General features: G+C 33.3%; 1 protein-coding gene across 2 annotated transcripts; it reads right to left on the bottom strand.

The window, feature by feature from the left end:
* Window positions 1-8,577: 8,577 nt before the first annotated feature.
* LOC113518716 (guanine nucleotide-binding protein subunit gamma-e) lies at window positions 8,578-60,639 on the bottom strand. 2 transcript variants are annotated; one of them, XM_052903417.1, is made up of 4 exons: window positions 60,557-60,639; window positions 53,555-53,643; window positions 45,571-45,693; window positions 8,578-11,596 (listed from the first exon to the last, which is right to left on the bottom strand). In XM_052903417.1, the coding sequence occupies exons 3-4, from the start codon at window positions 45,681-45,683 to the stop codon at window positions 11,491-11,493; spliced, it is 219 nt and encodes a 72-aa protein (XP_052759377.1). In that variant the 5' UTR covers window positions 45,684-45,693; window positions 53,555-53,643; window positions 60,557-60,639; the 3' UTR covers window positions 8,578-11,490. The 2 variants fall into 2 exon arrangements, with proteins under 2 accessions (XP_052759377.1, XP_052759375.1); XM_052903415.1 differs by lacking the exon at window positions 60,557-60,639 and adding an exon at window positions 60,096-60,259.
* Window positions 60,640-60,948: the final 309 nt, after the last annotated feature.

Genomic DNA, 60,948 nt, shown 5'->3' on the forward strand with positions numbered 1-60,948 from the left:
AGGAAAGGGAAGCCCATTATATGCTGGAACCATTCAGCAAAAACGGCAAACGCTTTATAGTAATTACCACTAGTTATCAGTCATATTTTTATTAATCATATAAAAAAAAAACATCCTTCATAGGTGCATTAACAAAAAGAGAATTAATTTTACAGAAGTCTATCCTGGTAGCGCCGTAAAACAAACCGAATATAGGGTCCCACGACTAGCATTTAAAATTCCATTCTGTGTGTGCGACCATAAATATCAACGCGTCAAAAGTTACTCCGCTATATACTAGTGGCTTCGTCGCAAAGGCTTGTGTTGTCCTATTCGAGTAAATTATTCATGAGAGCGCTGCGAAATTGTGGTACGATATAAAGGTTATTAAAAAACTCAAACACAAATCGGGGTAGATTGCTGAAATGAAACCAGTATGTAGACTGTTTGGACACGTAGGTTGTAAACTTTGAGATCGTTTTGAATCATCATCTTTGTTAAACTCAGATTGGTAAAAAAACTGATGTCTGATCACGTCACAGTACTCCGATCCCAGTGGCGTCTCTTTTTTTTTATACAACTGTGAATGGCAAAAAAGCTGACGGCCCACTTGATAGAAAGTGATAACCGTCGCCTATAGACATGAGCAGTACCATGGACATAACAGAGTATACTGTTTCACCCATGATACCTCCCATGCGTTGTCATTCCTGAGGACTTAGGTGTTATTCCTCTGTACCCTATTTTTTTTTATGTAAATTCACGCCTGATATCCCACCCTTCAAATCGAAACACAGCCATGCAAACACAACTGCTTTACGGTTGAAACACGAATGGGTCAGAGGTACCCAAGCAATTTTGTACAAAGTCTCCCTGTGGTAAAAGTGTATTTCTAATCCTAAGGGCTATGAAATTATGCGTTCAATTCAATAATTTCACTGCCATATCAAAGTTTTCAAACCGAAACACTGTCATGCAAGTACAGTTAATTTGCGGTAGAAATACGAGCGAGAAAAGTTTTCAATGCGACGATTTCTGTACAAGGCCTCCTTTTGGTGTTTCTTACGATGAAAATTATTTTTTTATCATTAATCATTAATCATTTCTATTACTTATTTTCTACCCCCATAACAATATGTTATATATGTTGGACCACATGCCACAGAGACTTCTTTACCCAGTACTAGTGTATTATCTACTATCTGCTTGCCTTTTACGACATTTTGACTCATTCACTGCTGAACGTACTCGTAAATCATCCTCATAAGAAGAGTTTTATCAGTAGTTGCCACGATTGGCAGGCAGGTTGGCAACTGCAGTTAGGTATTTAGAGATATTTTAAGATGGACGCTGTTGTTAATCCCTCTACAATTAAGTTCCTTTAGTCGCCTCTTACGATACCCACCAAAAACGAAGAGTAGCCTATTCGAAGGTAGAACCATACATTATATACGTTATGTGAAATAACAATTTTCAATAAATATCCTATCATCTATCTTACTAGATATACGAGGTTCGAAAATGTATTTACTAGCTCCATATCAAATTACAGTATAAAGCTTTCTCGTGTTTTTACTGTACCAACACATATTTATACATCATTCCGAAGCCAATTTCAATCAATTTTTTTCCAATTAAATTTTAAAATTTAACAAAATTAAATAGCAATATCGTGTTTTTATTGTACCAACACATCACATTTATTTTAATCAAATTTTAATACGAAGCCAATTAAAATTAATTCATTATTTTCTTTCCCATTATATACGTTATGTGAAATAACAATTTTCAATAAATATCCTATCATCTAACTTACTAGATATACGAGGTTCGAAAATGTATTTACTAGCTCCATATCAAATTACAGTATAAAGCTCTCGCTTGGCACATACGATCTTATCGCGAACGGTGGTGCTTTAACGATTTGGAACTTTATTGTCGAGGCATTATAGTTGCTTGTTCTTTAATGGGGCGATATAGTACGCGTGTAGAATAGATAATAGGACTGTAAAAATTGCAAGGCGATAGGGCTGATTCGGTTAGAGGATGTTAAGGCGGTGACGGGAGGGTGTACGTAGTGTTAGAACAAAGTCGTTCTTTTTGTATTCTCCCAAAATAAATCACGAGGGAATAGAACACTGAATAATTTTCTGGGGCTTTTGAATTGGGCTTTCCTTATTCCTTTGTCTTACCGAGCGAACCTGTACGTGATATTAGCGTAGCCCCGCGTTATAATGCGTAAATACGTAGGGTTCCAATACGTTTATTTGTTTCGTGTGTTATGTGTTTTAACAAAATCCGGAGTAGGCATGGGTAATAAGAATACCGATCCGATATCTATATAATGGATTTCTCTGTCAGATATCTATTTTCGAATATGTTAAAATTTCGTTATCCAATATTATTTTATGGATATAAGACTTTTAACATATACGTTATTGGACCAGTACATAGATATTGTAACTAAAATATAACTATATATTACCCACCGTTACTCTGTAGTGCAGTGATGGACACGTTGTATTGCGTAAATGAGGTGAGAAATCACGGAGATTTCCAGTTTGGTCAATTTAGGAACCGAACTTTTCTGAATTGGTTCGAGCCTGGGTATTCTGTGTTGTACCACAAGATGTTCACTGCCTGGTTCATCATAACATAAGGTATTTTAGTTTTAGAACCAGACAACTACTAGCAACCCCCCCCCCCCCTAATGAGGGGGAGGCTATGTTCAACAGTGGACAGTTAACGACTGATGTAGTATATTGTATTTTGAAGTTTAACTATGTAAATAAAATAAATATTACAAGATCAGGTCATCAATTTCGAAACAGAGCAGACAGGTATTTATAATGTCATTATCTTGTCAATAACCTTTTCATACTTAAAATTAATCTTAATATTATCCAAATATTAAAACTGGTTTAATTTATAGTGGCAAGAATAATTGTGAACGTCTACGCAGTTAATGATACGCATTATGCCTAAGATTCATATAAACATTACCCTCAATCATTAACCCTTTTCTTTAATAGTCGAATAAAGAAGTAAAATGCAGGTACTTTGTAGATTTTATTATAGCTGTGTTCGAAGAGTAATTTGAATTTATCACTAGCGTAACGACATTTGTACTCAGGTCATTAGCTAATCCACGGGCCCATAACGTGTCCGTTACTATACCGGCTTAAACCGGTTACAGCTGCTTCTACTATGCATTTTCATCCGGTTTTATGATATCCTACATGCATTCACCATTCCCTTCATGAAACATATATAGTTGTATACTATTTATACTTTTTTTTATACTACTTAAAATGACAAACAAGCTGACGGTCTACCTGATGGAAAGTGGTAACCGTCGCCTATAGATATGAGCAATACCATGGGCATAACAGAGTGTACTGTTTTGCCCATGATACCGCCCATACGTTGCTATTCCTGAGGACTCAGGTGTTATTTCTCTAAATATGTGTGAATCCCCTATGTGGGGATTTTTTTTGATATCACTAAGATGGCAAAACAAATACGGCTCCTACCTGACAGTAAGCGGATACCGTAGCCTATAAACGCCTGCAATACCAGGGACTTTACACGCTTTGCCGACTTTGAATAAACCTTTTTACCTCTTTTTTGTAGAACCCCATGCTGTAGTTTCTTGGTAATACCTCGACAGAGAGCTCATTCCATAACCTGATATGGTAATAATATATACTGTATTAGATACTGTATCTACTATATATTTCTATATATTACTCACTCGTACTCTATACCCTGTAATTTCACCCATACCCCTTCAACCCGAAACACATTTTGTATGGTTGTTGTAGAACATTAGACCTTAATTGTCCGCCCCCATATAATGGTATGAGCTACATGTTTTAATTCCAACAAGTACACGAAATAAAAATTAACGTACACGTTTCTAACCATGGACGTGTTGTTCTGTATAAATAGGGATGTTTATAGCATGATACCATTAAAAATACCGAAATTTTATTGCCATAAGGGTATTGTGTTATGAGGGCATAAGCTTTTTGTTCGCTACATTTTTTACGCGCGGATTTTAAAAGGAGGAAATCTAATGACATATACCGTTTATATTTGGCGTATCAAGATGGAGGAGTATTACACTAATTGTTTAATAAATTTCCAACTATATTTATTTATTTATTACATCCACCGGGTGAGCCTTACAGTCTTCCAATACGCTCACCCAGGAAAGCATGAGTACAATATCATATAAAAGGAATATAACACAAAAATACTAAATAAAAAATAATATAAAAAGATTTAACTGAAACAAAAAACGTCTGAACACAAATACTCTGTGGTCACTCGACGAAACTCCAGCAAGTTGGAGGCAAATACATCCAATTGCGGATACTGGCTCAAAATATCATTGAGTAGTTTCAATGCAAGAGATAGAGGAGCCTGCTTAGCGAACTCTGTTCTTCGTAATGGAACATAGAATAAGTACCGTCGACGTTATGTAATTATGTTCAAGTAAATGCTATGACAAGGATAAGCAAACTAAAATGGCAATGGGCTGGTCACATAGCTCGAAGAATATACAACCGATGGGGAAGAAAGGTTCTTGAGTGGCGACCGCGTATGGGTAAACGCAGTGTAGGATGACCCCCCCACTAGATGGAGTAACGACCTGAATTGCAGCAAGTTAGAGAATGCAGGTGGCTGAGGACCGTTCTTTATGGCAGTCTATGGGGGAGGCACCGTTTTACCGTTAACGCAGACGGGGTTACCGTTCCACTATCATCCATTAAAAAAACTTCATTTACCAGAGGGAGACTTTGTACAAAAGTCAATTGCTTGGGTGCCTCTGTCCCATTCGTGTTTCTACCGTGAAGCAGTTGTATTTGCATGGCTGTGTTTCGATTTGAAGGGTGGGATATGGCGTGAATTTACAGGGTATAGAGGAATAACATCTGAGTACTCAGGAATTGTAACGCATGAGGGGTTTCATGGGCAAAACAGTATACTCTGTTATGTCCATGGTACTGCTCGTGTCTATAGGCGACGGTTACCACTTTCCATCAGGTGGGCCGTCAGCTTGTTTGCCATTCTACGTTGTATAAAAAAAAAACGTTCATAAGCAGTTACAATTTGCCCAATATTAATAAATATTATTTTTACTTTTAACATACAATATTTTCTTATTTCTACTATAAAATATGGAATAAAACATAAAGCTACACTTAAATTGCTGCGGTATTTACCATAACTTGTGTAGTTAAAACATATTCCATATAACAGAACATTTGTATTTTTCCTTATCAGTTCTCATTTCTGCCTTCTTTTTTTGTATCCAATTTATTACTGTAGTATTAATGTAAAGATTTTGCGACAGACCAAGTAACAGTGAATGTTACTCATACCTATCATAATGATTTTCACAAAAAAAAAAATCGACTTCAATTAATAATAATAATAATAATAAATTCTGCCCGCATTTATCTCTCTTCGGGGGTTAGTTGCCATCTCCTCTCCTTAAGAGGGGAGATGAGAATTTTAGTGAAATTTAAAAAATAATAATAAAGTTTATTCTCTTCACAAGACCAGTTGTACATCTATTATATTCTAATACATTTATTTTTGGAGGTTACATAATTGTAGAAAAGCAAAATTTTTTAACCCATGTGTGGGTTGTAGTCACATATTTCTGTAAAATAAAATTTATTTATTTATTTATTCTTTATTGCACTATACAATTTTGTACAAATGGCGAGCTTAATGCCATATAGCATTCTCTACCAGCTAACCATTGGGTAAAAACAGAAAGCGTATGAAGGGCAAATGTGGTGAAAAATATGTGACAATTATAGTACACATTAAGGCAATACACAATATAAATATAATATACACATAAGAAATGCACATATAATACATAAACATTACTTTTAATATATATGGATAAACTAATACATATGAAATTTCTTTCTTACTTCCTTTAAAAACCAGTTACTTTGATTTAAAAAATAAACTTCTAAACCTATTTTGTTTAAATTTCTCTGGAACTAATCTGTAAGTATATCTTTTCATATAAAAAAGGAATTTTCCAAATCGGTTTACAAGTGACAGAATTATAAGGCAACAAACATAAAAAAATACAATTGAATTTAAAACTTCTTTTTTTTTTAAGTTGGTTGAAGACTTTGTAAAAAGTGGAAAATTTCGCTTATTGGTCATGTACTTAGACATGATAAATACCATCTTCTGCATGTGATTATGATGGGCAAATTTACTGGCAAGAGACGTGTTGGTTGTAAAAAAATAATTCTTGAATCCAGGTGTAGTCTGGCATTATCCTCAGACACGCTGTGCAGACCGTGCGAGGAGAAATCGGAATCCATGGAACACTTGATGTGCAACTGCGATTCGTTGGCAAGTATGGGTATGAGTCTACTGGGAACGGTTTATCCAGAACCAAGGGGTCTACATATATCTTAAACCGCGGGATGTCCTTAAGGTAACATGTAGGATTTATGAAATGATGGTATAAGGCAGGGGGAATCACAAAAGATCCCGATGGGTCGACGTGCATCGACTTAGCTGACCCCATATGCGAATATAAATCTGGCATTGCCAATGCAGTTAAATTATTCCACCTATTATACTTCCTCTCACGAACACTCAGGTTATGGAATTAACTCTCTCTGAGGTTTTTACAAAAGACTATAGCACGGAGTTCTAAAAAAAGGGATAAAGAGGTCTCTTTATGAACAGCAATGGAGCGTAATGCCCATGGTAAAGCAGGCATTCATAAGCTACGGTAACCGCTTACCATCAGTTGATCTATATGTTTATTTGTAACCTGTAGTATAAAAACAAAAGATACAAGGACCGATTTTATATGTCAAATATTTTTTCCCTAACATTCTAATAGTATTATTTGTGGCTGACATTTAAGCCTATAATTCATAAACATAATGCTCCCGGCCTTTGAATCTTCAAACGTTGTGAGTTTGAACAAATAACAAAGTAACACCATCATTTTCTTATGTTTATGTTAAAACTTCCACAGTATGTTACAGAGAAAATCTCCCGCTAACTCCAGCTTGTATAGCAAAATTACTTTATAATAAACCGTGGTACGTTGTACATAGTAAATCATAAAGGCTAAATTGAATAATGCCAAGGGGAAATTACAAGTTCTCGATTAAAGCATAAGAACTGGATGTGTGGATTTAATGAAATTCTCCTTCCGCCAAAGTTAAACTCGTTAATTAGAAATAATCAGGGAGATGAGAACGAAAATTGACAAGAATTCTTCAGTGTATGTCTAATGAAGTAATTATTTTTTTTATATTGTCTGAGAGCTTAGTTTTTAATAAATATAATAATAATATTTCCACCAGTTGCTTGGTTTTCAATATAGGATACAATAGAATAGGAACCACGCAAGCAGAATTTGGGAGCACATCCTAGAACATCCAGATCTGAGCTAATTCAGAAACGTTCGTTTCCTAAATTGGTCCAATGGGATATAATTGTAGATAGATATGTAGTAAATAAAGTAGATACTCTTTATTGTTTCCTCCAAAAGATTACAGTAGTAAATTTAGTGTAAATACAATCAATTATAAAAAATTAAGTAAGGAAACAATGAACAGTTTTATCGCTAAAAGCAATCTCTTCCAGGAAACTTTTGGGTGGAGAGGAGTAATTATAAACAGTTTGATCGGAGGCACGGGTTGTAATTACAGATATAACCCCGCATTATGCTGACTACCACCATGAAAGTGAATGTGTCTGCATAATTGAAACAGCACTGCAAAATATCGATTTGGATAATCACCCAGTAAAGCATCATTAGTCATTGAATAAAGCTGTTTTTCACTGCAATTAAGCTTTTGATCAGTAATTGTGCTGTTTTTTTTTTGTTGTGTGTTTCAATTTTTGAGGACTATGGTATCAGTTATAGGGTATTACGTCGTGTGGTCTCGGCATAGAATGGGCGATCCCTTCCTTTCTCATGGGTGTCGTAAGAGGCGACTAATGAAGGCCGAGGGATGGGCCGCAGCGTCCCTCTGAAAACATCTCCAAACCCTAACTGTGGTTGCCAAGCGTGGCAATTACTGGCAAAACCTCTCAATGTGGAGAGTTATGTTCAGCAGTGGACAGTTAAAAGCTAATATGATGATGATGATGATGTTAGATTCGAAACATTTGGATATAACATTTGTGGTCTAATTCTATTTTATTTATTTAAACTTCAATGCACAGTAAAATTCCACGTACATTTGGTGCACTTAATAGCGGATGGCATTTTCTAGCAGTCAAACTTTGAGCAAACTGAAAAATAAGCAGGAGATGCATCATTGAATTGGGGGGAAAAACTGAAAATAATATAAGTGAATATTTTTTCAATCTTTGTATAGTGATATAATGATTTATTTTTATGCAACTTAGAATGGCAAAAAACCTGACGGCCCATCTGTTTGAAAGTGTTAACCGTCGCCTATAGACATAGTAGAACTTTACGATATGAGAAATATTAATTAAGTTACTGATTTTGTAAATTTTATATCGACTACTTCTAAGAATTTAAAACTTGTTGGTGAAAAGACAATAAAACTACATGTATTACAGATTTTCATTTATTTCATTGATTACTGCATTACATAATTAATAATAACATACGATACCTTAACCTATTGATTCTAAAAAAATCATTTCCAATATCACCCTTACCTAGTTATTAAATTTTGGATTAATCCATTAAAAATGACAAGTTTATCCTTAGCTTAATATAAAACATAAAAGTTGAATGGGACACAGTGATTTTTAATCTAAACGCTAGATATTAATTACGTTAAAAACTATGTTTCATTCAACTTTTGTATCCACGAAATAAATTCTTTGCAGTTAGGACAATACTCGTATGACAAGGAAATCTTTGGTTCCATACAAATTAGCATAAAATTGGTATAAATTATTAAAAAAAAAAAGAATATAATGAAAAACTTAATAAATTAAAGGGTAACAAAGGAGTGCCTTGAAAATTGCCCGAAACTTAGATTAAAACTTTTCTGCTTAAGAGAAAAACTTCGCCATTCTAGAAACTCCCAAATGCGAGATCTTATATTATTTACTAAGTCATTTTAAATAAACCATTACCTTCCATTTTATATATATCTAAGGTTAATTCTCTGAATTGCAATTTTATCATATAGATTAACAATCAACTTTGATTCTTGTCTCTTATTAAATAATTCTACTAATTATTAACTATATTCTATTAATATAACTATTTACTTTCTAAAGAGGGTAGACGTAATGAAAAAATTAGAAGTGGAGGAAGATATGAGATAAACGATAATACTACAATAGATATAGATAGATGAGATGAAGTTTTCAATGTAGCTAAGGATGTAATATTATAAAAGTACGTATAATAAATTGACGAGAGTTCCTTTGTTTTCGAAAGGGTTTTGTGGTCTCCAAGAGCTGAGAATATGTTTGTTTTGATCCTGCGCGATAAAGAAGAAATTATTGTCGTGTTTAGCATTGGTTAATTATACGTAAGTGATGTTATATTACTTCCGACTAACGACAATGAGTGAAGCATCTAAATAAACTGGAAGTATTCACAGCCAGAATGATTTTCCATACTTCATGTCTAGATATGGTAAAGGGGAAGGTATATTTTTTTTTTTAAGATTTAGAAATTTTAAGTTTAAAGTTAGATTTTAATTTAATCTATAATTATCTACAGTGCATAAGTTTTAACATTTCTATTTTAATCGAAACAGGATTAAAGGCAATCCTTTTAAATGGAATGTTAGATTAATAGCTCTACTTGGTTGAGCATACAAAAATTTTCCCCGAGTACAATCATTTGATTGGAACATCGAACAATTTCTAAATGTGTTGGTTTCACTACGAGAAAAGTTTTTGTATTTCAAGCCTAGACATCTTAGATATAATTTAGAAGAAGTTTATTTGGAAACTACGATAGTTTGCGTTAATAAGTAAACTTTGAAAGTATTAGGTATTTTTTTTTCAATTTATTTTCGAATTATACTAAGCTAATCAAGTGCTAAATTTAAAGTCGTAGTTGATAGTAGTTTCTAATTATTATATTATGTATGTTTTATCCCAAGATTGTGAAAAAAAAAACAAGAGTACATTGCAAATGTGGAATGTGCTATTGGAAACAAATCTAGAAAGTATTCGGGTTACAGCGGATAGTGATAAAATTATGATTATTAGAAGGTAGAGAACGCTAAGAGTTATTTTATAGAAGCATTACTAGATAATGGCACTGCGGAATGTACCTGAGTTCATAAAAAAGTATCCTAATTCAGCTTAACAATTAAGTTTGTTTCGAACAAGATTATGTTGCATTTAATCTTTTATGTTACCTTACGTTTATACTTTTCTGTTACTATGTTTAACACCGTCCACTAATATTCCACATCTCAGTTCCCTTTATTGCCAAATTTATTCACAAACATTCAAATTCCATGATCCAGCAAATACATGTTAAGTTGTGATTAGCAATTTACCCTATAGTTTAAATTATCATTATTTAAATACGAACATTCTTGAGCTCAAAGAATCTTCACATTTAATATTAACGTTACCATTTTATCGTCTAGACTAGGTTTCGACAGCGAAGTTCATCTCTTGCAAACATTTTATATGTAAAATAAAAACTAATTAATACTGCCTAAAATTTCACATCAAACCAACCAACTTGGCTTTATTTGATTCAGCATAAGTCGATTGGTTCAGCCAAGAATCCACTTCAACTCCATACAAAAAGATGGAAGAGGAAGTTGCTTTACTTTGTATGGAATTGTATGGGTTCTTCCTCGCACAAAGTATACTTAGATCTTAAATTTTATACGGTAATTTTCAAGGCATCACTTTCAACGTGCAAAATATATTATCATATCTCTTAAGCAAAATAACTCATACAGGTTGTTAACATACGTTGTTGCAATTAGATTAATTTACACTGTTTTATTACATTTTTATCGCGTTCGCTAATTACTTTCCCAGTTACTTCTACCGATAGATTCATGACCGAACGTTTCTATTACTAGAAATACAAAATTTAACGTATTTACAACCATTTTTAACCTTTTTTAACAAAACATTCATAAGTACATCCTTGCGTCGCGCACAGTCAAAATGTACATCTCTTTACATTGTTATAGAATTATAAGGACTAGATTTATTTGTTTGGAAACAAATACTACGTAACAAAATTAAAACCAAACATTTAAGAACATAAGTTTGGCATTGCTACAGGTTTGTCTTCTTGATGGAGTAATAGTTTGTTGTTTATATTGTCTGGCAGTATCATATCATTAAATAATTTGTCCAAATCATGGATCCTCTATGCACTCATTATCGATATATCTTGAGCATTACGAATTTTTACTCTTTGAATATAATCAACCAGACTTTCACCCATCCCTTTAATGGAATCATGTATTTTAGAATTTGGTGATATTTTAAGTTTACTTATTTTTTTTTTTTTTATGATTACATGATGATGCATTTTCCTTTTTCAGCCCAAGGATTATTTTTCTTGTCTGGAGCATGTATGAGTGGATCATTTTTCTCATTTTCCTCTACATACTCCCGCATCCTGAAACAATAAAGTTCATTTATTATTAAAGAAAAAACAGCTCGAGGCACATTGTTTCCATGATGTCGTTCTAAGATTTTTATATAGGTTCATATTTTTTATTGTTCAATGAACCATTGGTAAGTAATAACGGTTGGATAACAGTTGGTGCTTTTTCACGCGTTGAGAATAAAATGTTTCTAAATTACATGAAGTATTGTATAGATCTGTTCAAGAGTATACAGTGATACAAGATAAACAAGTCAGTAAAAGACGTTTAAAAGACATCAGTATTTAATGTTTCAAGGACATTATAATTTTTATCGTGGACGTGCATAATAATATTGTTAATGTTAATGGAAATTTAAAAGTTTCAATATACAAATGTATATATTTTGTTCTCCTATTATAATCGATTTCAATAGAATTTAATGGAAATATAATCAAACGAATAATTGACCAGACCACAAGACATTCTACTCATGTCAAATGGTAGTACAAATAAAAAAATCCGTCAATTAATTTATTGTTTAGATTTGTTATGAATTTAATTAAAAGAGTGTTTCTATGATCATTTCTAAAAAAATTCGTTTTGTTTTTTAACTCTATTGATACATATAGGATTATATCGTGGCGATAAAATCATACGATATCATATCGTACTTAATGATAAGTCATTGGATATATTACTATCGTAATATAAATTATAAAAGTATCCATATCTTTATATAAATTCTTATATTGTTATTATATTGTTAGAAATTTGCACGCCAACATAGAAGCAGAATGTATACGGGAAATTAAAAACATCTATCATCTAAAATTACCTGCATTCTAGTAAAATAAATTCATTTCATTACATTTCATAAAACCTTGAAACTCTCATTTTTCCAATTTGAGAAAATTATTCAAAAGTGTAACAAAAAGCATTAAAGCAAAGTTAATCCGAGTGGAATATGAAAAGAAAATCCAAACAATAAAACTGAGTAACTTCTGAATCGAATCAATTAAAACGTAAAGTTGTTTAAAATTATTAGTCACGCTTGAAAAGTTCCAATGGCCACCTGGTAATATATCGCTCTCGCGATATTGGAACTTCGCCTTTTGGTATAAATTACATTTTATATGAGTTCTTGCTCTATAAATTTGGTATATTACCGTAGGGTTGCCATCCCCAAATTACAAAAGGAGGAAGACTTTATGCAAAGTCGTTTATATACGTACCTCTGCCTCGCATGTGTTTCTGCCACGCTTAAAATCTATATTTCAGTTTTAAGAAAGGATAGGACAATAGGAATTATTTAGTACAATGTATAATATATTGGTTATCACAGTTGAAGTACAAACAGATAGTGGAGCTGATTTTTAAGTAGTATTCCCCTAAACTTGTATCTAAAATTTAACAAATATTTTTTTCTTTATATTACAGCAAAACATTTGTATTCTAAAGGCCAACAGAAATTATATTTCTAATAGAGTTAAGTCAAAATTATTATAAGTACGTGTAAAGTTTAAGAAGGCTCATAAAATAATAATTTATTGAAATTATCAAATTAAAAAATAAATTAAACCTATTTGGTTTAGAGAAACCGCGTTTAAGAGTCGATCCTAATAATTCATGTGAGGGTCATCAAGAATCATATGAAATAAAGGTTACAATGAGCATCATCATAATGTGAATAATGGAAATCAGTCATTACATGATGATTTGTTTATATATTATGTAAGAAATAAAGTTATTCAGGACCTAGGTTGACAACCCTATATTTCCTTTCAGTTACTTGGGATAAACGTTAGAGTTGATGTACGAGCTATTAAAGAAATTCGTTCAAATCGATTCCGTGTTAACTTCATTTTGGATAACAAATGTTTAAATTCTCACAATATCTCTACGAGATGGCAAATGTAGAAATGAATTAAAATCAAACAGCAAAGAATAAAACAGAACAAGTGCTTAGATTCGTCTGCTTTGAAAAAGAACAACGTAGAAAATTGTTCACGAAGAAAGTTTAGCAACTATTTCAGCTTCAGTAGACGGAGAAATAACAAAGGGATCTTTTAGGTATTTCGTTTGTACCGTTTGCGATATCTACTGAATCTGAACGCAGTAAATGTAGTACTAAACTAAATATTTTAATGTGGACACTAGATTACTGATATTTTTTTTTATTTATGATTTTCCTCTTGTTTGTGTATTCATCTCTAACCTCAAACCATCATATACGACATGATACTCAGCTTTTTGTTTGTTTTGTTCCATATAGTTATTGCTTGGTCTTCACCTTCTATTTTACCTTCTATCTTTCCTTCTAAAATAGTCTTTATGAAGTCGCCACGCAAGTATAACGTGGCTTAACATTTTGCTTCTTAAATTTTCTGATAAACAAAAATCTTTTTTTTTTTTAACACAAGTAAATGTATTGTGCGATGATTAAACCTGCAATCATTAGATGATGAATCAGAGTATTAACTGCTTTGATTTATTTAAACATACTGTACAGTGTGTTATTGTATAGCCGTCAGCATTTTTACCTTACGTTATTAGCACTGCATTATATCACTTGCCTCAGTTCGCATAATACCTTCAGACTAAACAAACTCATAAAAAAAATAAAGACAATATTATTATTGTCTTTATTTTGTTTTAATTTTTTATACAATTGGTTGTAAATAAAGCTTTTTCTTTCTTACTTATCTATTATTATACATAATTATATTATCAATAAACGTAATTCAGTGTATCCTTGGAGTATGATTTCTCATACTGCATCATCATCAGGGTGCAAGTGTTATAGCAGGTCATTATTATTATTATTATTGACAGATAGACTTTTTAAGGCAGCAAAACCTGTAACACTGCGATCTCTGTCATTAATTGTGCTCGCCTTTTTTTAAAGTTTTCTGCTATTCATATATTCATTTCAGAGATATGAATTTTAAGATGGTCTTTGCAGCGATGTTTTTTCATTTCCTCAGGATATAAAGTGTATTTTCCAAAATAGATATATTGTTTGTGTATAAATGGACTGCAGCCACAAATTATGTACCTACTGCGACGTTGTCATGGCAAAATTTGCAAATTATTTTTGGGCATAAACCCAGTTGGGACCACGTGCTTATTTAGTTCACAGTATCCTGTGAGAGTTCTTGTTAATATACAAATATTATTTTTTATTCAAGAGTGTCTTTGAGTATTTTTCTGAAAATTCCTTAATTCAGGATTTTCAAGTGTTTTAATCCTGGCAATAAAAGCCAGCTATTATACATAACAGACCATACACATATATAGCTAGGCGATTAAGGTAGAACGAGGGATGGGCAGCAAGATTCCTCTTAAAACATCTCCAAAGTCTAACTGCGGTTGCTGATCCGCTTGCCAAGCGTGGTAACTTCTGGCAAAACTTCCCCTAGGGCTTATGTTCAGCAGTGGACAGTTAAAAGCTGATATGATGACGATGACTTATATACAGAGTAAAATTGGGAATAATTAATTATAATCCCCTAATAATATGAAAGGAGTGGAAAATAAAAACATTTTGTCATTTAATTAAGCATATCTCTTTGGGACAAATGTTCAACGAATTAAATTTTAACCTATACGAGTACAACGTATGATTGAATAAATCCAATAAAAATCCATTTGCAATCGCATTGATGGATTAATTGTCGCTTCATCGGATATATTGATGCTTTCTATGAAATAAATGTCCCGGCAATCGCCCGGTGGATCGGAATTGATACGTGAAAAAATTATGCGCGCTTTATTCGTTCCACTGTACCTTTTTGCATGTTGAAGGATGCTTGGGGATGTCACGATGAGGTATCATAAAAAGTAAATAGCGTTTATATGTGCTTGTGCATGGAGAGATGTTGTTTCTGTCTGTTTTAGATGTTTTTTACCAATTCCTGAGTGTATTGTTACTATTTTATATTTTACTAACATTTTCGCCTGGTTCTTTGTACGCGTGGATTTTGATATTGGGGCAGTGAATGAAATAGATTGCTTCTAGTTAAGGTATCAAGATAAAATATGAAACATTTTAAGTAAGACCTACAGGAACAGCTGTGAAAACTGCATCCAATTTGGTGTAGTAATTTTTGCGTGATATTAGAACAAATATAGAGATGAACAGATAGTTTTAAGTCCACGTGCGTATTACCTATTTATTGTTAAACAAAATGTAGCAAAAAAATTTCTATATTCAAAGCGATTTACAAATCGTAGAGTTTCTATATTTTATTACACATTATTTTAATAACATTTGAATGTACCGAGGGAGACTTTGTAGAAAAGTCGATTGCTTGGGTACCTCTGTCCCATTCGTGTTTCAACCGTGAAGTAGTCATGTTTTCATGGCTGTGTTTCAGTTTGAAGGGTGGGATATGGCGTGAATTTACTGGGTACAGAGGAATAATATCTGAGTCCTCAGGAATGGCAACGCATGGGGGGTATCATGGGCGAAACAGTATACTCTGTTATGTCCATGGTACTGCTCATGTCTATAGGTGACGGTTACCACTTTCCATCAGGTGGGCCGTCAGCTTGTGTGTCATTCTAAATTGTATAAAAAAAATAGATCTTGTTTTGTGTTTCGTAAAGAAAAAAGTAGCTTCAATTATCACAAAAGTTGAAAAATATTTACAAAAAATATCATACAATTTAGAACTGATAATGCAATCGCGTAGCATAGCCTTGAAAATATAAATGAAAGAAATAGGATTTATTAAATGTATATTATTTAAATAATTTGTTTTTAGATAGATAGATAGATACTCTTTATTGTTTCCTCCAAAAGATTACAATAGTAAACTTATTATAAATATAAATAATTACAAGAAATAATCACAACGAGAAAACAATGGGCGACCTTATCGCTGCAAGCGATCTCTTCCAGGCAACCTTTGGATGGAGAGGAGTAATTATAAACAATTTGCAGGCACGATGAAAAATTTTATTAGTTTTAAATATGGGATGATATTAAATGACACGTTAAATAATTAAACGTAATGTCTCACAAAAAAAAAAACACTTTAACTGTGACACAACTAGTTATTTTAATCTTAAAACTTAACTACTGACCCATTTTGAAGTAAAAAACAATTTTGTGAGTTAAGGAATAATACAATTGAATTAAGAACCTCCTACTTTTAAAGTCGGGTGAAAAATTAACGCATAAACTTCTACCCTTACGGTTTTATTATAAGAGATAGGTTATATCTCATCATATAAATGATCATTAAACTATACAGGGACGTCAACAATTTATTGCATACAGTGTCTCCTATCTTATTATGCTAAGGACGACATAAATGAGAAAGATAAGCGATAAAAGATATATTTATATATTAAACTTTCACCACAATATCCCGTTATCGCAGTTAATCTTGGATGCGTGATAAAAGATTGACTAACTCTGTATAATCCTCGGCAGTAATATTCAACTAAGTTGCTTATTAACGATCGAGTAAGACAACCACTGGCAAATTTTTATTTTATTTTTTTATACAACTTAGAATAGCAAACAAGCTGACGGCCCACCTGATGGAAAGTGGTAACTGTCGCCTATAGACATGAGCAATACCATGGACATAACAAAGTATACTGTTTCGCTCATGATACCCCCCATGCGTTGCCATTCCTGAGGACTCAGGTGTTATTCCTCCGTACCCAGTAAATTCACGTCATATCCCACCCTTCAAACCGAAACACAGCCATGCAAACACAACTGCTTTACGGTTGAAACAAGAATGGGACAGAGGTACCCAAGCAATCGATTTTTGTACAAAGTCTCCCTCTGGTCTGGCTTTTGGAGTGTCCCGAACGACTTTATGGGAATTCGGGACGCATTGCACCCACTATACATTTATTTATTTAAACTCTAATGCACAGTAAAATTCTATGTACATTTGGCGGACTTAACACCGGACAGTGTTCTCTACCAGTCAACCATTGGGCAAACCGAGAAATACGTAGGCGGTGCATTATTGAATGGGGAAAAAAATAAAGCAATATTTGATAAATTCATATAATATAAATATACATACAATAAATACATAAAATATTACTATATAAAACAATTAAATTTAAATTAAAATTAAAAAACAACTGCAATAGAAGAGCAAATAGTAATCTATGATTCAAACAGAGCAACCAGCAGGAGAAGCTTAAAGGGAAAGTGATTTTTCTAAGAAATAGGTGCACATTTCTGTTTTTTTTTAGTGGATGATAATAGAATGGTTACCCCGCCTGCGCTAACGGTATACGCTGGCGGGGCACCAGTGAGGGATGATAAGTGAGAATGAAAAGGCAGGTCAGTTAGCCCATCGTGATGAATACACCTGGAATTCAGCGCGATGGTTTCCACAAGGACCACGTGGAGTTCGACCTGACAGGGTATATTGCTAGCAATGGGACTGGTAGTCCGCTTTACTAACAATCCCTTCCCCCCTATACATTTCCGTTGGACGTGTCTATCACACTTCCAGACTTCTTTAAATTGTGATGCATAAGACTCACGCAGCAAGAGAGACAGACAGATAAGAGACAGAGACATCACTCACGTTTTGTTACTATTTGATTGATGTTGATAATTTTTTTTTTGTATTTATTTGTTGAAAGGAAAGTTTTCTATTTAACCGACATCTTTAAGGTTTACTTTCGCGTAAAAATATTAAAAAAAAAATGTTTTTAAAGAAGGAAGGTCCTTATCTTCTTATTTTTACCTTTCTCATTATGCTTTCCTTGTAGAAGACAAGAATGTAGCCTGAGATAGGGCTAATATAAAGACGATATAGTAGAGTTTATTGATCCGACAAGAAAAAACTAAAGCGTATCACAGATGGCGTTACACTCGTAATCCTATTAATATAATAAACAATGGATGGAAGTAAGTTTGTTATTCTATCATGCAAAAATTACTGAACGGATTCGAATAAAATTTAGTACACAGATATGTTATATCCTATCTCAAAACAAAGGATAGTTTAACGTACTGATTTACGCATGCGGAGCCGCAGGATACAGCTAGTGTCGTACCTATAATTTGCGCTCATTAACCCTGCATAATTATTATGTTGTTTTGTCATATGTAACATGTATAATTTATATTGTTTTCTTAAAGAAATATTGTATCTAATTAATGATAATATTTAAGTGAAAAGTTTGTTCAGTGTATGTGTAGAGAAATAAATAAATAAACAAATAATGCTCTGCACAATATATCGTGCTATATCTAAAATTTCATCCCAACCATCTGGACGAGTGGCGGTCCTCTACCGTGCGTTTTACAAGGCACTTTCTCCCACGCACAACCACTCCTTGGAATCAACTTCCAGCAGCAGTATTTCCGAACCGATACGACAACACAACCTTCAAGAAAAGAGCATGTTCCTTTTTAAAAGGCCGGCAGTACACCTGCAATGCCGTTAGTGTTGTGGGTGACCATGGGCGACGGTAGTCACTTACCATTAAGTGAGCCGCATGCTCGTTTGCCCTCTGTGTTGTAAAAAAAAAATATCTATCCAAGTATTTAGAATTTATGGTAAATAATAACAGTAGTCGATAATATAGTATACTAATGGTAGCGGAATTAAACAAAATAATTCTTATCAATCAATAACTGATAAGGACTTCCGCAAAATTACACCTACTACAGTAAATCACTCATATATTTTTTGACAAAATATAAATATACATATGTATTGGGCCAATAATAGGCTTAAATTATAATTAAAAAAAAAACACAGAGGTTAATATTGTCTAACGTTTCATGATTATATATTAGATTGTGTACGTTAATATGGCATGCTGGGGGGGAAGGGATTGTTAGTAATACAGGCTAGCAATCCCATTGCCAAGGTTGACCTCCACGCGGTTCTCCCTGGAAACAATCGTGCTGAATTCCAGGTGTATTCATAAGGATGGGCTAACTGACCTATTTTTTCATTCTCACCTATCATTGGTGTTCCGCCAGCGTATACCGTTAGCGCAGGCGGGCTTACCATTCCATTATTATCCATTAAAAAAAAATATGGCATGCTTCTCTAAATTTTTATTTAAATGTGTGTGACCACATACAGACATAGTCCACTGTTTGTGTTTGTGAGGAAACCTCTTCATTAGCTGTTTGGCACGAGGAGTTTTCTTTGGTCGAAACGTTATAAATTCCTTAAATTTTGGAAGGGCGTGCCATGCTATCGTAAACAACCTATACATATAATTGTTACCACATTTTAGGGTTCCATATCACCTAAGCAAAAAACGGAACCCTTATAGGGTCATCTATGTACAGAAACAATAACGGACAACATTGCAAACAATCGTATCATAGTAGACGATGTATTAATTATCCTGAATTGCCAAATTTAGCGATCAGTTTCCGATTGCAATCAGTTCTAAATAGCTTTACTTGAATTACTATCGATTTGCAACTTCATCAACCCATTCAGTTATCATTATGGGATATAAACTTGTTAATGGTATTGTTAAAATTTAATGGTGTAATTCGCTTTTATCAACTATAAATTGTTTATGTTTTATAGTTATTACACAAAGTACGAACATAAAAATAAATGATCGCTGTTTATTTTTATACTACCTACAGTATGGTAGATGCAGTGTATTTTCAACGTGTGTGTCGCGACTCCATGGGAGATCGCCTCGATCGATATCGAAGCCTCTATAGGGGGTCGCGAAAACTACCACGATAAAAAAAAAATTCGATGTAAAAATATATACTTATTTCTGTATTTATCCGAAACCTGATTAAGCAAATGCATAAAAATGTTGTATGGATTGAAGTATTCAGTCCTTACAACATCTTTGTAGTATTATAAAACACATGAAAAAAAAGAAAGTGTTGGGAGTCGCGAAATATTTATTCATACAAGGGGGGGGGGGGGTATCATGTCGACCAGTGAACATACCCCGAGTGTACAAAAGTCGATTGCTTGGGTACCTCTGTCCAATTCGTGTTTCAACCGTGAAACAGTTGTTTTTGCATGGCTGTGTTTCGGTTTGAAGCGTGGGATATGGCGTGAATTTACTGAGTACGGAGGAATAACACCCGAGTCCTCAGGAATGGCAACGCGTGGGGGTATCATGGGCGTAACAGTATAGTAGTACTCTGTTATGTCCATGGCACTGCTCATGTCTATAGGCGACGGTTACCAATTTTCATCAGGTGGACCGTCAGCTTGTTTGCCATTTTATGGTCTCTTTGTCTGTTACATCCGTTTCACGATTTGCCACGTTTTTACGGTCAATTTTCTAAATCGATTCGACACAGTCGCGCTTGTCGTTTACCAAAAATCTAATTGCATGTACAGAAATAAATTATGTAACATAAAAGGGTATAAACATTAGTGAAACGTATTTAAATGTTATCATCATCATCATCATCATCACCATATCAGCCGTTAATTGTCCACTGCTGAACATAAGCCCATAAGGACGGTTTTGCCAGTAGTTTCCACGCTTGACAGGCGGATTGGCAACCGCTGTTAGGCTTTTACAGATGTTTTAAGAGGGACGCTGCTGCCCATCGCTCGACCGTTAAGTTCTATTAGTCGCCTTTTCTGATACCCGCAGGAAAAGAAGGATTGGCGCTTTCTATGCCGGGACCACACGATTATCTAGATATGCTGATCGTAATTTTAACTCACTATTAATTTATTAACTGACTTCAGAAAGAAGGAACGTCTTAGTTCGTGGACAAAGTACTTCTTCAATAATTAGTCAATCATATTAAAAATTGTTCAATTGTTTTTGAAAATTATCAATCTCAAGTTATAAATAATTTTTATTTTATACAACTTCTGAGTGGTTTGCTTGGGCTGTCCCATTCGTGTTTCTACCGTGAAGCAGTTGTGTTTGCATGGCTGTGTTTCAGTTTGAAGGGTGAGATATGGCAGTGAATTTACAGGCTACAGAGGAATAACATCTGAGTCCTCAGGAATGGCAACGCATGGGGGTATCATGGGTGAAACAGTATATTCTGTTATGTCCATGGTACTGCTCACGTGTATAGGCGACGGTTATCACTTTCCATCAGGGGGCCGTCAGCTTGTTTGTCATTCTAAGTTTGTATAAAAAAAACTTAATGACAATGCAGTCAAACTTTGTTAAAACTGCCTACTACAGAAAGATTCTTTGAATTAATTAATAACAACAAATCGAAACATTTAATTAATTAATTGATTTTTATTTATACTTCTATTGGGCATTCAACTGTTTTTTTTTCGGTCCACAGTCTGAGCGTTCGTGGGAGAAAATTCCTTAGAAACCGTATTGTACGTGACCATTTAGTTATTTTGCCAGTATGTTATTTTATATATATATCTACCACAAATGTGGCAAATAAGTTTACAGCCCGTCTTATGGTAAACAATTATTGTAACCTATGGACGCTTGCAACACTAGCGGTGTCAAATATAATACGAGGAATATGAGACTAAATGAATAAAAAAATCCTTTGGCACAACCCTGAATTCAATTCGCCTTATACAGAGTATGTTCTATTATAAGTTTCACAATGAGGGTCAGGTGTTTTTTCTTTTATACCTTTCATTTGTATTACAATTGTAACATTACAAATAGGCTATATTTATCTCGGCAATTCAGCCTTCCAAAGCGGTAATACTTTTTGATACTTTTAAATCCGTGATATAAATCAAAAGGAACCGTTTGGAATAAGAAATGAACGCACAAATATGCGTGAAAACAATTATATCCAAGGGGCCGTCCAGATTTGTATAATGTCAATATTTTGCCAAGGTACGGGGCTCTGTTTCCGTTGAATTATTTATAGCGGACTTGGTGGAAGTCTCTTTTCTTGATAAGGTTATAGGAAACTGCTGCCGGCACGGTTTGTTTATTATTTTCGCTTTTTTGTTTTGTTTTGTTTATAAGTTTTTTTTTTTTTACTTTTTTATTTTATTAAAGTAGACAGTGACACTCGATCATATGGTTTACATAATAAACAGTACGTTTATAAAAAAATTTACGTCTAGATTTTTTTTATACAACTTAGAATCGCAAACAAGCTGACGGCCCACCTGATGGAAAGTGGTAACCGTCGCCTATAGACATGAGCAGTACCATGGACATAACAGAGTATACTGTTTCGCCTTTGATACCCCCCCATGCGTTGCCATTCCTGAGGACTCAGATGTTATTCCTCTGTACCCTGTAAATTCACGCCATATCCCACCCTTCAAACCGAAACACAGCTATGCAAACACAACTGCTTCACTGTAGAAACACGAATGGGACAGAGCTACCTAAGTAAACGACTTTTGTACAAAGTCTCCCTCTGGTACATTCTTTCTTGTACACTAATACAAGATACACTAGTATGGGATACGGCGTGAATTTGCTGGGTACAGAGGAATAACACCTGAGTCCTCAGGAATGGCAACGCATGGGGGGTATTATGGGTGAAACAGTATACTCTGTTATGTCCATGGTACTGCTCATGTCTATAGGCGACGGTTACCACTTTCCATCAAGTGGGCCGTCAGCTTGTTTGCTATTCTAAGTTGTAAAAAAAGAAGAAAACCTGGTAATTAATAACTATACTACGCTATTAATAAAAACGAAAATGGAATGCAAGCTATTTGTAGAATTCAATATTCAAAGAAAATTATGGTAAAATCAATATGAAGTTTTATAAACGCGCCTAAGTAAAGGGATAAAGTTTGAATCGACCTAAAAGTTTTTTAGTATCTTTCATATTAAAAAGTTTTTAAATTTTTTCCTTTTATTCGCAACGATATTGTCAATTATTACGATTCAGAGAATTCTTGTACAAAGAACACTACGTAAAATTTAAATGTATTTTTAAAATAAACTTTTGGTTACAAAAGAAATGAGTATTTTACCCTTTTTAGGGAAAAGCTATTCAGTTTGAGTGGTGGCCATTTTGTGTTACTGTGGTACACATACGAAAAAAAATGTTACTTATTTAATGTATTTGTGTAATGTAATTGTATAAGTAGGTAAGTATTGTATTTATTTATAGTATATGTATTTATGTAATATTTTATTATGTATCTTAATATTTTATTTAACTGTATGTTTGTTTATGTACTCTAAATATTAATAGTTTTAGCACTTCAGCTACCCGCTAACAACATGCTTTCTAACTGCATTGGGTTGACTGGAAGAGATCTCTGTCAGAGATAAGTCCACCCTTGCTCGCAACATTTATAAATGCATTAACAATGTAATTTACAAATGCAATAAAGAATATAATAATGTATTCTCATTTTTTTTTAAATGTACAATAAATGTAAATATATATTTATTTCTCTCACAAAATAACAACATAATAAAACTTACAGCACACAAACTTTTAACAATTTAAAACGATCTTTGTGAGGGATTTGTTTTTATATATTTTTTTCTCCTTTCGTACATATCTATTGTTAATTTATATGCTGTAAATGATAATACATATATACGTAAATCTATCTATCTATCTATCTTACTACAAAGTTTTTATCGAAACCGTGTTTTGTTTGTTTATTGACTTTGACTAAACAATATTTAATTAGTTAAATTAAATATTGTTGTAATAATATTTATTTGTAATTTTATGGGCAAATCTATAGATTATTATAATTAAATTTATTATTTTAAACAACTTTTCTTAAAAAAAAAATAGACTTTCTTTTGTTTAAACATAAACATATGTTAGACAAATTTTTGTAGTAAGTCATCTAAGAATCATTTGAGGATCTGCCTATTTAATTTTTTCGTGATAAGACGAACTTTATTGTAAATACCTGATTGCCATACCTGAGTTCTCAGGGGTATAGGCATAGAGGGTATCATGGGCGGAACTGTATACTCTGTTATGTCCATGGTACTGCTCATGTCTATAGGCGACGTTTGTCACTTTACATCAGATGGGCCGTTAGCTTCTTTGCCATTCTAAGTTGTATAAAAAAAATGATATTGCTTAGTAGTTTGTATTCACACAAATTCTTAATTTATGCGATTAAACTTTTTGGAAAAACAGCTAGCAACAGTCGAATTGTTTGCCCGTTTTTCTTGGTTGAAATTGCTTACCGAATGGATGGTAAAATAATAATAATAAAAAAAAACTACTCAAAAATACTGAAATCTATGTTCAATTGCATAAAAATATTTCTTTTTTTTTTATTTCTTTAATTTTATCAACGCACCTTTATCGGTGTTAAGAGAAAACGGTCCAAATTTTCCAGCCTGTGCTGAGCTAATCTGCCTTAATCTTGAGGGAAAGTCACGTACCGAATGGGGAACGAGGGGCGGGAGGGAGGGAACTCACGGGACTCCTGATTGTACTTAATTGTTACATGAATTTCAAATTGATGCCTGTTATAGAGTTTTATAAGCCATTACTAGCTTATGCCTATATTTTAGGGTCCCATAACCTAAACGCGAAAAAGACCCATCGATATCTTTCTAGTGTAGTAATATTATAACTAGACGATGTATGTTTTTTATTTTTTTTTATGCAACTTAGAACGGCAAGCAAACTGACGGCGCACCTGATAATATCCTGTAAATTCACTGCCACATCCCACCTTTCAAACCGAAACACAGCCATGCAAACACAACTGCTTCACGGTAGAAATTCGTGTTTCAACCGTGAAGCAGTTGTGTTTGCATGGCTGTGTTTCAGTTTGAAAGGTGGGATATGGCGTGAATTTACTGGGTACAGAGGAATAACACCTGAGTCCTCAGGAATGGCAACGCATGGGGGGTATCATGGGCGAAACAGTATACTCTGTTATGTCCATGGTACTGCTCGTGTCTATAGGCGACGGTTACCACTTTCCATCAGGTGGGCCGTCAGCTTGTTTGCCATTCTAAGTTGTATAAAAAAAAGAAACACAAATGGGACAGAGGTGTCCAAGCAAACGACTTTTGTACAAAATCTCCCTCTGGTAATTCTCCATTCCATATAGTACATGTATAGTAAATTTTGTAGTAATTGATTAAGTCGTTAAAGCGCTATAAAGTGACAAACAAACAAACTTATTTATAATATTAGTAAAGATAAATGAACGAGTAGTAGTAGGTACGTAGTTAATTGAAACGTAGGCTGGTCTTAATTTAGAAATCAACTCGCCGTAATTATTAAGTAGTACAAAATGTTCCTAGCAATTATAACATTATTAATACTACATCTATTTATTACCAGCGGCCCGTCCCGGCGTCGCACGGGTGGACATTTTTAACATTAACCTTCACTGCTCTGCTCCTATTGACTGTAGCGTGATGAAAAGTATACTATAACCTGCCCAGGGGTATTAAGAATAATTGTACTAAGTTTCGTTAAAATCCGTCGAGTAGTTTTTGTTCCTATAACGAACATACAGACAGACAGACAAAAATTTTACTGATTGCATTTTTGGCATCAGTATCGGTCACTAATCACCCCCTGATAGTTGTTTTGGAAATATATTTCATGTACAGAATTGACCTCTCTACAGATTTATTATACTCGTAAGTATAGATTTAATCTATGTACTCACAATAGAGTCAATTACTATGAAACCAATTTTTAAAATTAAATTTTCAAATCATATTTTTTTTATAACACAGAGGGTCAAAGAAGTGGCCGTGTGGTCCCGGCATAGAATAGATCTCCCTTTTCTTTCTTGTGGGTGTCGTAAGAGATGATTAGGGAAAGGCAAGGGATAGGCAACAGCGTCCCTTTTAACCGCTTATCCGCTATAGATCAATTAATGTATAACTATATAAATAACAAATATATTTACACAGAGATATACTATATAATACGTACCTATATATAATACACGAAGGTATTATATATAGGTAATACATGTAATGGTAATGATATATAGGTAATACATTTAATAGTGGTTACGTAAAAAATAACCATCGCAAATTATTCACGCAGTCATTCTATCGCCATCTACCGGGTCATTTTTCAAGTTGAAGCAAACAATATAACAATATACATATATATATATATATATATATATATATATATATATATATATATATATATATATATATATATATATATATATATATATATATATATATATATATGTATTTAAGCGTATTTCTAACTTAAGTCTTAAACATGCCATCTTATTAAGTCAAACATAAAGTTCGGCACATGCCTGGAGACAATACATAATTATTAGGAAAGCACACTCCACAACAACCCCGTCTCATTGCCGAACCGCCCCCCCTTGTCACTTGCCAAGTGAGGGCTTTGTTTTTGGGTCAGTTATTCTGGGTAAGTAGCTCGCGTCGGCTTCTGTGTGTTCACAGGCGAGTAGCGATTAGCGATTTCTTTTTAATTTATTCTGTTCGGTGGAATTTATAATATCTACAAAATTAATTGAAATCAATATCAAAATTATAATAACAATATTATTAAAATTTTAAAAATTAATTTATTATTCGTTTCGTCCACAAATTGTCAAGTGTCTAATGATAAATGAAATGACTTCCTAACTTTTTTCACTACAAAAAAAATAATGTATAAAGTAAATATGTGTAAACCAGTAAAACTTTTCAATTAAACTTAAATATAAGCATTGTTGATTAGGCATTTTTTTATAAAATAACCACCCTAATCGGAATAGAATTTCACATTGTTACGTTATAACTCCGTCAGATGTAAACCGATTTAGATTCTTTTGTATCTGCAAGTATATACTTAGAGTATCGTTCCATAGAAATTTTATTAATATCGGTTCAGAAATTTAATTTTTAAATCAAAATAACTGGTCTTGCCACAATTGGGGTTAGTTTTTTGAGGAACACGATCTAATTAATAAATAAACGTTGTTTAAAAAAATAGATAAAATAGCTATCATATTAATAAAAAACTACGACACAGTATTCCTGGACAGACCAGTACAAATATGTAAATAGTAAGATTTTTATTTTATTTAAAACGTTAAGTTGACGCACGCTATAGTCCTAAATACTTATTTAATTATTTTCAATTATACTTATAATTGAAAGTAATTAAAAAAAGTAATTTGGACTGCGACAAAAAGACTATGTTCTTCTCCATCCTATGTAGTACGTGCATATTAAATTTCATAGCGAATTGTTAAGCCATTAAGGCGCTAAAAGTAATATATAATTTCGCGTTTACTATATTAATAGGTGGTGAAAGTGATCACTACCTATTAATATAGTAAACGCGAAATTAATAAAATAAATGCAAAAGCTTGTAACGATGTATGGATGGATGTTTAATATTCTTTCACACAAAAACTACTGAACGGATTTGAATGAAAATTAATACACATGTAAGTTATATCCTAAATTAATACATAGGATATGTTATAGTTTTAAATATATTTAAAAGTAATTAAAAAATAATTTATTGAATTAATTATTGAATGAAATATAAAACCGCTCGCCGCCTACATTTAAGGCACACGCAAACATTGATGACGTTTTATTTTGATTATATTCTGTACGTTTTCGTCGAGCATGTTACAGTGGAAATATACGCCAAGGTTTGTCCGGGGGAACGAATGTAAAAGGGGCGGGCGTTACTTCCTCCATATTATATTATTAAACAAATGACTGGGAATAGCGTATGAGAACAATTCTATTTTTCGGTACGCAAGATAAAATGTTATAGACTTCGCTGCAATAGAGGGTAACGTATGTTGATTGTTGGGTGGTTATATTATATATATATAAAATTGGCCTCTGTAATTTCAGTATAATGGAAAATTGTACTGTTTTAGTCATTTATATTCAGACAGCTTGATTGAATGGTATTCGAACCTATATATCTCAGGTATTCGGCCTGCATACGTTTTCAGTTACATTTACTGTTTACGATTTCTAAGGTATAAAAAATATTTTTAATCGACTTCAAAAAAAGATGATTTTTAAGCTGTATATAAATTTTGAGACGAAGGATTTGATTTTTTTGTAGATGGTATACTCTGCCGAGGTTTTCTGAAGAGACTATAGCATGGGGTTCTACAAAGGGGGGTAAAGAGGGGGAGGAGGGGGTCGGCAACGCACGCGTAATGCCTCTAGTATTACAGGTGTTCATAGGCTACGGTAACCACTTACCATCAGGTGGGCCGTATGCTTGTTTGCCACCTCAGTAGTATAAAAAAAATGAAATTAAATAGACAGTATATCATTTTAGAAAAAAAAATCTAGCTGATAATTGATAACTAACTGAGTTATGACGTATTGGAGAAACATAAAAAAAACCAAAACGTGAATCTCCTACTTTTTGATGTCGGTTGAAAATACTTATATTTAAAATTATGTGCATAATAGAAGAATGGATTATCCATAATAATATAACATGGGCTGTATTTTATTAAAAACAAAACAGTGTAAATCAGGGACGGATCTTAAATCTCAAATCTTCGACTAGAAATTTTGATAAAATTCGAACTAGCAGTTTCATCGAAATCTAAATAAAATCTTTTACTGAATACTACAAATAAAAGAGGAAAAAAAAACAGAATCTCAAAATAATCACAGATAAGAACAAAAATAAAATTATAACACTTACCAGTATAATTGCAATTTTTTTATACAACTTAGAATAGCAAACAAGCTGACGGCCCACCTGATGGAAAGCGGTAACCGTCGCCTATAGACATGAGCAGTACCATGGACATAACAGAGTATACTGTTTCGCCCATGAAACTCATCATGCGTTGCCATTCCTGAAGACTCAGGTGTTATTCCTTATTTTTTAAATGTCCAATAATTCATAACTTTGTGACATTCGTAGAGAATTTCTAAACAAAGATTAGTTATTATTTATTGTTTTACTTTATATAAATCCAGATAAGCTATCTAAGCTAGCTCTTCAAATCCTAAGGTAGTTATACAAAATTTAGTAAAAAAAGATACTTTTTCAATTAGAAAATATATTAAATTATACAATAAATCTAATGTAATTTAATCTGAAACATTGAAGTCTAGACAAAACAGAAAATTCATTTGAACATAAACTTGGCCCTGTTACTTAAGAAGTACAAATAAAATAATCCATTTTATATGTACATTTTCAAAAACATAAAACTTTATGAACGCGCGTGGTTAAGTCGTTACAATTTATTAAATCGTATGTTGTCTCCGCAGTGGGGGAGAGGGAGACTTTGTACAAAAGTCATTTGCTTGGGCACCTCTGTCCCATTCGTGTTTCTACCATGAAGCAGTTGTGTTTGCATGGCTGCGTTTCGGTTTGGTGGGATATGAATTTATAGGGTACAGAGGAATAACACCTGAGTCCTCAGGAATGGCAACGCATGGAGGGGGGTATCATGGGCGAAACAGTATACTCTGTTATATCCATGGTTACCACTTTCCATCAGGTGGGCCGTCAGCTTGTTTTCCATTCTAAGTTACATAAAAAAAGTATAATAAGATAATCCAAATGTTTTAATCGTACGAATATACCTTATATGAGTTTTTGAGGTATTACAGAATTTTTTTTATTTTTCAAATTAGATAGATAGATAGATACTCTTTATTGTTACCTCCAAAAGGTTACAATAGTAAACTTATTATAAATATAAATAATTACAAGAAATAATCACAATGAGAAAACAATGGGCGACCTTATCGCTAAGAGCGATCTCTTCCAGGCAACCTTTGGATGGAGAGGAGTAAATTATATATATATATTTTTATTATATACTATAAGATTAAAAAATAAAAAAAACTTATTTACTATTTTCAGACTACCTAAACTGACTATCTAATCTGGCTTACGTCTTTTTACTTTATATATATTTATTTATATACTTTTGTCCATTCACTTTTAATAAACATTTTAGGTTATAACAATATAAATATATATACAATAATTAATTAATATTCATTATTATACATTATATAATAATTACTAGATATACTTTATTGCAATAATAGCCAAAAGATTGATTGAATTGATTAAATTTTTTGTGTGAATCGTCTGAAAGTACTATTTCAGACAATTGCTGTTACACAAAAAAAAAATGCAATTTTCTTTGGCCACCGAAAAATGAGTGATGTTTTTCTTTTACATTTTTTTCATTAAGGAAAAATAAAAAATACGTAACAAATATAAAAATGCGAAAGTGGAAGAATGCAGGTAACAGACGGAGGCTCATTACAGAGAATATTCTACGGAACCGACATGAAAGAATAAGATGAGTTATGTAACTGGAGTTTTGTACCAGAGGGAGACTGTATAAAAGTCGTTTGCTTGGGTACCTCTGTCCCATTCGTGTTTCAACCGTAAAGTAGTTGTTTGCATGGTTGTGTTTCGGTTTGGTGGGATATGGCGTGAATTTACAGGGTACAGAGGAATAACACCTGAGTCCTCAGGAATCACAATGCATGAGGGGAATCATGGGCGAAACAGTATACTCTGTTATGTCCATGGTACTGCTCATGTCTATAGGCGACGGTTACCACTTCCCATCAAGTGGACCGTCAGCTTGTTTGCCGTTTTAAGTTGTATAAAAAAACTGGAGTTCTGCGTAAAAATCTTTGGTATTTAATTCTCTGTTTACCTCGTAAGAAAACTGGAATGAAGATATATCTTTTATAATAAATACAATAACACAATAAACCAGCAAGCATCACTTCCCTTTAACTATTACTCTACTATGTTAGAATTGTTAGTAAAATAAACAAAACCCCACGAGAATGGATCATGGGATACGTAGAAAGCCTTTGCAAACAGAATTGTTAATGAAGCATAATTAAATTAACTGTGAGCAGTTAAAATGATAACCCGTGTCACGCGTAGACCTACGAATATCAAAGTTATAGCCGTCGCTTCGTTATACGGGTACACAATGCTAAATATTGTAGTTTCATACCACCTATTGTGGGCGGGACTCATGCCCAGTAGTGGGACGATAATATGATACTGTTATGTATATAAGTTTTAGAAAATGTTCCAGATATTCTCAAATTTAAATCGTCTTAAACATTTTGGTTGATTGATAAGAAATATGGGCAAAAACGTGACAAAAATTTGGAGTTGTTTGTTCTAATTAGACAGACGGATGAGTTGTATTAATACAAGAGCTTCGAATTTCTTTGTTGATTTTTAACGCATAATTATATAGGAAAAATATTCAATTTAATTGGCAGAACATTCTCTAATAAAAACATAACGTATAATGTCTAATTACGACAATAATATAGTAATATAATAATTTATTACATTAGAAACTTAGATTATATATGTAGAGAGTCTCCATACAAATACTTTTTTGCTGCCTAAATATAGTTACCATAATTTACATTTATTACTAAGTATTCGAGAGAAAGTATATTGTAAAGTAAAATTTAAAAATGCATTTTTTTTAATTGTTGGATATGTATTATATATTTTAAATAATACATATATATCAATATGTAAGCAATATATATATTTATATTATATCAGAAATATAATTCCCAATTGTAATTTAAATATCGCCATTTGCCAGTAATTGTCACTCTTGGCAAGGGCGTTGATAACCGCAGTTAGGTATTAGTGACATTTTAAGCGAAATGCTGCTGCCCATCCTTCGACAATTGAATTCTTTTAATTGTCTCTTGCGACACTTAAGGGAAAGGAAGGGTTGGACCATTCTATATCAGGACCATACGGCTAATGTTATTATTGTTATTACTAAGATTTTTTAAATCTAACTTTACTTGAATAAACATATTTCTTTCTTTTTTTTTCTAAGTAATTCTATATTGGATCTTCGAAACATTTTGTGCTCACAATAATATCTTAGATAGGCGTTGGGTAATGTGGATATGCCATTCATATAATTAAGACTATAAAAGTCGACATAACTCTTTTATATTATATGCCACACTCATTTTGGAAGAAATGTATACATGCTAACAGGGCACAGTGCCAAATGTCAGTAGAGTCAACAAGATTCACGAGAATGCAAACGGAAGGGAAATACTCGTGGACGCGGTTCGAAAGGTTTTTTGGCTTTCATATTTTCTATTTTCATAGTTATATCGATAGAGATATTAATCGAAGTTACAGTTTATTTATTTATCCTTATTACTGACTATTTTTATAAAGAAATATGGGTCAAAATGTGACAAAAAATTGTCACTATTAGCATAGTGCATTTAACTTTTAAGTTAATAGGAAAGGCATAATATATTTTGTCACTTTACTACCCTGTTTCTTTAAAGAAAAATATTCAATGTAAATACTCCTAAAATACTACTTTAAAATGATGTCAAATTTACTCTGTATATATTATATTATTTTTGGTTTTCACCTTCTCGACTTATGTCGGCTTAAAAACATACCTCGTCCTGTAACCCACAGGAAAAAAGGTACATATGTCCCAGTTTTTTTTGATGTCCGTCTTCTACCTCGCCTTCTCTTTAGAGTGTATACTGAATTTGTGAGTGTTTATGTGTTTGGTGTATGAATTGTGTTGGATGAATCTGGTGTATTTGTTGTGTGTTGTGTGTTAGTTGCCTGTTGGATGGTTGGTGACCGGTGTGTGTCTTGAGCGTGATGATTTTGTGTATTTTGTACGAATACGGTATCTCCCAATACTTTGCTGAGTATGCTTGATGTGTGAATGGCTGCTTGTTTTTGCAAGATTGTGATGTCAATTTTGGCATTTAGCTTATTTATGTAGTTTTTAATATTTTTAACTATTATACTATTATATATTACGGAATATATAAACATAATATTAATGATCAAATGCTTTAAAATTACTTGATGGTTAAAATTAGCAAATAACTTAATCTAAAATATAACTAGATACTACTAACCGTTTTTAAAAAAAAAACGTTCACGCTCACTTTTTTACTTTATCCGATCAGTAAGTGCTTTATATTATTCTCAATTTCGTGTATAATATAGTATATGTCATATATGTGTACGTATATTTGTTATTCATATATATTTATTCGTTTATATATGTAATTTTAGTATGTATGTATATCAATAATTACTAGTACCGCATTCGAGTATACTGACATTTCCCTATGGTTGACTGAGAGAGAATGCTTTTAGCATTAAGCCCGCCATGTACACATATTTGTACTAATGAATAAATAAATAAATAAATAAAATATAAAAGATGATGACTAGCTACTATTGTTGTAAATGAATTCATAAGGTGAACTTTTGTTTCAAATATGAATTAATTGAAATTAAATTTATTTTCGTTTCAATTTAAGCTGGTTAAACTTTTACAATCGCCTTTCCGAATAAGCAAACTTTATCTTAACTTAACTATATCTATTAGGCAAAATTAGCAGAATCCAATAATCTATCAACACACATTCGAATGACGCTAGCTATTTTCAATGTTTGACATGAATGTTTTGATATCGAATATTAATATTAATAGTGTATGTATTTATGTATTATTTTATTATGTATTTTAATATTTTATTTAACTGCATATTTGTTTATGTATTAATAGTTGTAGCACTTCAGCTGCCCGCTAACGATATGCTTTCTTACTGTATCGGGTTGACTGGAAGAGATCTCTGTCAGAGATAAGTCCACCCTTGCTCACAACATTTATAAATAGATTATTTTATATGTAACTTACAAGTGCAATAAAGAATATATATATATATATATATATATATATATATATATATATATATAATTTAATATATATAATATATAAAATTACAATATATATAATGTAATTGATAAGGTTAACTAACAGATCAAATGTAATTTGATTTGATCTGTTAGTTAACCTTATCAATTACAATGACCTACATTATTACGTAAAGATTAATATTAACCAAAGGATCCACTTCTGACCGAAAGCAAACTTGAGAACAATATATCTATACCTAGATACCATAAATATTAAAGAGAATTTGTCTATTACAAAAGACCTGTTTCTATTTTCAGAGCAAACATCCCCTTGTTGCGAAGCAAAATTAATATTATTTTTAAATAGCGACCCACTATGGCTTCGTACAGTTTTTTTTAATAAAATACAGCTCATGTTATTCGCTGATAATATAACTTTTTTATAGGTGAAAGAATTTTTCAAATTGGTTAAACATTTTTTAAGTTTATCCATTACAAACAAAAAGTTAATTTTTTCATCGTCATCGTTTAGTTTAGTTTGCATACAAGTGCAATTTACAAAAATTACAAAATGCTTATCGGCACGCGATTCCAGGTTCTTAATTTAAATATTTGAAATATGGGCACATAGAAAGATGGATAGATAAACACTTTATTTGAGTTATCTATGTATACATGTAAATTATCAACGAATTTTATACAATCCAATAAATAAATATATTATACAGATACATTTTATTTCGGACTAAAGATTATTAGTACCGTGAACAACTTTTAAAGGTATAAATAAAATAAAATTAATAAATGTAAATAAACGTATAAATATTATGATAAATAAGACATCTATTATCTATAAATATTTTTATTATTATCCTAAAATGTTTTTAATTTAAAATCCGGCGATTTAGTGAGATTATTGTCGATGTATTATTACAGTCTTTTTTTTTTGTATTCCACAAAAAAAAACTATTTCAATAGTGGCAAAGCCAATTATTTTGATTAAAAAACATAACTACTAAACCAGTTTTGATAAAATTTATACGATATCGATCTGTCATTTCAGATAAAAAAAAATCCGAATTGATTTAGACTTGACGGAGTTAAGATGTAACAAACAATACAACCGAATTTAAAAACCCCCATCTTTTTGCAGTCGTTTGAAAATAATCTATACTTATAATAAATCTGTAGAGAGGTCAATTCTGTACATGAAATATATTTCCAAAATAACTATCAGCCAAAAATTTTTGTCTGTCTGTCTGTATGTATATATATATATATATATATATATATATATATATATATATATATATATATATATATATATATATATATATATATATATATATATATATATATATATATATATATATATATATATATATATATTAAACAAACTTCACAGGCAAATAATAGGTAAACTGATGGACGGGAATCTGGCAATGGTTTGTTTATCTCGCTTATTTATAACCTCTTTGAATGCTAGTGCTTCAAATAATGATTTATATTATAAAACAAAACATTTATTGAATATACATCTGTCTCTTGAGTGGAGCGGAGGATCAGAAATAGAAGTGACGAAAGCGTACCATCTTAAGAGAGCCAAGATCGTGTACGCTTGATGTGGTAAAATTAAATGGAATAAATGCCAAGCCAAAACAAGTTTATTTGAGACTAGCGGCCCGTCCCGGCTTCGCACGGGTGGACATTTGTATATTTTAAATAGTGGCCGTTAAGGCTGCACACGTGACGGAAGCTTAAAAATGGAGTAATTTCTCCAGTTTTCCCAACATTTCCCTTCACTGCTCTGCGTCTATTGATTGTAGCGTGATGAAAAGTATACTATAACCTGCCCAGGAGTATGAAGAATAATTGTACTATGTTTCGTTAAAATCTGTCGAGTAGTTTTTGTTTCTATAACGAAAATACAGACAGACAGACAAAAATTTTTGGCTGATAGTTATTTTGGAAATATATTTCATGTACAGAATTGACCTCTCTACAGATTTATTATAAGTATAGATTATTTTCAAACGACTGCAAAAAGATGGGGGTTTTTAAATTCGGTTGTATTGTTTGTTACATCTTAACTCCGTCAAGTCTAAATCAATTCGGATTTTTTTTTATCTGAAATGACAGATCGATATCGTATAAATTTTATCAAAACTGGTTTAGTAGTTATGTTTTTTAATCAAAATAATTGGCTTTGCCACTATTGAAATAGTTTTTTTTTTGTGGAATACAAAAAAAAAAGACTGTAATAATACATCGACAATAATCTCACTAAATCGCCGGATTTTAAATTAAAAACATTTTAGGATAATAATAAAAATATTTATAGATAATAGACGTCTTATTTATCATAATATTTATACGTTTATTTACATTTATTAATTTTATTTTATTTATACCTTTAAAAGTTGTTCACGGTACTAATAATCTTTAGTCCGAAATAAAATGTATCTGTATAATATATTTATTTATTGGATTGTATAAAATTCGTTGATAATTTACATGTATACATAGATAACTCAAATAAAGTGTTTATCTATCCATCTTTCTATGTGCCCATATTTCAAATATTTAAATTAAGAACCTGGAATCGCGTGCCGATAAGCATTTTGTAATTTTTGTAAATTGCACTTGTATGCAAACTAAACTAAACGATGACGATGAAAAAATTAACTTTTTGTTTGTAATGGATAAACTTAAAAAATGTTTAACCAATTTGAAAAATTCTTTCACCTATAAAAAAGTTATATTATCAGCGAATAACATGAGCTGTATTTTATTAAAAAAAAAAACTGTACGAAGCCATAGTGGGTCGCTATTTAAAAATAATATTAATTTTGCATCGCAACAAGGGGATGTTTGCTCTGAAAATAGAAACAGGTCTTTTGTAATAGACAAATTCTCTTTAATATTTATGGTATCTAGGTATAGATATATTGTTCTCAAGTTTGCTTTCGGTCGGAAGTGGATCCTTTGGTTAATATTAATCTTTACGTAATAATGTAGGTCATTGTAATTGATAAGGTTAACTAACAGATCAAATCAAATTACCTTCAACTAACTGCCGAGTTACGGAGTTGTGGAGAATACAAATGAACCTGTCGATTGATTGCAATGATTTTGGAAAACTTTTTAGCTGTTTCTAAGAAAATAAAGAAGTTATCAATTCGGTTGCATTTTTTTTTTAAGTTTGTTACCTTCATCATGTATCAGATTTAAACTGTCCACTGCTGAACATAAAATTCCTCGTTGGAAGTTTTGCCAGAAGTTGCCACGCTTGGCAGGCGGATTGGCAACCGAAGTTAAGCTTTAGAGATGTTTTAAGAGGGACGCTGCTGCCTATCCCTCGACCTCCCATAGTCGCCTCTTACGACACCCACGGGAAAGGTAGGATGGCCTATTCTATGCCGTATAAATAATTTATCATCCAATAAAGTTGACACAAATGCATAATATAAGTGAAGGGTACATACAAAAAGTAAACAATACCAGTGCAAACTACAGCAATATTGTCAATAACAAATCATAGAAATTAATAAAGCTATCTCGCGTCATACTATTTGAAAATATCACCTATAACGCTATTTCTGTCATAGATAGACAAGTAGGTGAAGGTTATATAAAGATAGCACTGGTGTAAACAAATTAAAATTTGTTATTTTAATATGAACACAAATAATTAATTAATGATTTACAATATACAGTACTGTAAATACTATGTTACATTAATTATTATATAATAAACTAAGTACACAGTACAGTTACCTTGTACTTTACCAGAGGGAGACTTTGTACAAAAGTCGATTGCTTGTGTACCTCTGTCCCATTCATATTTCAACCGTGAAGCAGTTGTGTTTGCATGGCTGTGTTTCGGTCTAAAGGATGGGATATGGCGTGAATTTACAGGGTACAGAGGAATAACATCTGAGTCCTCAGGAATGGCAACGCATGGGGGGGTATCATGGGCGAAACAGTATACTCTGTTATGTCCATGGTACTTCTCATGTCTATAGGCGACGGTTACCACTTTCCATCAAGTGGGCCCTCAGCTTGTTTGCCATTCTAAGTAGTATATAAAAAAAAAACACATGGACACGGAATAGAATGGGCCACCCGTTCCTATCCCGTGGGTGTCGTAAAGAGCGACTAAAGGAACTGAATGGTCGAAGGATGAGCACCAGTGTTCTCTTTAATATATTACCAGAAATTATGAGTAATGCGAACTACCAGTTTCATTGCTAGCAATATACCCTGTCGCCCTGGAAACCATCGTGCTGAAATCCAGGTGTATTCATCACGGTGGACTATCTAAACTGCCTTTTCGTCCTTATCTATCATCCCTTATTGGTGCCCCACCAGCGTATACCATTAGCGCAAGCGGGGTTACCATTTCATTATCATATATTAAAAAAAAACCCCTGCATTTTGGAATTTCTCGAAATTTCCTGCAAATGTACAAATAATACCAATAATCGAGAGACTATTCTCACGAGAATGAGAGTCGCATAAACCGTTCGATTGATTTATAATTAAGGGTCGCGATGGACCATTCCCATGGGCCGTTCTGCCTCCGTTTTCTATAAACAGACCTCTATAAATAAACAGCCAATCTCAGCTTATGATGGCCATGAACACTGCCATCAAAGTTCTCGAAATTCCAAGTTAGTGTAACGACTTATCTAAGGAAAACAATCAAAAGAGCGATTTAAAGTGTCATCGTTCTACGAGTATATAATGGCTCCTGTTTTCAACGGAACATTTATTTATCCACTGGCTTTTACCCGCGACTTTGTCCGCGGGACCGAAACATGTTCACTGTCTAGAATAAAATGTAACCTATGTCCTTCTCCATCGTACATAGGAATATATACATATAATTATAAATTTCATAATTATTGCTTAAGGCGCTAAGAGGAAATCAATGTAAATACGTGTTTCGCCGTGTGATCCCGGTATAGAAAAGGTCATCGCTTCTTTTCCCATAGGTGTCATATGAGGAGACCCAGGGAACTTAATAGTCGAGGGATTGGCGCTGCGTCCCTCATAAAACATCACCAAAGCCTAACTGTGATTATCAACTTGTCAGCCAGCGTGTTACTACTGGCGAAACCTTCCAATAGAGGAGCGCAATGAGAAGATTTTTTATTCATTTAATTCAAAATTTGGTATTAAGACTTATTTTAGTTAGTTTTTTTTTTTTATTACAACACAGGGGGTAAACGAGCATGCGTTTCACCTGATGATAAGTGACTACCGCCGCCCATGATCACCCACAACACCAACGGTATTGCAGGTGTGCTGCCGGCCTTTTAAAAAGGAATATGCTCTTCTTGAAGGGTATGATGTCTTATCAGTTCGGAAATACTGCTGCTGGAAGTTTTTTTTTTTAATGGGTGATAATGGAATGGCAACCCCACCCGCGCTATCGGTATACAATGGCGGGGCACCAGTGAACGATGATAGGTGAGAATGAAGCAGGTCAGTTAGCCCATCGTGACGAATTCATTAAGAATTATTCACGATGGTTTCCAGGAGGAACCACATGGAGGTCGATGCTGCTGGAAGTTAATTCCAAAGAGTGGTTGTGCGTGGAAGAAAGTGCCTTGAGAAATGCACGGTGGAGGACCGCCACTCGTCCAGATGGTTGGGATGAATCTTTAGTTTATGGCGAGTTGTACGGTTGTGAAAATCAGCAGCAGGTAGTTGAGTTAGCTGTGAAACAACTCATCACGAGATTGTTTTAGTTAGTAATACTCGTAGTAATCATGAATCAATTAATCATTGACAGATGAAATTACAAATTCACCGATAGAAAGAATCAAGTCGCATGCGCCGCTGTCAAACGTCAAACCCGTGTCACGTCAAAATGACAACATGAACGCTTTTTCAATGTCCACCCAGAGTACTGGACGTTAATATATTAATCAAGTTTCATGTTTAAAGCGTGATTTAGAATGGGGTCGGTTTACATGAGATTCTATGGATGAAATAACAAATAGATGTAACTAACAGTCTATTTTCATACCAGTTTTAATACTACAAAACACTTTTTGCATTTTTGCATAGTTTAATATATATTTTTTTACAATCGATATGATTTACTTTCGTAGTATTTTTTTATTACTTTTATAGCTATTTTTTACATAGCAATCTAAAATCCCTACCTTCAAAATCAAACTGTGCAAATTATTATACAATTAACTTTGACTTTGACTTTGGTCTGCGTAACCGGGGTATGTTTACTGACCGAGATAAAATCTAGTCCATATTCCATTCTTCACCACTCCATATAGTACGTGTATACCAAATTTCATAGAGATTGGTTAAGCCGTTTAGATGCTATAAGATAACAAACAAGCGAACTCACTTTCACATTTGTAATATTAGTAAGGATGACAAGTAGAGATGACCTATGTTATTTCAAAATCTATAACCATTTAAGGAAGCACGTTTGGTTAATAAACGTCCAAACATTTTAACATTTTGTTAATTTTTTTTTGTTAATAAGTCGTACTGCCGTGTATTCCCAGCATAGAAAGGACCGCCCCTTCTATTCCCGTAGGTGTCGTAAGAGGCGAATAAGGGAACTTAATGATCGAGGCCTCGGCTAACGTTTCTCTTAAAACATCATCAAAGCCGAACTGCGGCCACCCCGCCACAGTCAGGCCCCCCCGCCTGCCAAGCGTAGCAACTACTAGCAAAACCTTCCTTATTGGGGAGGCCTATGTTCGGCATTGGGTAGTTAATGGCTGATGATGATGATTATTAGTAGTATAATATAAGGCTAATAAATAATTACGATTAAATTTAAATTATTTTTTTTATTACAAAATATCAAAATGTTTTCATCGCGCTATGGCTAATATAAATAAATACTTTTGGCACGTTCAGAAACACATGAGAGCACTGCAAATATTTTTATCCTGCTTTAAGCATGGTAAACACTTCTCACATCTGAGGGGATTGTAAACAATTCTGTCACGCTTTGGGATATTGTTAATTGACAGGATATGTTTGGGGCAAAGAATTGCTAGTGATGGGGATAAACCGTCCAATTGCTAACAATATGCTTGGTCTGGTTGACCTTCTGACTTCTTCTTCGCGGCCCTCTTGGAAGTCATAGGAGTTAATTTCTCGTGAATTTGACACATTGAACCAACTGAGTTTATCCTCATCTTCACTTCACTGGTACTCCACCAGCGGTACCAATTAGTTCTGGTAGTTTTTTTAAAAGTTAAATGGAAGGTTAACCTCTCCTGTGCTATTGGTGCATGCTGGTGGAATATCAAAGAAGGGTAGTAGGTGGGAATGAAAACAGGTCAGTTAGCCCATCGTGATGAATGCATCTGGAATTAAACATAATGGTTTCCAGGGGGGATTGCTTGGATATCGACCTGGTATATAATATACCCTATATTTCCAGCAATAGGGCAGTTAGTCCCCATTATTAACAATTCCTTTACCCCTGCTAGCAGGATTACCACATTATTCTATATTTCTACAATAAAAAACATGGTACATTATATAATATTTAACTGTTAAGTAAAAATATCCTTAAAATCAACTAATATTGCAGTCAAATCTTCCAATTGACCAAAAGTAATTTTGATTGCTAAATATCATCTAGGTATATACAGGATGGAAATGGAAGCATTAGCATCTTTTAAGGGATTGAACATTTTTTTTTCAAAAAAAAAATATCCAAGAATTCAAATAAAATGTATTTATTCCATTTTACGACTGTCCTTTGAGAGCGACCCGCTTAGACCACAAAAGGAATTTGGTGGGAAGTATAATTAAAATCCATACAACATTTTTTTCAGCGGATTTGATTAATTTTAACTTTATTTCGGTTACGAGAGACCCTTTGATATTTCAAATATTGGTTAGCGACCGTTTTATACATACACATCACACGTTCCGTACAATTAATTTCCGTTAACCGGATTGTCTGGGGAAGATCGCTTTTTTTCTGCGCGATAAAACGCATTCGTTGTAGCATAAATATGACATATAAGCACGAGGGTCCTCCTCGTAAGGTAATATCATTTTAAGGGAGAATTCTGTTAGTGAAACTGAATATTTTTCCCCCAATAGTAATATGGAAATTTTGAGCCTTCCCTACAAACTTGACAGCAGGGTGGGCCATATTAATATGGGACGCTCAATATTTCTTGTCATTCGCCAACCCATGTTTCACTGGAAAAATGTTCAGTTTTTGGGGAAATATTCAGTTCCAACGATAGAGCATTCTATCAAAAGAATGCTAATGATTTCAAATTCATTCTTACAGTATTCTATATCTTTGCTTATAATATAGTTTATATATGCAGTCATAAAGATTTAAAAGTACGTTTGAAATGTTCCATTCGATTCTATTTTCGAATCGGGTTTCAAAATAGATTTATTAATACTTTTTGATACATCTCATACTTGAAATATTGAGTAACGGTTATTTTAAAATAGTGTTCATAATTTAAAATTTGGTTTCGAAAAACAACGATGATCAACTTATTAATAGCAAATTAGAAGTATTAATGTTATGAATTACATTAGGTTTAGGATATTTGAGAATATCTTTTGGTTTATAAAGAAAATGTATTAAAGCTATTTGGTAGTAGAAGGATTTGTTTTATACTATTTAAGTAGATATTATTAAGTGAAAAAAAAAATGGTTATATTATGTTTTTTGTTAGTAAAAGCCATATAATATAGGCAAATGTAATGTATTAAACCACTTATAAAATAAAGTGATTACTTCAAAGATATTGCAGATGATAATTGGATCCATCGCCTACAACACTTGATGATGTAAATGGTTTAGAATCATTCCTTATGGTAGTTTAAATTATGGCGTAGGTCTATATTTGGCAATAATGGTTGAAAGGATGATCCGGAGGATGAAGGACCAAATTGCTTTGTTACATTATTTCATCATTTTATAGTTTTACAACATATTATATATATAAAATTAAACAGAACAATGTGAGATGTATTTAATTAGTACGTAGTGTTTAATACCCACATAAAAGCCACAATTTTATTACATAAATTTAAAATATATTAGATTTCTTGTAATGTAAAATACTCGATAAATGTTTACTGAAAGAAAGTAAAGTAATATCTAACTCATATATATATATATATATATATATATATATATATATATATATATATATATATATATAGTTTGATCCTGGACATCAAATCTTCATCCTTTGGCAAACAATTTACTATCGTTTATTTTCTTGTTTGTTACCTTTTTTATACGTCAATTACTGGGCAAATTTTGATCAGATTATGCAGTTTGAAGTCCCAAAATAGGGAATAGAGTATAGTATAAAAACATAATGAGGACGAATATCTTTAAATTGTTCACTATATTATTACAATGTAAGAAAGTAGACAAAAGAAAAAAAAAATAGAACGTTTAGACTATTTTTTCTTTTTTGTAAAATTTCCAATAATTAAGGATAATTTTAAACTGACCAACGATTAAATATCACTAATTGTGATTCTGAGATTCCATCTTTTGTATTAACATGTTATGATATATAATATATCTTTTACTGAATTAGTTGTTATTTTGTGCAAAAACATACTGTACATACATATCCAAACAATCACTGGTCATTTGATTAGAATTATTTGTTTAAGGTGCCTCGTTTAGAGGTGAAACAGAAAGCAGACAGCCGCAAAACGTGCGTGGACGTAATGGTAGTCGGAGATTCATGGTTAATAAGGAATGTTGTAGAACTAGAGCAGTAGTAGGTGTAGTGTAGGGTAAGCAACGCGCGCGTAATGCCGACGTTTGTAGGCTACGGTAACCACTTACCATCAGATTGGCCGTATGCTTGTTTACCACCTCAGTGGAGTAAAAAAAACTTCTCGTAGTAATAGTGATGGTTAATCTTGGAGTGTTGGCAGTCACATACATACGAATAGTAGCGGAATTATACAATTTTTTTTTATACTACTTAGAATGGCAAACAAGCTTACGGCCCACCTGATGGAAAGTGGTAACCGTTGCCTATAGACATGAGCAATACCATGGATATAACAGAATATACTGTTTCGCCCATGATACCCCCCATGCGTTGCCATTCCTGAAAATTCAGGTGTTATTCTTCTCTACCCAATAAATTCACGCCATATCCCACCCTTCAAACCGAAACACAGCCATGCAAACACAACTGCTTTACGGTTGAAACACGAATGGGACAGAGGTACCCAAGCAATCGACTTGTCTCCTTCTGGTAAAATAATTATAATTAACCATAATAATGCCATAATGTCTATAGGTAAATACGTTGTGTTTAGAACTACACAAATAACATGAAACGTCAGAACTACAGGGAAAACCACAAATTATTTTATAATTGTGCCTACTTCAAAATATTACAATTACGAACTCAGCTCTTAATGTTTATTACGCATATAAATATACACGAGTTAATAATACTTAAATTTGGGTTCCATAAATTCGATTTTAAAAATTGTAATAAACTGTCATGTACCAAAACAACTACATCCCAGAAATGGGATTCCTGTAATAATAAATAAATAAATAAAAAAAATCTACTTTATCTATGGCAAAATCAGTTATTTTAATTTAAAAACTAAACTAAACTACTAAGTCGATTTTGATAAAATTTCTATGGAACAAATCTGTAAGTATATGTTTTCATATGAAAAAATAATAAAACTTTCCAAATGGGTTTATAACTGACAAAGTTTTAATCTATAAACTAAACAACTAAACACATTTTGATAAAATTTCTATGGGACCAATCCGTATGTATATCCTTTCAGATAAAAAAAAAAAAATTCAAATTGGTTTATAATTGAAAGAGTTAAATAGTAAAAAATATAATAAATATAAAAAATAGACACCGAATTGAGAACATTTTTCTTTTTTAAAGTCCATTGAAAAGGTCGTAATGAAGCTTAGATACCACTGCAATGGGTAGATCGATTTATAATAAAAAATGACAATATGTATTCAAAGATTTTTATAGTAAAAATAAATAAAAAATAGACTACAAAGAGCGATACTTTAAACTGTTAGTTTTAATTTAGTAACTATAAATAATTTGTCGTAATGTATGTGTAATATATGCACATATGTTTAACCTCATCTGAAAACACACAATTAGACTGTTAACGAGGCCGAAAAGGGCGTTTTTTAAACAATGATTAGGAATACACAAAATAATATAGCAAAAGACGATAAACGCCTACCCATCTCGCTTGTTCTGTACATGCAATTATATACCTCAGTCCGCATAGAAAAAGCACCAAAATTGTATAACACTCCACAGGGATAACCACTCCCGGGCAAACGGCCTAATTCACTTCACGAATGACGTTTCACTACATCCTTTTTTAAATTTAAGAATGGAATGTTTTACTCACGCTGCAATGCTTTTAGATAGCGGCCAGCGTTCCATGGACGCTTGGTACTTCATATTTTCGATCTGCTTTTTCAGTGCCTCTTTGTCCATGGCTGCGAGAATACTGGGGTCCATCGCGCAGAATCTGTGGTATAAAACACGCACACATCAGTAAGTGTTATCGTATACGGTGCGCCAGTTGTGTATGTGGGAACGATACGACGAGTACAGTTCATTACAGAAGTTGTAATTGGAAAGTACACTTTGTAATTAATTATTTCGCTGTAATGTTTATATTTAAAACTAACGACGTTAACTGACGATATATTATTCTTATACATTTTATAACCAATAATTAATATAAATACACGAATAACCTAAGTCAATATTACGTTAGACATAGACATGGTAATTTTGTAAATGATTGTACTATCTTTCCATCTCGCTCGTACATTGGGGGAGAATTGTAGGGGAGTGTGAGTAGTCGTTATTTATGTGTGGGTGATGCGCGCGCAGTACATTACAGTTTCTATGACAACCCCTTTTGGAACACTGAAGTTAGCTTGCGCAAAGTTGGTAAAAATTGTATTGCTATTCTAATATGATTTCTAATCTAAACAACATTAAGTATAAAAACGACTTGGCAAACGCGTATGAAATTAATGAATTAAGGCGTAATGACCGGTAGTTCTGTTCGCTTTGCATTATTCTTTGTTTTCCATCCATAAACATAGAGGGCACTGTATTTCCTAACACGTTATGTATGCATACACCCAATATTAGGGTATTTTTTATCATATCGATAGATCAAATAAGTTATTAAGCCATTAAAATTGTATGCACAGATTTCTATGTTACAGTAACATCCATTTTTAGTTTAAGCCTATTTTTACTTTTTCGACAAAAAAAAAAAAACATATTCTTACTAAATATTTCTTTCAATAAACATTTCATAAAAACAACTTGAATTTAGAGCTGATCAAGAAAAAAAAAAAGAATCTAATTTCCTTTTTGTTTTTTTTTTTTTTACTGACTCACTTCGGTTACGACATCAAAAGGCATGGATGTCGGTAAAAAGGCCATTTCAAAGTTGCCTGGCTAGCGGCGCCTTTTGTTACGTAGTATTATAGTGTACCTTTTTCATCCATTACTTAAATTATTTTACACTTAATAGAAATCAACGGAAAATTAGGGATTTTATTTAACGTAAAATCCCGCATTTGGAAATCCTACATATATATGTGTAGATATATATATATATATATATACAACTTAGAATGGCAAACAAGCTGACGGCCCACCTGATGGAAAGAGGTAACCGTCGCCTATTAACATGAGCAATACCATGGACATAATAGAGTATACCGTTTCGCCCATGATACCCCCCATGTGTTGTCATTCCTGAGGACTCAGGTGTTATTCCTCTGTACCCAGTAAATTCACGCCATATCCCACCCTTCAAACCGAAACACAGCCATGCAAACACAACTGCTTCACGGTTGAAACACGAATGGGACAGAGGTACCCAAGCAATCGACTTTTGTACAAAGCCTCCCTCTGGTAATATATATTATTATACATTGAAAACTAACATTCCAAAAGTTCGGTCCGACAGGATTTAGATTAATTATAAGTACTTTGAAGTAATTAGAGCATTTTCGAATCCAGAATTTAACGTTTTGTTAAAAATATTTTTTTCTTATTCGACCCGTATTTTAACTGATGTTAATTTTGAGACATTATGTTATTAATGTATGCCATGTGGTCCCGGCATAGAATGCGCAGCCCTTTACTGTGGGCGTCGTAAGAGACGACTAAATAGTCGAAAGATGGATAGCAGGGATTACCAAACCCTAACTGCGGGGGGGAAGGGATTGTTAGTAATGCGGACAATCAGTCCTATTACTAGCATTATATTCTGTCAGGTCCACTTCCATGCAGTTCCTCCTGAAAACCATCGTGCTTAATTCAAGTGGAAATTGTCACGGTGTGCTAACTGACCTGCCTTTCATCGCCACTTATCATCCCTCAGAATGCTGCTACCTGCTGTATATATAATAATGCTGGAGCCTAGCCAGTGTATACCGATAGCGCAGGCGGGGTTACCATTCCATTATCACCCATTAAAAAACCCCTTATAGTTTGCTAACCCGCCTGATAAGTGTGACTGCTATTGGTAAATCCCCCCCCCCCCCCCTTATGGCGGCCTACGTTCAGCAGTGGATAGTTAACGGCTGAAATGGTATATGGTTTTTGTTGTTAAAATACCCAATAGTCGCTAAAAATAGTTTTTTTTTTTTTAGTAAAAACACGTTTATGCAAATTAAGATTGGATTCCACCAAAAAAAAAAAAAAAAACTAATTCAGTTGTAATAAAACCATTTAATTTGATTTGGAAATTAAACTGCTGAACCGATTTTGATAAAACTTATATGAAACCAAATTGTACAATAAACAATCTTTCATATATGATACGATACACATTAATTTCATTTGAAAAATCTGTTTGACCATATGTTAATTAGTAATTAACTAATTTGGTTTCACTCAATTGTTATCAGGTTAATCTTTCTCATCAAATATGAATCACAAACTGGCCAAGTGTGTATCGAACATTCATCAGTAAGGTTCAGTATTGAAAATATTTTATTAAATTGCTCATATCTCTGCAAATATATATATATATATATATATATATATATATATATATATATATATATATATATATATATATATATAAAGCAATAGTCGAATGTCTTGCCTGTTCTTCTCAGCTGAAATTGCATTCCGTACTGGGCGGTACATTTATAAAAAAGTTACTTTTTTATAAATCTACGTAAGTAAGTTTACTTGTATAAAATAAAAAAAAGAAATTACCAGAAAAAAATACATTGTATTATTTATTTACTTTGATTTTTTTTTTATTTAAACAAAATTATATGTCTACGACATACATTATTCTATGACATACCTAATATCATATTTTTTTTAATTCCTACCACTTGCAATGTATTGAAATTAAATTACTTCTTTCATCCAAACATCCTTCGCACAATTGTGCTAATGGCGTGTTTATAATTAGTTATAATAAAAACAATGTAGGAAGAAGAAAAACTTTATCAAAAAAAAAATGGAATAAAAGGGTATCCATTACGGGGTTTGCTCTTTTATATTTTTACACGGGGAACTCTAAAATGTTCCCATAAACTGACGTCTTCCGTCGGACAATGGGATCATTTGCCACACTTTTCTTTCTACCATAATTCTAACATAAAACGTTGGAAGGCACATGGGAATTTTCAAATAGCTCATTGTAATTACAGTTTTTTTTATACTGCTACATTGAGAATTTCACATTAATTAAAAACGTCGAGTCTAACACTAATATAATTAACACTACAGCAGTAATTAACAAACTGTGTTATGAAGTTAATTTTAAACTTCTTGTTTACACATATTTAAATACACTATCGGGACTTAAGTTATGCAAATAGTACCTTTTTTTCAAGTAAATCAGGGGTTCCTAAACTTATTTTGTCTACTGCCCATTTTGAGAATAAATTATTTTTTAGCGTCCCCATTTTTTCAGCTACTTAAAAACCACTATTACTTTAAAATAAACAAATCACCCCCTAAGTCTCTGCACAACACCCCCATTTTTCTGGGTATTTTACCGCCCCTCTTTAGGCCTGCAGCGCCCACAAGATGGCGTTATCACCAATTTTGGAAAAGGCTGAATTAAATAGTACCTATATACCTGCTTCTTTATTTCTGACGTTTCGACGTGGATTGCACCACGTCGTGGTCACGACGAAACTGAAGTGTCTTTTGATATTTATTTATTTGTCAGTTATTCTATAGTACTTTAAAGGCTTAACCAATCACTATGAAATTGTGCACAGATTTGATGCACAGACATACAATGTCTTTACGTGTTAATAAGTGATAAATTTTATAATAATAATAGATAATCCATAGACTTCTTCTTTTCATTTAAGAGTTTCCTCTTGTCGGTGCAACTAATTCATGCATCTTCCTCCAGCCAGCTCTATCCCAGGCCATATCCTTTATCTCCCTATACGACATGACGCCTAGTGTTTCCTTTATCTGTCCCATGTAGTTAATCCTCGGTCTTCCTCTTCGTCTTTAGCCCTCTATCTTTCCTTCTATTATGCTCTTAAAAAAATCGTCATGTCGTATAAGATGGCCCAACATTTTGCCTCTTCTATTCTCTATTATTTCAATCAATGTTCTCTTCTCGTTTACTGTTTTTAAGACTTCCTCCTTCGTTAGATCGAATCCATAGACTACGGCACATATAATTACTAATAAATATTATTATGGAATTTATAAAACATAATTTGGTTAAATAATATTTTAAATATATTTTCATAGTAAAAGCGTAAATATTTAATTCACAAAACATTCATATTTACAATGTAGTCAATTCTAAAACACCTGCTGTCACCGTTTAACCGTTTACTGTCTTCAAAACAACGCCACCGAGACTTTCCAATATCGCTTAGAAGTCCCCGTCTCGTCTATTTATTATTGAAAAATAACTTGCCATAATCCGGAGACGACAAGATGGCGAAGTGAAATTTTCTAATTGAGCATAATTGTGAGCTTCAAGCAGCAATGAACTAACAAATTGAGTTACAATGTCCTTCTGCAGGCGAATTATATTTATGTTACCAGCTACGAATGTTGTTCAGTTAAAATGGCAATATTTTTTTTTACAACACAGGGGGCGAACGAGCATGCGGCTCACCTGATGGTAAGTGACTACCGCCGCCCATGATCACCCGCAACACCAACGGCATTGCAGGTGTGCTGCCGGCCTTTTAAAAAGGAATATCCTCTTTTCTTGGACGTTACGTTTTCGTATCGGTTCGGAAATAGTGCTGCTGGAAGTTGATTCCAAAGTGTGGTTGTGCGTGGAAGAAAGTACCTTGAAAAACGCACGGTGGAGGACCGTCACTCGTCCAGATGATTGGGATTGTCATATTTATAAGGAAACAGGGAGACTTTGTACAAAAGTCGTGTGCTTGAACACCTCTGTCTCATTCGTGTTTCTATCGTGTTTTAATTTCTGTATGCATGTATTTGATATTACGATATCCTATAGGACAGGCTTATCCTATTACAGGAATCAATGTTAAACTTTGTTCTTATACAAACATACTTTGATAATAATTACATTTTTACTTTACTTTTTTTTATTAACAACTAGCGACCCGCCCCGGCTTCGCACGGGTGCAATGCTGATACTAAATAGCGCCGACCGCCCCCCATTACATTACGACATCACATTAGAGACCTCTAAAATTATCAGTGTTTCTCTGCAATATTATACATGTATTATACATGTAAACCTTCCTCTTGAGTCACTCTATTTATTAAAAAAATCTAACAAAAATATAGGATACTTTATTATTACTTATTATAAATAAGTATATATGTTTTTGCCCTATAAAAAAAACTACGCCAATATTAATCAGTCCAAAATAAATAAGGACTATTATAGATGTTAACTTTATTAATTGCAGAAACTTAAAAAGTTCAGATAAAAATTGGCGACCTGAGTAACGTAGCCACACTAATTCATGATTATGTTACACAAAAAAAAACTCTATTTCCCTTATGTCAAACCAAGTTTTGATTTTAAAACTAAACTAATCAAGCTTTATTGATAAAATTTCTATGGAAGCAATCAGAAGAAAAAATATCCTCTCAGATAAAAAAAAAGAACTTCCCAAATCGGTATTTAACTAACGGAGTTACGTGGTAACAAACATAAATAAATGTAACCTAATTGAGAAACGTCTCCTTTTTTGAAGTCGGTTAAAATAAAATAGACGAATTGAGGATCTCCGCCTCGCGGAATGACGAATGGTAGACCGAAAATACTGCAAAATATCCAATCCCCAGATACGGGTTCGAGATAGAAATTTGCGCTTGAGCGGTTGAAATTACTCTACTATTATTAATTGCAGTTTATATTGAGTCATTTAGCAAATTGGTTCGCTCGAAATTGGGTTACCATCTTAGCTTAATTGGTTAATTAAAATCGATGACGTAACATCCATGTTTTCGGATTATATTTCTGGTTCGTATTTATTACCAATTACGTACTACATTTGCGGTATAGACACTTAGTTATAGACTCCAATTGCCATGACCAAAAATAATTATGAGAGTGTATTCCGAAATTATTTTCCATTTTTATTGTGTTCAACCATTTAAAATATATATTGTATGTCAGAAAAAGGAATAGAATAGAAATTTATTATTTGACAAAAAACGCAAAGTTACAAACATAAGATACAATGGGCCCCACACTAGGCGAACCTGTATCGTGGGCACCCGACAAAGATTAACAAATCACAATGTGTTATAATAAAATGTAAATAGTGGGCGGGTATTAATATAAAAAGGAATATAAAATTAAAATAGTGAAAAAAGTAATAAAATCAACAATATAAATACACAAGCAATAATAAAACAATATATATGTAATAATAAAATAAATATATGTATTTAAGAGAAGCGAAGTTGAGTAAATGAATGTGGGAATGCTCGTGAGTATGTGTGAATGTGTGTTGTGTAATCCATGTGAAAGTTGTGTGTGTACTGTATGTTATTACTTTCCAGACCACAGTTTCTCAGTTGTCTAGTAACATTGTGATAAAAGATAATTATTTAATTTGTGTTTCATAATATTTGAATTATGACCTATCAGTGGACACACTTTGTTAATTTTATAGTACATTGACGGGAATGTAAATGCACTAAAACGGCTGGCAAAAGAAAAAAGAAAAAGGCAACCATTGTACATCATTATCATTTTATCAGCCGTTATGTGTTTACTACTGAATATAGGCCTTCCCCATAGACTGCCATAGGGAATGGTCCTGAGCCATCTGCATTCACTGACTTTCTATAGTAAATTTGAAGTCGTCACTCCATCTAGTAAGTGAGTTGTCCTATACGGCGATTTAAACTGCATTATTCACGGTAATGACAATAAAAAAATATTTGTTTTTTAAATAAATAAATAATTTATGTAATCTTACCTATACAATTAATACTTTATTTTTATAGTTATTAAAATTGATCATACAAAATTTACATAAAAAAATATTACAATACTTTACTAGCTTCGGTACCATTCGGATTCTATAATATATATATATATATATATATATACTTAAATGTATATTAACTTTGTTATTAAATGTTTCATACAAATAGCAATTCTTCCTTAGTTAATATAGTTTAAGTAAAAAAAAAAAAATAAGGTCATACTGACAGGACTATAACATCTCGACTTGAGAGAGAGTATAAAAAATTTTGTTGTGTTCCAACTCATGTCCTGATATAACATTTAATATGCATGAATACTAGAGGGAGACTTTGTACATAAGTCGATTGCTTGGGTACCTCTGTCCTATTCATGGTTCAACCGTGAAGCAGTTGTGTTTGCATGGCTGTGTTTCGGTTTCAAGGGTGGGATTTGGCGTGAATTTACTGGGTACAGAGAAATAACATCTGAGTCCTCAGAAATGGCAACGCATGGGGGGTATCATGGGCGAAACAGTATACTCTGTTATATCCATGGTACTGCTCATGTCTATAGGCGACGGTTACCACTTTCCATCAGGTGGTATCGTCAAGTATATTTAAAATTATAAAACAAAACCAAACAAACTCAGCTAATTCTATTTTTTTTTTTTTTTAGCACAGGCAACAATTTTATCTTTTTTAATTGTGCGGTAGAAGAATCAAGATTTGACGATTTAAACGACCTGATAAACAATTCCATAAAGACGACCATAACACTCAGTTTAATTAGAAAAGTTATTTTAAATGCTACGTTGAATCAAATTACAAAGTTACATAAAATAATTAAAAACGCAGTCAAGCACGAGCGTAAACTTAAACGTAACTTAAGGAAGTGCGTTAATTTGACAAACTAAATTAAAACCATGATAAGTGATGCTTACGTTAATTGCTCGCTTTTTAATTTCTGCTGCTTTTCACGTGCTCCTCAGCTTTCAGGCTCGCTTCAGTTATGAAAACAGCTAGCGAATTCCTGTAACAAGTTTGTTGTAAATAATAATTTTATTAAAATAAGTTTATTAAACTAAGTTTATTAAACTATAATGCGTGCTTATTTAACAATAAAATTTATTATAAAGTTAATTGTTTTATTTAACAATTAACACGTTTGAGTAAATTTTATTTAACATACAAGTAGATAAAGCATAATAAATAATAAAATCCTTTTAATTGACAGACAATACAATTTATTAATTATATACTAATATACTAAATACCCATGTGGTCCCGGCATAGAATAGGCCTACCCTTCCTTCTTCGTGGGTGTCGTAAAAGGCGACTAAGGGAGGGCGAGGGATGGACAGCAGCGTCCCTTTTGAAACATCTCCAAAGCTTAACTACGGTTGCTAACCCGCCTGCCAAGCATGGCAACTACTGGCAAAACTCCTTAGAGGAAGGTTTATGTTCAGCAGTGGACAGTTAAAGGCTGATATGATGATAATACTAAATATAATTATTTTTTTTATTCTACTTAGAACGGCAAACAAGTTAACACAAGCCCACCTGATAAAAAGTAGTAGGCTTTTAGAGGTGTTTTAAGAGGGACGCTGATGCCCATTTCTCGCCCTCCCTTAGTCTCTTACGACCCCCACGGGAAAGGAAGGGGTGGCCCATTCTATGCCGGGACCACACGGCGTAAAATGATTTTGTATTCCTGTAATTTTCTTCCTTCCTATAATTTTTTTTATCTTCTATGATATGCGGTACAGTATTTAAGGCATCCCGTCCTCGCTATTGGATACGGGTGACGGAATGCCTATACAAGAGAGTACATGGTGGGCGCAGTTTAGACGCAATATTTGAGGAGCATTAGGAAGGTACTACGGCCGGATACTGCAACAAAAAAAGAGTATGTGGTCGGGCCCCGAACTGGCGACCTCTGCTGTCTACCGGTCTCCAGTTTCTAAGTATACTATATTAAAACATCATCGTCATCATCTCAGGCATTATCTGTCCACTGCTGAACATAAGCCTGCCCCTTAGACTACCATAAGGAAAGGTCTTGGGCCACCTGCATCTATTGACTCCCTGCAATGCATTTGAGGTCGTCACTCCATCAAATCGACGATCTGTCTTACACTACCGTTTGCTCGAACGTGGTCGCCACTCGAAAACTTTTCTTTCCCAAAAGCTATCAGCTCTTCGAGCTATATGACCAGTTTATTGCCACTTTAGCTTGCTTATCGTTTTACAATACAATATTTCAATGCTTAAACTAAATTTGTCCTTGACTATGTATGAATGAATAGTCGGTCGTTACTCCGAATAACAGTCACGTGAAACGATCATTTGGTTCTCGATGATGCGCAAACCATAAATTTTACCGCATCGCAGTTCAGATAGCAACGTTTTTAGACAGCACGGTGACGTCATACCATGATTACGTCATAGTAATCTTAACAGGTGGTAGGGAGCTGGGAGTTCCAGTAATGTTCTCGGATGTCGGAGTGTCTGTTTTTATTGGATATATGTAACTGAAGTATGTATGGAGTATGTTTGAACCGATATGCGCGGATTTCTGAGAAGTTACTAGGCCAGTTAGAGTGATTTTTTTTCATTGAGAAAAATTAGTAATAAAACCATTTATTATAGGTAATTAATAAAATTTATTGCAAAAATAATATATAAATAGATAAGTATTATAGTATATTTCAATCTATATTTATATCGAATAAATAATAATATTATTGCAAAATAGAAGAGGGACGAAAGCTTCCCCACTAGATGGAGTGATGATCTCTAATGTATTGCAAGGAGTCAGTGAATGCAGGTGGCTCAGAACCTTTTCTTAAGGCAGTCTATGGGAAAGGCCTATGTTCAGCAGTGAACAGATAACGGCTGAGGTGATGATGATGATGAGAAGATGATTGCAAAATATTTTTTTATTATTTTTTTATAATTGATACGATTTAGCCCTGTTTTTGTCTCATATTAATTTTGAGAACGATTGAAACAGTGCAGTTTTTGTGGTGTAAGAAACTTTGTTGCATTACAAATTCTGTTTATAGAGACACAGTTCTACGTTCTAAATCCAAATAATTTCCATATAATCTAATGTGTCTACAGAACATTTCGTCTTTTATATATGTGTATGTTTTTTGAAATCTCTTTTTAAATTAATTAATTTGGCTTAATATTCTATAATTGTTTACAAGTAAATTTTGAATCTCAAAAAAAAAACAGCATTTAGTTGTGGCAAAACCTTAAAAAAATTAAGTGATTAAAAATCTAAATTATTAAACTAAATTCTTTAAAATTTCTATGGGAACAATCTGAAAGTGTATAACAATTTCGGATAAAAAAGAATCCCTATAATCGTTTTATAAATGCTAGATTTCTGTGCTAAAAAATACAACAGAGTTGTGAGCGACCGTTTTTTGAAGTCGTTTGTAAAGTAAATTAAGACTTCAAATGTATTCTCGCAGGAATGCCACCTAAAAATAAATGAATTATGCATATCGTAATTTCAAAGGACATTTAAATCGGGCAAAGTAAATTACTAAAAGAAATAATAGTAAATTGCTAAGGAATTTGACTTTAACAAATTATGATTTTGTCACGTCCCCCGTCCCCCGGCCCCCCTGCTCACCTCCCAGTCACGTCTACTCGAAGTCGACTGGAGGTATAAGCTCCGAAGGGTATAATTGATGGAGTCAACGCGCGCCGGGGTTGATTCTAGCAATTTTATCAACATAACTCGATTGGAAGCCTTGTTGTATTGGAATTAAAAAAGCGACATTAAAAAATATTTCTGTTAAATTATGACTTTATTATTTTTATATTATACTAGGGATACGCCCCGGCTTCACGCGGTTAGGCAGATAGATAAATTAGTATTATATATATATATATATATATATATATATATATATATATATATATATATATATATATATATATATATATATATATATATATATATATATATATATATATATATATATGGATAATAATGGAATGGTAACCCCGACTGAGAGATGATAGGTGAGGATGAAAAGGTCAGTTAGCCCATCGTGACGAATTTAACGATAAATTAGTCACGATGATTTCTAGGGGGAACCGCGTAGGTCGACCTAATGGGATATATTAGTATTTTATATTAGTTTAGGGTGTCGTAAGAGACGATTATAGTAACTTAATGGTCAAGGCTTGGGCAGCAGGGTTCCTCTTAAAACGTCACCGAAAATTAACTGCAGTTGCCAACTCACTCACCAAGCGTGGCAACTACTGGGAACTCCCCTTATTGTTTCATATATTTCATATGTATAATAAATAAATAAAAAAAAAACTGAGACTTCGTTTATCCAAAGCTTAGTAGCCCTGCAGTATAGAGGTAGTGAAATTTTATTTTGTCCTGATAAAAACTTTATATTGCGTTGCGACGTAGCGTCTAAGTATTTACATTTTAAAGTGGGATGTCTAACTACTTAGAAGTTACTGAACTACTCAAGTTATAGTTTTTTCACCCTTTTTTTTTATTAATAGCCATCTTTAAAGTTATAATTAGTTTTTTTAAAGATAAATTAGTGTTTTATATTAGCTTTAAAGGGAAGACACAGAATGGGCGATACATTCTTTTAAGAGACTACTAAAGGAATATTGTGGTCGAGGAATGGATAGCAGCGTCGCTCTTTTTCTTTTCAATGGATGATAATGGAATGGTAACTCCGCCTGCGCTAACGGTATACTCTGGTTGGGCACCACTGAGGGATGATACGTGAGATGAAAGGGCAGGTCAGTTACTCCATCGTGAAAGTACACCTGGAATTCAGAACGATGGTTTCTGGGGGGGATCATGTGGAGATCGACCTGACAGGGTATATTGCTAGCAATGAGACTGATAGTTCGCATTACTAACAATTCCTTTGCCCTCTGGTATCGCTCTATAAACATAATCAAAGCGTAAGTGCGGTAACTGGCCCCCTTCTCAAGCATAGCAACTATTGCATAGCAACTAAAACCACTCAATAGGAGGAGGGGAAGGGATCATTAGTAATGCAGACTATCAGTCTTATTGCTAGCAATATACCCTGTCAGGTCGACCTCCACGTGGTCCTCCCTGAAAACTATCGTGCTGAATTCCAGGTGTATTCATCACGATGGACTAACTGACCTGCCTTTTCATTGTCCCCTATCATCCCTCACTGGCGCCTGCTGGTTTTTTAATGGATGATAATAGAATGGTAACCCCGCCTGCGCTAACGGTATACGCTGGCGGGGTTACCATTCTATTATCATCCATTAAAAAAACCTCCCAGTAGTGGGAAACCTATGTTCAACGACGATAATGACAAATAATATAATAAAGTTCACATAGTAAGAGGGCTTTAAAGTTAGAAGAAAATTATGATACTCCAACGATGGACAAATTATTTTTTTATTTGAAATTTGATACATACACACATACATATATAGTACAGGACACTATTTTCGATTAGAATAGGCATGTGGTAAGATGTTTCGTGTTTCAACCGTGAAGCAGTTGTGTTTGCATGGCTGTGTTTCGGTTTGAAGGGTGGGATATGGCGTGAATTTACAGGGTACAGAGGAATAACACCTGAGTCCTCAGGAATGGCAACGCATGGGGGGTATCATGGGCGAAACAGTATACTCTGTTATGTCCATGGTACTGCTCATGTCTATAGGCGACGGTTATCACTTTCCATCAGGTGGGCCGTCAGCTTGTTTGCCATTTTAAGTTGTATAAAAAAAATATAGTATATATTAACTGTATCGTATTGTATCAGCTATTAACTGTCCATTGCTGTATATAGAGGGGGGGGGGGGGAGTAGTTGCCACCTTTGGCAAGTTGGCAACCGCATTTAGGCTTTGGTGATATTTTAAAAGAGAAACTGCTGCCTATCCCTTACGCATACATGGATAGAGAAGTTGACCTATTTTTAGACGAAATATTTGTATGGTGATACTCTATCTATACAACCATTTAGGTCTGAAACAATTTAGAAAAATTCTTCTCCCCAACTGGCTTGACCAAGATCGAATCCGGGACTTCATTTATCACGGCGCTTCTGTAGTCATTACTTTGTCAGGAGTCAATACTGGAATGTGGGTCCAATTAACTTTATTTACTCATGCGTATCCGGAGCGGGTTGGCCAGCTTATTAGATTAGTAGGGTAGAATAAAAATTTTCTAATAGTAAATGCGTGCTGGTAATTATTACGTATCTAACTGCATGTAACTGGTAGTATTAATGTATGTATTTCTAATAGGTTCTATTTGGAGGGAAAGGGATTGTTAGTAATGGAGACTGAGAATCCTATTGCTAGCAATATACCCAACCAGGTCGAACTCCTCGCGGTTCTCCCTGGAAACTATCATGGTTAATTCCTGATGAATTCATCATGATGGGCTAACTGGCTTATTTTGATTTTCATCTATCACCCTTCACTGGTGCTCCGCCAGCGTATCCCGTTAGCGCAGGCGAGGTTACCATACCATTTTCACCCATCAAAAACCTCCACGTGGTTCCCTCTGGAAACCATCGTGAACAATTCTTGTTGAATTCGTCACGATGGGCTAACTGACCTGCTTCATACTCACCTATCATCCTTCACTGGTGCCCCGCCGGTGTCTACCGACAGCGCGGGTCCATCCATTAAAAAAAAAAAATATATATATATATATATATATATATATATATATATATATATATATATATATATATACATATATATAAACGATATGCGAATATGTAAAATTTTAGAAAAGGAATTCATGTAAATTTGTTTTTAAATAGGCCATATATATTTATGCTGATATGTAGTTTTTTTATATGGATGTGAATTGATACCAGTGAGAGATGGTAGGTGAGGATGAAAGCAGGCAGGAATATGTCAAGAATAACTTAGGATGGTTTTTAGAGGGAACCGTGAGCAGGTCGACCTGACATGGCATATTTCTAGCAATGGGGGCACTAGTCCCCGTTACTAACGATCCGTTTATGCTCAGGAAGTTGGTAATTACATAAGTATGCATGAGTAAGCACTTAAGTAACCCTCAAGCTAGATTATTGTGAGTGCCTCTAAGTTAGTAATTAATTTGGTTTGAGGAAATTAGATAACGGCAACCCACTTCAATGTAGAAAATATAATTTTTTGAAATTGGTCCAACCGAAAATCAAATCCGACACCTAATTTTTTTTAAAGGGTGAAAATGGTATGGTAACCCCGCCTGCGCTAACGGGATACACTAGCGGAGCACCAGTAAAGGGTGATAGATAAGAATGAAAACAAACCAGTTAGCCCATCATGATGAATTCATCAGGAATTAACATGATAGTTTCCAGGGAGAACCGCGAGGAGGTCGACCTGGTTGGGAATATTGCTAGCAATGGGATTCTCAGTCTCCATTACTAACAATCCCTTTCCTCTCAACCGACACCTCATTACACAAATAACCTTACCACTGCACCACGGATATCGTCAAGCACTAATTTCAAACACTTATAATTTATCACAAAGCACATTAAATTAAATTAAATTTAAAAATAAAACAAGACAAAAGAATGACAATAATAATATCCTCAAATATCATCCACCTCGTTTGTATCTACAGGCGAGACCGTGGCGTTCACCGCTATACTAATTTAATTACGGCTAATTCGATTACCACAATAAGCTGCCGTCTCTTCACACACACACACACACACACACACAAAAAACCAACACATCACACACCTAACATAATACAATACCAACTTAATTTGTCTGATTAACCGCTAATGTTGTCTAGACATGTTACAATTAAAAAAAATACAAATCAACAGCCCACTAATCTGTGGTGTAATAACGTTACGCAAATTCCCGCCCTTTCTGACGTTTGACAGTGACAGTTTTTTAAATTAACTTTTTTTTTTTATCGTACCGCAATTTTGTCGGCTGCAGGCGTCGCGTGTACGGCCTAATGAAAGAGCAACCGTCTACCTAGAGTGCTAGTACCACTGTAATACAAACCCAGTATGGGCTCGCTACCGCGTTCTACGCTCCATTTGAGTAAGATTGTATCATGCAACAGATAATTAATTACATAGGTACATACACTATGCACTGTGTAAAAAAATATGATAATACAATTGTGCTCCGTAATGTTCGATATTTTTGCGTGCGAAGCAATTAATGGAATTTAGAAAACTGTTCATTATTCGTAAAAATATTATTTCTGCTTTGTGTATTTAATAGATTGTTATCACTCATATATGAGTAGAAGAGAAATCGAAGAAAGTCTACGATAAAAAGATATTTATTTTAAGTTTGGAT

This window comes from Galleria mellonella, unplaced genomic scaffold (assembly GCF_026898425.1).
Source record: "Galleria mellonella isolate WM207_F2 unplaced genomic scaffold, CSIRO_AGI_GalMel_v1 utg139, whole genome shotgun sequence".
Lineage (NCBI taxonomy): Eukaryota > Metazoa > Arthropoda > Insecta > Lepidoptera > Pyralidae > Galleria > Galleria mellonella.

Coding starts and splice junctions, on each gene's coding strand:
- LOC113518716 (XM_052903417.1), bottom strand. CDS start 45,683: ATGGACCCCAGTATTCTCGCAGCCATGGACAAAGAGGCACTGAAAAAG. Junction 11,597..45,570: donor CTATCTAAAAGCATTGCAGC/GTGAGTAAAACA, acceptor TTATTGTTTCAG/GATGCGGGAGTATGTAGAGG.